Genomic DNA, 72,089 nt, shown 5'->3' with positions numbered 1-72,089 from the left:
TATCCTAAGTGATCTTAATGTCCCTACCTGTGTCGCCCACTTCCAAGCTCTTTCACTTTGTGGCAGACTTCCAGTCTTTCATGATAGGAAGAAGCGCTTTCAGCAGTCATAGACTACTCATGAATACACTCATTTTTCTTGGAGGCATAGTTGCTGTGCATTTGGAAGCAGGGAAACGTAAAAGAAATTCCATTTCTGTGAGCAATTCTTCATTGTGAAGTAATAATGGCATAAAATGTTAAATGTAATCCCTTTAAAGGAGAGAAATGAACTGACTGTGCTTCCTATGTAGAGTAACAGGAGAATTTTCCAACTTCCTTAATCCATTTTCTAAATGTTTGACATGGATGCCTCACTGTGGAGAGAAAGCAGCTTTTGGCTTTCTTCCTGAAATGAACTGGAATATCTCATTCCTATTAGATGTGCTTTTCTGGCCTCTTATCTCAGTTTAAAATGGAGATGAATCTATATACTTTAAATATGTGTGAAGTATGGCTGATGCACACAAACGTTCAATTGCAGTAGAGTTATGTTGAATGTGTCAAGGCACAGGTTCTCTTAGGCTGTCAGTGATGTAAGCCCAACTCCCTAGTTAGTACAGCTGTGGGCAGGAGTCAGCATGTAATGAATCAAGATGCCACAATAGAGTCCTTAAAATGTGATAGCTCATTATTGTGATGTCATAATTGGAAAATTGGGATAATCTGTCATTTTATCTGAGGATGTTGACTACTTTTCTCCCTCCACTACATTGCTGCTTTCATGAGAGGGTTCAGAACATCTTTGACCCTCTTCTTTTCAATCTAACCTAGCTTTTCCCAAACATATGCCAGGCCATTTGATTATTATGTTAAGACTGCAAAGATCCAGTGTGTGAAGAATTCTACATGTGTTGTCAAAAATAGGAAGTAATTTAATTAGTGCAATGTTGCTTAACGGCTTTTGTTCCCTATTGTTTACTGATCATGTCCTGCACATGAAGTATATTTACTCCTAAATGTAATGTCTTTGAGATATGGGGACCCATATCAAATTGTCAGATATAGTGAGAAATACTAAAACTTCTTACTTGTATTTAATGCAAGCCCCTAATCAAATTCTGTTTTATTTAATGTAATGACATCTATTTGAGATTGATATTACCACTATCATTTAACAAATAAAAACTTAAGTCAGGTAGACTATGAGATTTGGCCATGATTTATTACTTAGCAAATGGCAATCCTAAACCTGTAGGTCAGAATTACGGGTTTTGCTTTATTTCCTGCTCCTGTAGACTAATGCCACTGAATTGGTTAAGCTGATTCACATTAACAGGTAACAGAGCTGGTATTGAAGAAAATATTCAAAATTAGTTGTGTGTTTTGATAAATCTGACCCATATTTAAAAGTGAAATATTTGTGTGATATTTAGAATTATAAATACTGTTTAATCAACAAAATTAATATCTTAAAAATTACATGTGCAGATCTGGGAATGCAAGTAAGCTGTGGATCACTTCTGTAGCATGGGCTGTGTCAGGGCCTGAGTTCTTTCCCCTGTGCAGGATAAAAAAGATGCACATAGAATTGCTTAGAAGATAGTATGTGATTTGGAATCATCAGTGACAACTCTTGAATCACTTCTGAGTTCAAGAATGAAATAAATTTATATAGTTATTCCCTGATACTTTTCCTTTTCATAGACTGTTTTACATTTAATTTATTTATTTGTGTGTGTGTTTGTATGTGTGTGTGTGCTTGCACGTGCGCCTGTGCATACATGAGAGAGAGAGAGAGAGACAGAGACAGAGACAGAGACAGACAGAGAGAGACTGCTTATGTGTGCAGTTCAAAGAACAACCTTTGAGAGTTGGTTCAGTCTTTCTATCAAGTGAGTACTGGGAATTGAACTCTGTTAATCAGGCTTGGCAGCAGGCTGAGTTGGCTCACCAGCCCCCTTCTCTACACTTTTCATGAAGGGATAATTCTCTTTCTATTGACTTCTACGTATTAGTATGTGGGGAATACAGTAGCATCTCCATATCCTTGTGGGTTACATTTTAAGAAATCCAGTCATTGTATGAAAACATGAATTATGCAAGATGCTGCATACACAATGTTGTTCCTACAGACAAATACCAAGGATAAAGTTGAACATATAAATTAGGCATAGTAAGGGATTAAAAAGCTAGAATGGTAATGGTGATATAGCATAATAAAAGTTATGTGGATGCTTTTTTCTGTTTATTGTTTTGTTTTGTTTGTGTCTTTGCCTGTACAATTACAACATATTAAACCTTGTTTTTTTAATCTAATTTGCAAACAACATTACTGTTTTGATTTGAATCCTTACTAAATAAAACAAGGATTATGTCACCTCAAGTAATCAAATACTTTAACAATTGTTCTGATTGATACTAGAGAATAAAAGGCATATAACATATTCAGGGTGGATATACATGCTAAAGAGGTGACTTTGTGGGAGCAAGTTGTGGTAGGACAACATGAGACTTCATCATGCTACTTAGAAATTTTGCAATGTAAAACATGAATTGTTCAATTCTAATTTACCATTTGTTTTTACAACTTTGTTAGTACATTAATAAAGGTGAGTATTGCACCAGAATTAGCTCATGATATGTAGAACAAAATTTAGTAAAATGTAGGAATGGGGTAAAAAAGTGAATGCATGTATATAAAAGTGAATGCTATCTGTATATATATATATATATATATATATATATATATATACATACATATATATATACAGATATACATATATACATATATATACAGATGTACATATATATATATATATATATATATATATATATACAGATAGCAACATTTTAAATGTTATAGACAGCAAATACCTAGTGAAGAGGATACAAAAATGTTACTGAAAAAATGGGAGGGGAGACTCCCATTATAGGACTCAGACACCTCTGATGAAAATACCCTGCTTCACTTTACATATCTTTGAACCTAATTCATCTAAAATACCATGTGGCACTTAGCAAATACTCTTGTGGCCTGGGTCATGGGAGTGACTGAGTAGTTACAGTATTTTTGAACTGAAAACCTTCAAGGAAACATATATACATACATAAACATGCTAAGAATCTATAATTCTGTTGTATATTAAAGTTTTTTTCTAAACATAGATTTTATTAAGTATATTATTTTCTCAAATTCTTCATGAAACATCAGCTTAATCATTTACTGATTTCAGAGCTGGGATCTCACAGTAGGAATAAAGTATGACTGTTTGACACATATAAGGGTTAAAATGCCTGAAGCAGCATCTATATATAGATTTTCTTAGAAGTAAAGGTCTTATTTTTATGGACATAGCTACTCCTAACCTGGATTCTGTTACATCAGATTCAAAATTGTGTTCCATTTTCTTTTAAGTTCATGTGATCCTACTCTAGCTATATTAGAGGAAAAATATCTAGGTATAATTTCTTGGGTAAATTATATGACATGGTCTCAACCTGATGGCAACTGGGAGTCTTTATTTTTGCTCTCAGACATTTTCCTATTGCATAATTTAGTCTTGTAAAATACTTTTAATACTCCTGCCTCAGCAAATTAATAAATAATAAAATAATAATGATGATGATGATAATAACAATCTAGGTTGATTAGGTTTAATACCAGTTTTTTTTTTTTCTTTTTTGCTTCAGTCTGGTCATCTATGAAATAACCTGGAGCACTATCTTCTTAGATGGGTGTGTAATGTTAAAATGAATTTAAATCTGAGTTAGGATTAAAACTAGTTATCTACAAAGAGATTTTTCTTAAGCTTTTACTAATAGACCCCTTCTCCTACTGTACAGTCCTCATTAAATTCCTCAGCCATTCTAGGGACTCTTAGGCTCTGGAGAACTGAGCGGCATTTATCATTCAAGCCTCCTGGTAGGAACTCTGCTTCAAGTATGAAAGGAAGAACGTAATCACAGGTACCCAAAATGTTGTATGTCAGAGACATTACAACACAGTGATACATCAAAGGCTCATGTTCAGAAAGGGAAGGGCAGGAGAAGCTACATGGAGATCCGATCACCCAGTGTTTCTCAAGAGGAAGCTGAATTCTATAAGCAGACATTGGAACAGGCATTTAAGAAGGAATATAAATAAAACATAGACATGATGCTTAGTAGATTTTTCTCTGTCTCAGGGTAAAGCAAACGAGTGATTTCTAATGTCAATTAAGAGTGGGGTTGAATCAGTACTTCCCCACTAGTAATCTGCTTCAGTAGACAGCCCCTAAAACAGTTCCATTCACTGTAAAAAAGGGTACCTGAGACAGATAAAATAGATAGCACTGAAAGGGGCAATGTACTAAGCCTATGGTGTGTGGTTTGTGGGTGAGGTTGATACAGATGAGGGAACTATTTAATTTTTTGAAGAGAGCATAAAATGAGAACTGACAAAGTTTCTGTAACACGAATCACTTGTTGTGCAATATAATATTTGTTTAAGTAAAGATGTGTTATATTTGTTTTGTGTTTCAGAATAATTGTCTAATCATGGAAAGATATGTGGCATTTGTTTAATTATGTAAAGTTGTATTGCTTTTGCTTATGCTGTACTTGGTTAATTATGTAAAGATGTATTGCTATTTCACTTTGCCTACCTAAGGCATCTGATTGGTCTAATATAAAGCTGAACAGCCAATAGCTAGACAGAGGAGGGTTGGGTGGGGCCGCAGACATAGAGAAAAGGGGAGCCAGACAGTCAACCAGGGGCTAGCCCACGAGGGGCCACCTACCTGGGGGCCAGCCAGACACAGAGGAAGCACGAAAGCAGGGAAGACAGTACATAGATGAGGTAAATAAGCCTCCAGGCAGAATATAGATTAATAGAAATGGGTTAATTTGAGTTAAAATAAAAAAGCTCGTTAGATACAAGCTTAAGCTACGACCGAACATTCATAATTAATACTAAGTCTCTCATGTCATGATTTAGGGGCTGGCAGTCCAAGAAAACCTGCTGCAATCAATCATGATTACAAATACTTTGGTACTGGCATCTAAAAAAAATAAAAATAAGAAATCATCTAAACTGCTAAGGCATATGAAAGGCATAAAATGGTATATAAGGAGTACATTCAAGATAGAAAAGGGTACTGATATTTAGTTTATAATATGTCCATAAAATCCTGAGTACCTCCAAATGGGCAGGTATCTAGAGATTGATGAGCCTTTATTTCCAACCAGAGAGTGGAAATAAAGGCACATCAATGAGTAAGTAACACAGTTACTAAATGAGACAGAACCTAGGAGTCACCACTTTATTTAGTTTTATTAGCAGATAATAGTTGTATATCTTTGATAACAGAGTATAATGTCTTGGTATATTTATGCATAGTATTAAGGGTGATTAAGTTGCTCATCATCTCAAATAGTTTGCACTTACTTCTATTTCTATTCATGAAATTTCCATAATTAGTTTTGGGAATCTTGGGCATGTCTCACATATCTGTTTAGTGTTTTCCTGTTAGTGAAAGTTGTCATAGATTTCATTGACAGAATGCCCATAAAACACATAGTCATCTTCACTTTATACAAGTCTGTAGTCTGAGCAACATTCCCTCTAACAGTGTACTTGATTTTAGAATTTTGCCCTTCAGAGCCGCACGTTACTCATATTCAGACAATAAATTTTAAGGCTCTGAGATTCTGCAATTACTGCTCTAAGTAACTCTATAGATTTTTAACCATTGTCTCTTCTCTATGACCGTCATCTTAGTATCATCTTTCTTTCTCTTATCTCTTCCAAGGAACTCAGTTTCTATAAATATGTATTAGCCTCTTCTGACTTATTAAAATAATTTTTTAAAAAACTACCTCTATTCTGTTTATAAGCAAGTTGATCACAGCATGAAATAAAACATTTTATTTTTTAAGTTAAGGAGAGAGATATGTGTATCAAACCACATAACATAAGGAAGTACAAAGGCAACATCCTTGTGTGTGGGTCCTTGCCTGACACCTCCTTTGTATTGAGGTCTCTTTTGTTGTTTACTACTGCATATATCAGGCTAGCCAACTGAAAAGTTACTGAGAAATATGTGCCTGCTGCACATCCCACCTTAAGAATGCTAGGAATGCAGATGTGCACATCTGGCTTTAATTGGTTTCTTGGATTAAAATATCAAGTCCTTGTTTGCTAGTGGTGGCACACGCCTTTAATCCCAGCACTTGGGAGGCAGAGGCAGGATGATCTCTGTGAGTTCAAGGCCAGCCTGGACTACAGAGTGAGTTCCAGGATAGGCTCCAAAACTACACAGAGAAACTGTGTTTTTAAAAAACAAAACAAAACAAAAAAATCACTTGTGTACCAAAAGCTTTACCCATAGAGACATCTTTACAGCTTCAAACCCAAGAAACTGTGGATAATCAGTTCCTATATCTCAGTCTTGACACATTAGTTCTCTCTACTGAAAACAGAGTGATGGAACCTGGATGGTCTTATTCAGTCTTTAAACAATACACGGAATTAGACAAGACCGTTTTCTCATGCTTCCTCCTCCTTCTTCTTCTTCTTCTTCTTCTTTTTTTTTTTTTTTTTTTTTTTTTTGTTTTTCAAGACAGAGTTTCTCTGTGTAGCTTTGTGTCTTTCCTGGAATTTGCTTTGTATATCAGGCTGGCCTTGAACTCACAAAGATCTGCCTGGCTCTGCCTCCCGAGTGCTGGGATTAAAGGCGTGCACCACCACCACCCGGCTGTTTCCTCCATCTTAAACTAAGCATATTTACAAGCCCCTTATTTTTCAATGTTCTTTTCTTAGTATTCTTCATCTCATTAAATTCAATACTTGTATTTAATCAGAACAAAACTATTTATTACTACTATCTTAATCTTTCCATAACCTACCTATAATTATCCCACAAATTATACATACTTAAAATGTCATAAAAATTTGAACAGTTGTATTTCTACTGCTATGACCCAAGAGACTATCATCTTTCACATGAATTGGTGCAAGAGCTGCTAAGCATCTCTGCTTTCCCACTCTTAACTCCCTCATCCTATACTGGTCAAAAAACTCAGAGGTTCCAAGCATTCAATCTTAGATGTCTTCCTTCTAGACTAGCTAGTCCACAGACTTTCCTGTTCCTCAAATGCATAAATCAGAATATCACCTGAATATTCTGTGCTTATTTGTTTGACTGAAGAATATGTTCTGTAATATATTTGTGTGGATCACCTTCTAATCATCTGCAGACTTTCTTAATTGTACCCTCTTAGAGATGCTTAGGCATTTCTCAGTAACAACTCCTCTTCATTCCTTGCCTGATAGTCTCCTGTACAATGTACCATAGTGTCCCATAATTTATTTACATATTATTTTGGTTTGTTTACTTATTGCCTTACCTACTAACATATGAGGTGAGAGAGCTGGTTGTTGTTTTGGTCTCTGTGAATCTTTCTAAAACCAAAAGGAACTGATAATAGTGGGTTCTTAGTAAACATATGTGAAATGAACGGATTAATCAACACCTGCTAAGAAATGAATCTGAAAAAAAAATCATGACAAGTGATCTATTTCATCCACCTAATTTATAAAATAGAAATAATTTAAGGCCTAATAATTTAATATCAGGTTTGGGATGATTATTGTATAGCAAAGAGAGGAAAATTCTGATTGCAATTGTCATCAGAACATTTGAGATAATTTTTTAAATAGTCATTAAATGGAAATATTTCTACTACCATTACAAGGAATAAAGGCATATGAAAATGCAATGTGATAAACTATTCACATGGGAAAGTCCAGTTTGAATTCTGAGATATATAATATATAATATATAGTATAATACATAATATACAATAGAATATATAATATGTAATATATAATATATAATGAAGGCTTGTTTCAATTGTAGCTAAACTATCCTCAATATTTTGTTTGGCTACTCTATGCACCAAATTTCTTAACTTTAAAAGCATTTCAGTTTCATGAGAATGGAGGATAATTCTAAGATTTAATGTACCATGTTGCAAAAGAAGTTTTTTGCCCATGGTCTTCCTCTTCAATTTTTGAGCTTGCAGTGGCTAAGAATAAGGACTCCCCAAGGCATTCTTAACAGTTCCAAAGCCTGAAAGTAGGGTAGCACTTTGTAAAGAGACTTTTTTTTTTCAGTTTCAGGAAAAGCCTCCAGGCCTCTTTTGGGGTTTTATTTCATACCCATAGCATGCCAACTACTGGGGCGAAAGCCTTTGCTACCTGCAGGTTACCTGCAAAAGTAATACATTTTATTATTACTGTGGGGGCACCTCGTCTATAGTTTTCATCTAAATAAATGCAGCTAATCAACCAAAAGGAAATTATATGGCATGGTTTTCTTTGGCGGGGTCACAGGAAAGCAATTCAGAGTGCTTTACCAGGAGTGCAGTAGAGGCAACTTTCACCAGCCCATGAGAGAACATGCAACCTATTGTTTTCCAATTCTGCCTTCAATGATATCATGTTGATGGTTGAAACAGTCGCAGCAAATGTATGTATATCACACAATGAGGCAAACACCACGAATTAGAGATTTATTTTCTTCGATATCTGGTTTTCCTAGGAAATCACTTTCTACCTTGCCATTTCTAAGTGTGAGATATAAACATCCATTCACCCCATAATTTATGATTGTTGCACCTCCTCTGTATGAGGCACTCACTTTGGGAGTTGATCTCCATAATAGATGCATACAATTCTGTCAAACAGAATGCTTGTCTCAAATAGTTTTACTGCCTTGAAATTTGTACTTTATGGTTTGATTTCTTGAACAGTAAATGTATGCCGTGAAACATTTTGCTTTACTGCAGATATATTTCATTGTGCCTGCAACATGAGTATGACATTTAAAAGAAGCAAAATACAAGAAATCAAGCAATAGGAATTCTTATGATATAGAGTAACTTTGTCTCTGAAAAAAAATAGTTGAGAGAATAGTGATATACTGTCATTGATTGGAATGTTTCAGTTATTGGGTTATGCAAGATAGGAACCTCTACTATACAAGCTGATTTTTATTTAAGATAGTGTTAAACCTAGAAACTTCTGAAATTAGGTATGATAAGCTGGTCTGTGGCAATAAGATGCATTTTTCTGGTATATCTCAAAGTTGTCTACCCCTAACCTTCCAGACTTGAGCTAAACACTGGGAATGTGGATTATTATGAATTACATCATTGCAAAAACTCCCATCCACAATCAAAATGTTGGTAATCAAAGTATCTCTCCTTCTTATACTTATTTTTTGAGTCCTTTAATTTTTATATATTATATATTTGCCTTTTGTAATTAAGTAAGTACTTTGTGAAAGATTCTTAGCATCCCAATGAATTCATATAAGGTCTTCATTCCTGTACTGGCCTGTTCTGCTCTAATGTGAGAAATATATTATATTGAGTGTTATTCTTGAAACAGAAAGAGTTGTAAAATAAATAGAGAAATAAAGATAAAACGTAAGCTCTCTGTTATTTTCTAAAAAACAAATCTAACAGGATATTTCAAATAGCTTATTACATATAGCAAATTCTTGTTCTAATAAAATGCTCTCTGTGTTTTTTGCTTTGACTTTCCAATGCCATTTCATTTTATAATAATAGCATAATATGTCTTTTAAAGATCCTTTGGTTTTTAAATACAATGATATTTTAAGTTACTATAAACATATGATAAGGATTTTAAACTGATAAGCCATAATTCTTACAATTTACTTATGAAATGGGATCATTTTCCATTGATATGAATTATTATATACTCAACTAATGCCTGACCCTGTGATTAAAAGAAAATGTTGCAACTGTAGTTTAAATGACAGATAAAATATTTCTGTTAGACTCTAGTTTCTTGAATATTTAAGTTTGGGGTTCTCCACCTAATTTTTATGCAGGGAATCTGCTAAAAATCAATTTCCATAAAACAAGACATGTGTCAATATTCACTGAATATGAACAATAGAATATACTTATAATTTTTATTTTACTAAAAAAATTCATGAATGTAAAGTTGTTATAAACATCACCTATCTTGAAAGCACACTGTGTTTATTTGGCATCCTGGGATATTTGTGGGAGGCTTTCCATCCAGAGTAAGCCTTTTATAATAAAACCAAAAAGAAACCAGAATTCTTTATCTTTGTATTAGTCCTAAGAATATTCACTATTTTGAGAATTCATTAACTGTGCTCTGTTTTATGAAATGAATGGAGGGTTCCCCCAGGGTTCACAACACAGGTCAGAAAGATGCTGTATTCACCTCCATCTGGCAAGCATAACACTCCTTCTGCTTCTGCGGCTGTCACCTGTAGTGTTTGACCAAGGCTTGCCTTTTGTTTCATCAGAGTTCTAAGCTACTGGGTTCATGCTGTTTTCCATCAGGGCTCTTGCTGGTTGTCCAAGCTACAGGCATTCCCTGGCCCAGGAATGAAGTACTAGAGAACATTTGCTCTGATTCTTTCTGTCAAGAGGTTTTTGTATTCCTGGATAAAGCCCTTGCTTTAAGTAACTCTATAGCCACTATTTATGTGGTTCCTCATCTTGATGGGCTCTATAAGTTAGTGATATTCATAATTCCTTTTTGAGCTATGTTTAAAGGTAGAATTAATTACTGTCTTAAAGAGCAACCATACTAAATAATTTTTGCAACACATGATGGTTTTGAAAATTCTTCATTGTAGATAATTTATTTTGGATTGTATAGGAGGGATATCCAGAATCAATGTGTGACCTACAGACTATTATTCCAAATACAGGATATAAAAAGAGGCTATGGTGGCTGGATGACAGTCTTAATGACAGTTTAAGACAAAATGGGGCTTTTGATAATAAAAGCTATAGTTTCATATTAATTATGATGGTATATTTGTAATCATAGCAATTAGACGGTAGAGGAAGGAGGATCAAAGCTTCAAGGCCTGTCTTGGTTAGAGAGTAAATCTGAGATGAACAGCCTGGGCCAAATAAGATTCTGCCTCAAACACATACACACACACACACACACACACACACACACACACGATAGATAAATGGATAAATTATAAAGATAGATAGAAAGAATGAAAGAAAGCAAGAAGAAGAACAAAATGGGGTCAGAGATATTTGATTCTTAAACAAATAATAAGAAAAGGGAAGATTATTAATATTAAGAGAGAGAGCTACCAGGCAGGCAAGATGGTTCAATAAGATAACAGTAAGAAAATCCCTTACTCCAAAGTTTGAGGACCTGAGTTAAATCCCTGGTATCCACAGGATGAAATGAACCAGTTCCCATAAATTGTTCTCTGAAAACCACCCCCCAAACACACACATACATTACATGAATATGCACAGAAATGAAGAAAACAACCAAATAAATAAATGCCTATTAAGAAAATAGACAAAAAAACTTTCTCATAATTTCAGCCAATAATACATAAGAAACAAAAAATGTCACCTTAATTCAATTCTCCTGAGGACAGGAGACCCCTAATGAGAAACATAGATTCTACTCTTCAGTAGGCTGCATATAGTAAGGTCCCTCAACACCCCACACGGGTGACATCATCACTTCTAAGCAGATAACAGGTAAACTATGCACTACCCCTTATAGTGTCACAAGAGATGACATGGGCAGTTTGGAATTCTGTCTCCTCAGCAGTAAAAATATGCACATCTCTAAAACATAACAAAACAAAACCCGAAACTTAATAAAACAAAGAGCAACAAAAAGAAAAAATAAAGAAAAGAAAAAGCATGAGAGTTTTTGTTTTGTCCTATTTTGGTTTCTTTGCATCTTAATGCAGCTGGTGTAGCTCCAGAGGGAAAGATATCCTGACTTCTTGGGAAGTCAGGCTATACCTACCAGTGTTACAGCTCTGGAGGGAAACATATCCTGACTTGTTAGGAAGTCAGGCTATACCCAGAGCTGTGAATGGAAGGTATCCTGGGTACCTGCAGCTCTGGGGGGAAAGGTATCATGATTTGTCTGGAAGTCAGGCTATACCTATAGTTGTGAGGAGAAAGATATCATGACTTGTCAGAAACTTAGGCTATTTCTGAAGCACACGTCCGGTGGCGGATGGTCTTCCTGCAGGATTTGACAATCCTGCTCCTCTCCAAGAAAGAGCCCTTACAGCTGACTTTTGCTCTATACCCCTAAGGGAGCTTCCTAGCCGAGCTATCCATCTCTTCTCAACTCAGGCCCAAGTTCTTACTTCTTTTGCTCCACTCTGCTAAGGGGGAAATCCCTGCAGAATTGTAGCAATCTGCTCCAGCTCTGGCAAAAAGGTGTTACTTCTGCTCTGCTCCCAAGAGAACTTCCCAACAGAGATGCCACTTGCTTCCTCTGCTCTGCTCCCCGAGGGGTCTTTGCAGGTAAAAGAAAGTCTTCACCCAAAACTCTTTCAAAAGATTTATTTGGGAAGGAGGAATCCAGGAGAGTGCCTTCCTCCCTCAGTTTGGAAAAGGACAGCTGCCAACTGAACAGGCAGAGGGGCTTATATAGGGCATTTTAGGGGCAGAGTTTTTCCAGGGGGAAGTTTTGCATGGAAGAAATTGGTCAGATTTCGATCCCCTTGAGCGTGGCCAAGCTCAGATTGGCTAGATTTCATGCTCAGGGATTGGTTGGTTTTCTAGTCAGGGATTGGTTGATTTTCACGCTCAGGGATTGGTTGGTTTCTGTTCAGTTGGTCGGGGCAGATATGGTTCTGGTTTCAGGGCCAAAGTGTGTTTCTTTCACTGGCCCTGTTTAGCCTTTTGGCCTAGTTTCAGGGCCAGGGTGGATTTCTTTCACTGGCTCTGTGTTCAGGGCCAGGATGGGTTTCTTTCACTGGCTATGGTTTCAGAGTCAGAGTGAGTTTCTTTGGTGGGCTCTGGTTTCAGAGTCAGTGTGGATATCATTGGCTGGCCCTTTTACCCTATATGTAGGGTTTTGATTGTTTGTGTTTGTTTTTCCTGTTTGTTTTCTAAAGAGAGAAAGAAAGCATGTAGTTGGAAGGATGGATAAAGGGGGAGAGTTGAGGTATGGGAAACTTTCATCAGATTATATTTTATGAAAGAAATATATTTCAAAAATAAACAATCAATAAACATTTCCTTAAGACTCAGCACCTTATACCCTTATACTCCTTCCCTCACTGAGTCACTGGTGGCCAAAAGGGTAACAGAAAGCACTGTAGTTGTAATAACAATCCGTTGGATTCAAAATGTAATGCAATGCAGAGAGACAATAGATATCTATTCCCAAAGAAGCAAAGGACATTACAGTTTGTAAAATGAAATAATTTGGATATTGAAATTAACTCCAAAGTACTCATTCATTTGTTTACAGCATATCAACAAGAAAGTATTTTGGAAAAGTCATAGAAATAATTTTCTTAGAGATCTAAGAGTAGACGAAGATAGTAACAGTATGACTCATGATGGGAAAATCTGATAAAATGAGTATCATTAAAAAAAAATCATATAAATGTTCATTCAGTTCTTCAGAAGACTATCAGTAGATTATAGAAAACATTCACCCAGCACATATTTGGCATTGACTGCTACATAATATATTTCAAAAAATTACAAAATTAAAGTGCAAAAGTCAAGTAATCTTATTTGAAAATAGGTAAAAGATTCGACAATACAATACAGTAAATATCCACAATGAGATATTACTCCCTCCCCATCAATATGTCTAAAACATGACCTATAAAGTTTCCTGCTGAGCTTCAAAGTTTCTTTGCATTTCCTGGCAAAATGGCAGCCAGAACACCTTAATTCCATCTGTGCAAACTTCTCCAATATACTAAACTCCAGTGATCCCACAAATTTGGTCTTGTTCCTTCATCCAGGTTGTGTGCTCCTGCATTGATTAACTATGTGATTCCTCAGAGTACAGTTTTGCATTTTCAGTTTTCCAATATTTGCATAACTACTCTCAGAGAAGTTCACTATAATACTCAGTGTGTAATAGTCTGCATGTAAGGAAAGTAACCTAAAGGAATCACGAAGTTACATTAAGAGTGGAGACTGGAGAAAGAGAGAGAATGCAGAGAATGTCACATTCGATGCAGAATTATCGATGTGGAGAAGGCTAAGAAAAAAATAATTGGCAGAAAGCAAACAAACACACCTACAGCAGAGCCTAAGTCCTTCTAAGTCCTTGTAGAAAAGGTTACATCTAAAAAAGAAGATAAAGAACTCTGTTGCAAGAGCAATGACAGAACGGTATGAGTCTGCTCAAACTCTTCCTCCCTCTTGTATTTCCTCCAGTATTTCAGTTCCAGCCCCTGACTGCTGCCAAGATAATTCCTTTTCTCCTGATACTTAAGGGAGAAAAGCAAAGTAAACAACACAAACAGACTTCAAGTATTCTCTCTCATTTTGCTCATGTTCTCTTTGGTGCACGGCATGTTAACTTTCCAACGATTCTTCATTTTAAACAACATTTTGTACTCACAAAAGCCTGTATGCCTACCTGTATGCATATGCAATTTCTTAAACAAGTTGTCTCCCTAAATATTGTTTAATATATTTTCCTCTGAGCTTAATCTACAGAACACGGTATTATTGATGAACATTGCCTTCTGGGAAGAATACTTCAGTATTAATGCAGGACAGTCATTACAGTACAACTCAGAGACAGCTAAATATTGACAGAAGATGGCATGAGAAATTCCTACTTGGTTTCAGGTTCCCAAATAAGATTTCTCCTCACACGTTTAAAACAGGATTGGGAAGTCAAGTAAGTATTTGTCAGTTAAAACGGCAACTGCTAACTTCTCCTTTATCATGAATGCTGCTGAATGTCAAAGTAACATGAACTTTTTCTTTTGTTATAACACAGTGAAAATTGAGCTGAGCAAGCAGGCTCTTTGCATTCCCCAGGGCTGGATGGCTTGCTTTAACTCTAAATGGTACAATATTTAGTGAGCAAGGAGGCTACAACCCATGGCCCTGGTGCACACAGGGGCTTGTGTTGGGTCATTTGCTGCTTCATTCTTCCTTACAGGTTTATTCAAGCAAGAACAGCTTTCCCAATAATCCAACAGAAAATACATTCATGCTGTCAGTGCACCAAGTTTCCCAATCCGCAAGCTTCCTTCCACCGGGAGAAGAATAAAGACAGTTACCTTTCCCAAATGCTTTGTTCTATATTAATGATCCCAATGCTGGCTCAGTTTCAAAAGAACAAAATAGGTGGGACATCACCATTTGTTGCTTGTTGTGCTCTGAATTCTGGGCCAGTCCATTTATTAGGCTGTAAACTCCCAGGGCAGCAGGTGGAAACATCTGTTTGAGTAACAGTTTGACTCCCGTCATTTTGCATAAATCTCTAGAAGTAAATTTTTTATGAGGTGGGTACTTTCCTGTTTCATCCTTTTGCAACGGACTGAAGGCTCAAGTAAACCAGATGAAATGGCCAGACTTTTAGCCATATGCCAACACCCACATGTGTATGTATGGGAGGGAAAAGAAGCTGTCAGCTGTACCAAAGAAACATTATAATTATCTGAAAAGTAATTAACAGCCACATCGTCAATGGATCTTTGAAGAATTCTAGCGGTGTAAATTATAGCTCTCACATACCTGTAGCAAGTTGACTATGGACCAGTTTTCCTTTTTGCCAAGCTTGAATCCAGTTAATTTACTGAGATTCCAAAGAGGTTTCAGGATGTCTCCATAGTGTCAAAACACATATATTATTTTTGTTCCTTCGGTGACTCCTATGTCAAGGAAAATTAAAGTATATAATTAGACCTACAGTTCAGTCAATGCTACATTTTTATCACCTGTAACTTTGCTAGAAACAATCTGACCATTGCTATTTTTATAATAGATAATCATATAGAGAACTTTAAAAATAAGTATATTATGAGTCATCATGATTTTGCATCTGCAACAATATTATATAGGAATCTGTCTAGGTCAATGAAGGATAAAATACCCTTAAAAGTTATTGACCAATGTAACAATTTTTACTAAAATGTACTTTTTAATTCAAATATGTCTGAAGAACATTTGACAGTGAGGAGTTACCTTAGACCTGGTTCTGTGTGGTTATTTTCCAAGTATTATTTTATTGACTACCCTTTTCCAAGCACCTGTTATCCCTGTTCTCCAGTGCAGTTATCTCTATTAGTCTATCATTCAAATTCTAGGTAGAACACTTGAATGGAGGGAAGATCAAGTTTAATGTCAGTTAATCCAAATCTATGGCTCCCTTTTTTATTCAAGTAAGGGAGAGACACATCGATTATTATTTTATTTTACATGAAAAATCAAAATGTTTTGTACAAAAAAAATGTGGTCCAAGATAAAAACAAAACTTAAAACACTTTTTCGTTAAACTACGGTGAATTCTAGTTAAAAACTAAGTGTGAGATTTATGTCATGAATAATTATATTCCTTCTAGTAATAGACATATTTTCGTTGCTGTTAAATAAAATTAAAGTAATAGATATATTTTTAATTATTGTTAAATAAAATTAGTGGAAGAACATGGACTTCAGTCTAGCACAAAGCCCCAGAAGATCAAACCAAAATGAAATCACTCATGTTAAGCGTCACATAATCAGATTAAAACTCTATAAAACAGAAAATTTTCAAAGTAAGCTAGTTTTTGACAAAAGTTCAGGAGATAGAGATCTAGCTCAAAAAGGCGCCATCACCTGACTTATGGTCATGGGAGTCTCTTCTCTTCCTAGGAAATTGTCAGCTTGAATTTTACCTTATACTTGTATCTTCTTGTCCAAGCTATGCACAAAAACCCACTGTTCTTCCATGCCCAAAGGGGACCTTTCCACATCAATAGACGGAATGCTATCCAAATCTTAAACTTATTATTTGGAAACTAAAACAAAGAAAATTCAATCTTTAAACTGAATTTGTTGAAATCTTCAACACTGTTGTGGTTACTTTCCTGTTGCTGTGATAAAACCCTCTGACAAAAAAACAAATTAGGGAGGCAAGGCTATATTTCATCTAATACCTTCATTGAAACTCAAGGCAGGAACCTACAGGTAGAAATTTGGGGTAAATATTATTGGCAACTTACTCTCTGGCTTGTTTTCTTACAGGCTCACACTTAGTTAATTTTTTTATACTGTCCTGGACTACTTGATGGTACTACCCATAGTAGGCTGGGCCCTCCTGAATTAGTTAATAATCAAATAAATAATCCATAGTTGTGCTCACATGCAAACCAAGCAATTGGATATCTAAGTAATTCTTCAGTCCAAACTTTACTCTCAGATGACTTAAAGCTGTTTCAAGTTCACAATTAATGCTAACAAGGACAGACACATATGCTTTTGAGGTTCTTGATTACTTTTGTTTTGTTTTGGTCTTCAAAATATCCCATCATCATTTTGGATTCACAGAACTTATCTAAATAAATTCAACAACAACAACAAAATTGCAATCACTTAAATCATTGTACTTTTTAAATTTAATATTCTTATATTAACTAATTTTATTAAGAGACTGTCAACCCTTGTATTGCTCTTTGCCTTGTTTCCAAAGACCACTATGGCAGAATAAGAAAAGTCTTCTGTCTTTCCTTATTTAAGACATAGCTAAGTAGGGTTGGGGAGATAGCTTAGCCATTAAGATGACTGTTTCCCCTTCCAAAGGACCTGTGTTTGAGTCCCAGTACTCACATGGTAGCTTACAAACACCTGAAACTCCAGTTCCAGGGATTTTTTTCTGACCTCTACAGACACCAGATAAACATGTGGTTTGTAGATACATATGCAAACAAAACACCTATACACTTGAAAATAAATTCATACCCAAACCAGAAAAAAAAAATTCTCCCTTTATTTTCACTGTAATTTCCATGATCTTCATCTACAAATACTTCTTTTCTTTTGAACTAGGTATATCTAGTGGCCCTCTCAGTGATAATTAAAGGAAACCTTAATATCTTGTATCTCTATTAGTAGTTATTTTCTCCATTTTGAAAATCGTCTTTGATCAATTTAAAACTCCATGGGTCTAGAACGTATGGAATGCTTTTAAAACAAGATTTAGCAGGCTTCTAGGTCTTGCCTGAAAGCCACAGACATCTCCTGCACACTTCTTCTTTACTAGAAACTGTGGTCTGTGCTCGACCTAGGGCTGAATAGTAGCAGGCCCCTTCTAACTTCAAGGTCAAGGGGACTAGGTTAAGTCTTCACTGAAAGTTGCCTGTAAAGGTCTTCCATAGATATCCTGGAACTAAAAGCATTTAATAAATCCTGACTTTCTCAAAACCATTTACCATGTGAAAACCTGAATTCAAATAATTTCATACTATGCTACTATTTGCTATCAGAACTCACTCCTCAAAATTCCTGCTAAGTAAATCCAGAATCCAATAGATCTGTATGAGAAGAGATACAGGATTACTATCTTTTAATCCTTAAAGTCACCTGTGATGTAGGGATTCTTCCCTATTTATAGATAAGAAAAATGAGGCTCAAAGAAAGTAATGTTTAAAAATGAATCATGGTGCTTTACGATAGAAAGAGATAACTGTGTCTCATCGCACAGTATCCACATGTACAGAAGGAGGCCGAGCTCAGAGAGATGCAGTGGCTCTCCAAATCTCCATGCATTGCTTCTAACTATGACTTCCTCTTTCCACTTAACTAGTACAAATAAGAAAGGAGAACCTTTATCCTATCTGTCAGCATCATTGACAAAACAGAGGAACTGAAGTTGCAGAGGGTCTCAAAGGTTCTCCCGGTAGCCTCATTAGCCTGAGCAGTTTTACCTCTTCTGTTGGTCTGAAGACTTGTGTATGAATACATTTTTCCTTCTATTTAAGTATTATATGAGCTTATTATTTTCATACTTACATGATGGCATGCATACATTTCAATATTTTGAAAAGTTAGTGATTATCATGATCCACAGTGAGAGAAAGGATATGAAGTGGAGAGAAATATGAATTAGAGAAAATATGACCTAGAAGATCTGAGAGAAATGAGGAGAAGGCATGCAGGTGAACATGATCAAAATACATTGTAAGTGTATATGAAATTTATAAATAATTAATAAAAATATTATGTTAAAAATTATTATGATTATATTGAAATTAACCCAAAGATGGAACAATATTTTCTGCTATCTCAAAAAAAGAAAACCTAAAAGGATATATTTACCTTATTAATAAAAATCTGGTACACACACCACATATTATTAGAACCATGGACTCTATAGAAAACATACATAAAAACCAACAGATAGAATTCATATGATCAAAAGGAAATATTAGAAGAGATTTTGGAGATGAAAGCCTTTGGAATCATGTTGCTATCTTCTGCTTATTTCAGAGTGGTGACCTCTACAGATAAGCGTGCACTGGATACCTTTGCATTTGTTCTGTGTCCGGAAATTCAGGCCCAAGTTCCCCGATCCGTGTGCCACATAAGACAATAGGAATGGAATTTCACTCTATCCCTTGCAGTGTGGTTGACAACTTGGGCTCACAATCTGACAGAGTAAGCTTTCTATCAGTGGGTTACTGTCCTCTAGTGCATAAACTTTAGGGCCAGCTTAGTCGTAAGTACAAACCTTAAAAATCAAAGAGATTGTATGTTTCCCTTTCCTTTGTATCTATTCTACGCCAGTCTTTCTCATCTCTCTTCCCTGTACGTTCCTCCACCCGTGTTCACTTTCCTGACTTTTCTCCTCTTCCTTCGTCACAATAATTGAATGTTTAGTTTTAGCTTATATCACCCTGCAATAAACACAGCAAAAAGAGAAGCTGTTTGTTACTAGTGTTCCTTGAAAGTTAAGACTGTGTCTTTCGCAGAGGAACAATGAGAAGATTTTAAAAGCAACACAGCTATCCCTTGAAGAACTCTATCTTAATGTCCTCTTGACCATGCAGTACAGACCTCTCACCCTGGAGTCCTTTGGTTTCAGAACCTCAGGTCCTCCAGAGACTTTTCCCAAAGGAAATTTATAGCCTTCTGTTCCTTTCAAAGACGTCTAAATTCTAAAGGAATTGTGCACTGTGTAAACCAATGCTAATTTCAGTCATTATGCAGATGGCCAAGAATATTGCAGGTTTGTACCTGAAAGTGTTAGTTTTCTCCTGAGTCAAAGGTATTTGGATAAGCTATTTGTTGATCTCTTTGTTAGAATAGAGTCCATAAATCATGAAGGTCCAAATTTGTCAAGCTTCTCACATGAAAATGGAATCCCCTGCAGAGTCCTGTGATTGAGTAATGTTGAATTGCAGCTTGTATTTGAATATGAATGACAGAAGAACATTCTAAAGAAACTTAACTTTCTAATTAATCATAATCTGCCACCTTTATGCATTTTAAATATTTCTGCATTTGTTTTCATTCTATAGGCTCAATTTGCCTACCCATTTGTTTTTAGGAAAACAATACACAAAAGTATTTTTCATATATACCATATAATCCTCAACACAATTTGAAAGGAGTCCACCTTGAATGAATTACAGGAAATCCACTAATGTTTTGTTATTATGCATAATGTGACCAAGACATTATAGCTAATATCATGCCTCACACTGTTAAAACCTGGACATTGTATCTGCCTTCATGTTCTTTTCCTATTATATCACAGCCCTAAGTGCTTTAGAAACAGTAAGTCTACTGATTGGCCTTACCTCCACTTTCCTTCCATAAATATTTCTGTGAATGAACACATGCTCTGTAGAATAAGATGCTTACAAGAGATTATTGTTTTCTCTCAGATAAGTGAAAAGACTCCCAGTTAGCTTGTAGTCAATTATAATTTGTTAAATCAAAGAACTGGGAAAAGGTATACTCAATGATGAAGCCAACTTTTTCAAATGGAAGTACCATGTGGGTAGTTTTTCAGATGCACTCAATCATAGGCATGAGTCGGGGCCTATGCAGGGTCCCTTGGCTCGGCCTGGGAGGAGGGGACTGGACCTACCTGGACTGAGTCCACCAGGTTGATCTCAGTCTGTGGGGAAGGCTTTGCCCTGGAGGAGATTGGAATGGGGGGCGGGCTGGGGGGAAGGTGAGGGGGGGGAGGGGGGAGAACAAGAGAATCTGTGGCTGATATGTATAACTGAATTGTATTGCAAAATAAAAATTAAAAAAAAAGTCAATATTTTTTTTTGAAAAATTCCAAATAAAGGAAAGCATCTTATGGTAGACACTATATCATAACAGACCCTAAATTTTCTTTGTATGTGTACTGCAGACAATGCAAAAGGTATAGTTGTTGGTGTCCCACAGTAGACATATATAGTATCATGTCTTTACAGAGCATTCATAACATTCTTCACCCAGGTCTATCATTCAGCATACTTTGTGAGTTCAAAGACCCTTGTTTTGAGCTGCAGCATAATGCTTATGAACCATCATTCAAAACTATAGATCTTCTCCTCACCTTACTATTTAACTACAAACTGTCTTAGGGTTACATTTTAACAGAAGGCTTAGCTCTGTCCTCAGGTGGATGTTTTGTCCCACAGCACTGCTTAGTAGGTCATATATCACAACTTACAGAAACAATTCCTCTCAACTCAGAAGATCCAGGGTACACTGCATTCAAATAGAACCCATACCCTATTGTTAATACGCGTTAGCATCTCTAGTCTGTTTTGTCTAGTCCCTTTCCAATCTGATAGTTGTCATATTTCAATTTACCATGATTATTTCCACAAAATGGTATCTTCACCACTTGCATATGGATACATAATTTGTAATATAGGACAATGCAAGAATATTAATGGTGAAGATAAGATCTGTGCAAATTATATCTCAACAAGCAGTAAATATAATACAGAATTATGAGACCCAACTCACTAACCTGAAGGAAGATGGAATATATCATATTCTAATATTGTTTTACTGGCTATAAATGAATAAAGGAGTTTTTATTGCATTTGTGTCATCAGCATCCCCATCTCAATAGGACTTTTGACATAAATATACAATCAGGAACAGAATTATTATATTTATAATGACAGTATTATATCTGGCATCTTCACTCAGAAGAATAATAAACATTTGTAACTTGTGTAACTCAATAAAAATGTGCTAGTGTATTGATTTCAAAACAGGAACTGATGCCAGCGTGTGCCTTGCTTCCATTCTCTCCACACCATCTCTTTCACAATATTTTGAGAAAACAGTAGTATTAAGTTTAAATATATTTATGTCATTAGTGGCAGAAATTCAAGGTCTACCTGCCTAGAAAAATACCAAAAAGAAAGATATGTAAGCTTTAGGCTACTGTTCAGCACGAAGAGCTCATGGTACTACACTGTTACAATTATGTTTTCAGGGCAAGCTTACTGCTAAGGACAACCATGGCTGCTCTTAATTGTTTCATGTATTAGTTCCATAAGAAGAAAACCACATAGTCTTCTGCATTCCTCATACACTCATGATTAGCTCTTCTAGATCATCAATTGGTAGCTTTCTCACCTTGAATCAGTATTCTCTGAGATTGACTAGTAGAACTTATAAGATGAGAATGATGAGGTATTTAGCTAAAATGTAAGTGATTAATATTAAATTCCAATGGGAAGCAAAGCATATTATATCTGATATTTGATAAGTGCTCTACTGATGCTTGATACAACTTTTCATTTAACTAATAAATACCTTTGAATGCACTAAGTGAAAAATAGTGAACTGTCTGGAAACATATTTGTAAATCAACAATCCTTAGACTACTTGTGAAGCATCTATGTGTCAATTCTGCCATCTTGAAACATAAAGCTCCAACTCCAAATCCCAATGAAGAAATGAGAAGAATCTTAAGAACAATAAGAAAAGGTCCATGTTTCAGATACTCCTAATTAAACCTCATCAAAGCTAAGAATAGTAAAACAACCATTTTCTAGGTGAGGTCACAGATTGCTAGTATGTGTGCTGCACATGCTTGCTCTTAACATTTGCAAGATGCCCAGCAAATAAGGGTACATGCAAATGTTTAAGTAGAAGAAAAAAATCTACTAAGAAAACAAGTTATCTTCTAAAAAGTCATCTTTTTAATCTTGGCAATGACAAATAAAGTCAGACACAACAGTTGAGTTCTTGGACTTTTTGAACTCTCATAATAAGATGAAAGGGCATAGTAAATAAGTCCTCTCCTGGAAGCCCTATTCTCGTAGGTGTTAAGTTTAGTTTTGTACAAAGACCTCATATGACTTCATAGAGAAACTCCAGACTGAAACTTCAATCTCAACCCACATACTCTTCACACCAAGCCATCTTTGGGCTTAGAGGTAAATCACTGAAGACTGCCTTCAGAGTACAGAATCATGGAGGTTCTGAGAGTCAAATGAGGACAGAGAGTCTTTCTTAATAATGAGGTCTGGTATAGAAGTGGATCAGGGCCTATTAGCAAGTACATCCCCTAGGCCCATTAAGTCCATGTTTATGAAAAGAAGTTGCTTGGAGAAATCTAGTCTTTGCTCTTTTAAAGGACTTAAAGCCAGCCAAGAACATCTTTTCATGGAATCTTAATGGAGTAATGACATTGCGGTGGAGATTAAAGTTCTAGTACTAGACTGCCTGTGCTCAAGTTCATCTCTTTAGCAATTAAGCTAACTTATTGCAATTTTTAATGGTGATACCCAATTCTTCTTGTGCACTATGTAAAACATAATAAAAATTAATTAAGAGAAAAGTTGTTCTGCTATAAAATTAGCAAAATTAAGTTCATCTTCTACTAGAATGCTTTCAATATTGTTTAATAACAGGACTGTAAATAGGTCAGACATAACACTGACATGCAAATAGAATCAGTGTGTTAGAAACACATCTGCATTCCTGTGTCCTTCAAAACATCATTCCTTTAAAAAAAGAAACATTATGAAACACTCTTTAGTTAAGTAAGGAATCATTAAACAAATAAATATTCTTAACAGGGCACTCATGATTCAAAATCAGCTGTGAACTTGATTAAGCTGAGAGATCAACACAAACCATGTCTGTGAGTGAGATAAAAGGAAAGGTGCATAAAGAATGAGCAAGTCACAGAAGGTCTGACCTTCAGTCACATGAGAGCCTGTTATTTGAGTTAGGAAGTTGTAGCATGAACTATCACCAACCTGAAGCATACTCAGGCCTTTAAGCCTTCTCTGGATGATTTCTCCTGCCTCTTGCCGAGGGGAAAATTTCTCACGGCCACCCTCCAGTTATTACCAGTCTGGAAAGGCCACCTGAGACTTGCTACATTGACACACAGGCTCAGTCATCTACTCTCCAAGTGCATGAACCACCTGCTGGATTTGAAATTTAACTTTGATTTTATGATACCATTAAAATCCTTAAGATCAGGGTCATTCATATCCCAACACTCAAAACCCAGCCTCCGCTAAGGGTAGCTGCCAGGCGATGCACCTCAGTAGTAGAGCACACACCACCTGGAACAACAGTAATGGAGTCCCCAACTCTGGCCAGGCCTATTTTCCTCCTGTATTTATTTTTCCCCTAAACTCAGCCTGGGTAGTAACAAGTCATTAAAACCTCAAGTTCTCTATCCTCCTTTAGAAACTTAAACCAGAAGGAGCAGCTTGTGGATGTCTGCATTTTTTTTTTTTTTTAATGGGAGGCTTTTCCTGCAAGTGCACTGCAAAGAACAACTCTGCGCTAGTCTCTGCAGCTTGGGAGGAAGAAATGTTCATAATCCAGGAGGAAGGAAATAAAGCAGGGAGGAGCAGGAGGAATTCCAATTCATGGGAGGTGGGGAGATGGGAGAAAGAGGCGGGAGGGAGGGAGAGGGGGGAGGGAGAGAGAGAGAGAGAGAGAGAGAGAGAGATTGAGAGATTTACATACCAGTTACCAGTGTTTTTGTTTTTTAATTGATAGATAAAGCTTTTTGCCTCTATCTTGTACAACACGAGGCTTTTAAGTCCATATTCATTGTGGGACAGCTAAATCATATGAGTTTTTTTTTTAATTAAAGCCATATAATTTATAATACTTTTAAAAAATCATTCCCAATAGTAAAGAAATTTGGGGAAAAAAAGCAAAGTGTCCATCAACTTTTGAATAAAGACAACAATGGCTCACACATGCAGTAGGATATTATTTAGTTAAGATTGAATTCTGAAATTTGTGACAACATGGATGTGCCTAAACATCATTGTGTTAAAATAAATCATTCAGACACGGAAAGAAAAGTACTGTTACACTCACTCCATTATGAAAGCTGAAAGTAGAATTCTTATGAAAGTTCAGAATGGAATGATTCTTATCAGAGGTTGAAGAGAGCCAGACAGAAGGAGGGACAAGGCTGACCAGTGGGCAATCATTTACAGCTATGTACAAATGAGAATATCTACCAAAGTGGCAGGTAGATTCTTGTCTAAGACCAGCACAATTCCTTATGATATTCTACATCTTACAGTTCTACACACAGATAAATGCAGCTACCAACTTATGTCAAAAATCTCCCCCTCCCACCCCTGGCAATTGGGGACCATCTCAGAAAACTACAACTGGGTACAACCCAGCGATTCATGGATCATGGGAACCCTAAACCCAATAGATAGATCTACATCACAACTTCATTATCTATGGCTCAGGGAACATCACAAACAGAGGATGTAAAGAATGTAATTATCTGAGTACCAAGAAGTCTACTGTGAAATAGTCTTACCTAAAAATGCCTGCATAAGTGAGACTAGAACAATGCTGATATCAATAGAAAATGTTAATGGGGAAGGGAGAAAATGTTGTGGAATCCCACTTTAGAAAAAGGCAATTATTGACTGCTGGGAGGAGAATTGGGGAATTAGACTCTCCCAAGAATGAGCCCCCTTATTTGTAGTCCTACGCAAAGTGGTCAGCTTTGAAAACATATACACACAACAAAAACAACTCAGCAGGGAGTATATGTATATGTGTATGTAAATATACATGTATATGTATATATGTGTGTGCATATATATATATATATATATATTGTGTGTGTGTGCATATATATCCATGTAGCAAGTATAATCAAAGAAAAAGAGGTTATTGATTTCAGAATTGGAGGGCAGGAGACAGATTCAAGGAAGAGGTAGCTTGGAGGATCTGAGATGAGGAAAGGAAGAGAAGAAGGGATGTAATTCTTTTTTTATATATATTTAGTGTAACTATTGATTCTCTACATCATTGTTTTTTATACAATTTCTTTAAATTTTTTTAATTTTATTTAATTAACATTTTTTTCATTTACTTTACATACTGACCACAGTTTTCCCTCCCTCATCTCCTCCTGACACCCACCTTGCCTCCTACTTCCCCATCCAGCCCCCCATCTCCATTTAGAAAGGGGCAGGCCTCCCATGGGCTTGAACAAATCATAACACATCAAATTGAGGTAGAACCAAGATCCTTCCCCTGTACCATGACTGGGCAAGGTACTCCAGCATGGGGAACAGGGTCTCAAAAGCCAGCTAAGTGCCAGGAGACAAGTCTTGATCTCACTGCTAGAAGCCTTACAAACAGACCAAGCTACACAACTGTCACCCACACACAGAGGGCCTAGGTTGGTCCCATACAGGCTCTCTAACTCTTGGTCCAGAGTCCATGAGCTCCCATGAGCTCAGGTCAGCTGTCTCTGTGGGTTTCCCCACCATGACCTTGAACCCCCCTGGCTCATGCAATACCTCCTCCCTTTCTTCAGCAGGACTCCCAGAGCTCCTCCCATTGCTTACCTGTGGATCTCTGCATCATCAGTTACTGGGTAAAGGCTCTCTGATGACAATTATGGTTATCACCAATATGATTACAGTAGATGGCCAATTCAGACACCCTCTCCACTATTACTAGGAGTCTTATCTGAGCTCTTTCTTGTGGATTCCTGTGAGTTTCCCTGGCACCAGGTTTCTCCCTAACCCTGAAGGTGGTACAGGTCAATAGGATTTGGTGAAGGAGGCACAGGCAAGAGTATCTATAGTTCAAGGCCAGCTTAGGAAGTGATATAATACTATTTCAACTAAAAACATTGAAAAGAAAAAAAATCTGTAGTGTCATACTGCCCAATATATTGAATGGAGGTAAGAATAATGAGCCAGACTTTTCAAACAGCAAGAATAAAGGCTTAAAAATTTCACCATAAGAAAGTGACAAATGTTAGAGGTAAATATATTTAACCAGATCTAAACATTCCTTATATAATATATAGATGCATTAAACACTGCATGATATCCAGTGAATGTATACAGCATGTATGTTTTATGTATCAGTTAAACAAAGATAAAAAAATAGAAACTCAAGAATATTTTTTTTTTTTTTTGGTTTTTCGAGACAGGGTTTCTCTGTGTAGCTTTGTGCTTTTCCTGCAACTCACTTGGTAGCCCAGGCTGGCCTTGAACTCACAGAGATCCGCCTGGCTCTGCCTCCCTAGTGCTGGGATTAAAGGTGTGCGCCACCACCACCCGGCGAATATTTTATAAGTACAAAAGAATACAACAAAACATATTCAAGAAATTTAGAGTAAGTATGAATGCATGCAGAGTTAAGACACTCACTTTTTTTCTTTTTCCTTTCATTCTTGTGGAGAAAAGTTGAGCTTGGTGTTTTCCTCCAAAAAAAACTACAGGCAATTGAGGGTTGCTTGGAGTGGCTGAACTAATTTTCTCCAGGGAAGATCCCCCTGATATGTTAGCCAACCCTAAGAGGTCAGCCTAAACTAATATGAACATTACTAAATGATCTCTCAATTATATATATTGTTATTGTGTAAAATACATACTATTTATATATAAACACGTATTTAATTATATATTGCTATTGTATAAAATATATACTATTTATATATAAATATGTATTTTATTATAATTGTGATATATATAATTAAAAAATAAGAAATCCTGTATTTGAAGTGTAATATAAATACAGGAAGGTTAGGAGGGAGGAAGAGGATATAACTACAGTATCCATATAATGAATTCTCAAAAAAAAATTGTAAGAAGTAAGTCATTAATCCAAGAAGTACCTGAAACTTCAATCCTCCTGTGTTTTATAGTGTCAGGACTAGAAACAAGAGTCACAGAGAAAGATACCTGCCACCTCACCCAGGAGTCCACTTCCACTGTTGATGGGTACAGTATAAATGGCTGAAACCAGGGCTGGTTCCAAGCCCCTTGGCTCTGTATTCTACTTAAATTTACACTTGAAATAGCTTAATTTATAAAGTCAGCTTAAGAATAAATCAATAAAATAACTAATCACAAAACAGGAAAATGATAAGAGAAAACTGTCATAGAAGTTATAGAGTACAGTCTATCTTTAGCTAATGACTTGAACATGAGTAATATACATCTGACAAAGAAAAAGGCTACATAGTGGGTAGGTAGGTAACACACATACTCTGGGTATGCTGGTATGAATAGCACAAAGGGATGGCTTATAGCTGAGCAAAGGACAGAAGTAGCAATGTGAGATTTCATTACAGTACTTAGAGTGATACTTTCTTGAAGCTGTCTAAATGTTATGTTTCTGGTATCTTCCATTTAAGATTTTTAGGTGGTGGTTGACTCTAGAAAGTGAAAGGGCAGGTAGGTGGCAACTTCTGTGGCTAAGTGGTTGTGCATTTTATTTCCTTCCATGATAGGAAAAATGATGAACATCTCCTCCTACAACTTCAATGCATTCAGTATCTTCACCAAACTAATGAAGACATTTCAAAAAAAAATTATTTAACTGAAAAGAAAACAGAATAGAGAAAAACGTACGATCTGATAGATGTATGAGTTACTTTTCTCATTAATTTGACAATATATCTGAGGAAAGCAATCTGAGAAAGGGAAAAAATAATTATTTGGCTCATGGTTTGAGAATCTAGTCCATCATGACAGGGAGTCTAAACTAGTAAGGACTTGATGAAACTATTCACATGGAGTCCACAGTCAGAGAGCAGAGAGAGAGAGAGAGAGAGAGAGGGAGAGAGAGAGAGAGAGAGAGAGAGAGAGAGAGAGAGAGAGAGAGAGTACTTTAGCCTACCTCATTTTCTCTCTTTTATTCAATCCAGGCCCCCTGTCCATGAAATGGTTCCAACTACATTTAAGATGCATCTTTTGATCTCGGTTAACTAAACTAGAGACTTCCTCATGGATGTGAACAATGGTTTATTTCTCACCGGTCTGTATCTTGTCAAACTGATGATCAACATTGGTCATCACAAAAATGAGAGTGTAAAATTTTCAAAATGTGGTTATTCTTACAACAGAAATTAGTAATTTTCTAAATTTTCTGCATATTAGGGCAAGAGGGTATTTATAAATTAGTTAAGTAATATTGCTATACAGATATATATTTATGTACATGATAATGGGGTAGTGAGCAATGTATAGAATTGGTGTTTTAATATACTATGAATAATTTAATTATAATACAGAAGAAGATGTTCCCTGGTTAAGTATAATGCCTGATTTCACTAGTTCTGGTTTGCTTTGCTTTGTTTTGTTTTCAAGTGATAGAGATTGTACCCAGGGCCTTAAGAAAACTAGGCTTTGTTCTCAGTCAATGAAAGACTGTTCAATATGATAAATCTGTATCCCATTTATTAGGCTCATATATTACAGTGGTCAATTGACCTTGTGAGTCAAATCCTTGTATAATCCACTCTTCTTATGTATATGCATCTGTGACTGGCAGTTAACTATTAGAATGCAGGGAAAGAGAAAGACAATCTCTTTGTGGTTGCACTATATTACATATTACTACACCTTAGCAGACTCTGCCAATAAATCCTCCTTCTGGGAGTGAGGAAGCAAAAGGCTATATTGTATAATGATCTAGACAGAGTCACCAGTGGATGATGGCCCGTTAACAACAGGGGATCCATCCTATAATTACATGAAACTCTATTATGTCAATAATAAGGATAGACATAAAGAAACACAGAGAAGAAGGTGGCTTTGTCAATCTCTTGATTACTAACTTTGGGGCAAAGGTTAACCTGTTCTTATACTCCTAATTCACAGAAATGTGAGATAAGAAATGTAAGTTATGGCAGCTACTAAGTTTAGTTAACTCACTATGCAGAAATAAGTCATCTCTATCTGTGAAAAGGTTAGGCTATCAGTTTTCCTAACACTTGAGAGTGTATCAGTACCATCAAAGTGACTGTGTGTGTGTGTGTGTGTGTGTGTGTGTGTGTGTGAAATGGCTAATCATAATTTTGAGGTTAAAAATACACTAATTTTATATGATGTGAAGGTGAGTCTGGTGACTTGTGTGACAACTCAAGTCCTTGTAGTTATAAATATATTGATACCCAGCATTTGAAAACCCAAGAATGCTACACCTATTTTTTTCAGTTCCACAGAAAATAAACCACACATGTTATATTTGCTCTAGCTTCAAGGGCCAATTTTTAAATTAGGAACATAGCTATACTTGATGAATTTCACTATTTTTGCCAACTTCTAAAGCAAAATTCCACAATTAATCTATCAGTATGTGATTGTGGAGAGGGAAAGAGACATTTTAAATGATCTACATACATATAGCAAATTAAGATGACATGATGTGGTATCTTTTAGCAAGCTCATTTCCAGAACTTTTCTTTTTTTTTTTCCAAAATCCTTCTAGACATAAGACTCATAATTTCTACTGACATTTTGCTTTATACCAATCCCCAAGCAAAGCTCGGTTGCTCTCTGTCATTAATCTATAATGAGAGAAGAAAATACAGGTATTAAGAGGAGAATGTAAACCTCAGAGAACTCCCAGCTATAAATTACAGTTCGATCTTACTTATATTTAAAAAATAATGACCCAACAGAATAGCTAGAGAGATCTTTCCCCCTCCATTCACATCTAATTTATATTTGTCCCAAAGCCGAGATACTATGCAATAGATTGTAGGGAAGGCATAGCCAGGTGATTTGATTTGGGGGCTTTTTTCCTTCACAATAAAAAAGAACAACAGGAGGAGAGTGCCCTGGCTCAGCCAGGACCCCATCCCTGGGCACCAGCCACTGCGGGGAAGACCTGCCCAACTTGGCCCCAGGTTCAGGGCAGGTTCCCTTCTAGCCCCAGCGGAAGGATCCCTTTCTCCAAGGCCCCTGGCAGACCCTGCAATCTCCACGCCCTGCCTCCACCCCCTGCCCACACGCCCATCTGCTCGAGACCCCAGCCACTTCCTGAGATTTAGAGGCCAGCCCCCAGCTCCCATTCTGCCCTGGACTTCCCTTCTGGGAGAGAGAGAGAGAGAGAGAGAGAGAGAGAGAGAGAGAGAAGAGCTCCTTTCTGGACAAGAGCTCCCATCCTGCCCCGGACTTCCCTTCTGGACAAGAGCTCCCATCCTGCCCCAGAGTTCCCATTTGGACAAGAGAGCTCCCATCTGGACAAGAGAGAGAGACTTCCTGAATCTGTCAGCTCTGTCTGAACCAAGTGTGCTGATAAGACCAAGAATGAACCACAAGGAGATGGGCAGACATCAAGGCAGAAATACATACAACAAAATGAATAGCAATACAGCATCACCAGAACCTACCCCTCCTCCAACATCTAGACCTGAACATCAAAATTTGGAAGAAGCAGAAGAAAACAGCCTTATGAATGATATCATGAAGAAGTTAGAGGTTTGTGTAGAGGAAAAGACAAAAAAAATGGGAAGAACACTGTAAACAACTAGAGGAAAGGGCAAACAAATTAGAAGAAATCAATAAAGTCCTGGAAGAAAACAATAAAGTACTGAAAGAAAATCAAGAAAAAAAATGAAACAAATGAAGGAAACAGTCCAAGACCTGAAAAGGGAAATAGAAAAAATGAAGAAGACACAAACAGAGGGAATGTTGGAAATAGAAAATCTGAGTAAATGATCGGGAACTTCAGATGCAAGTATAATCAACAGAATGCAAGAGATGGAAGAGAGGATCTCTGGTGTTGAAGATACAGTAGAAGAAATAGATTCATCAGTCAAAGAAAATACTAAAGCCAACAAAGTCATGAACCAAAATGTCCAAGAAATTTGGGACACCATGAAAAGACCAAACCTACTAATAATAGGGGTAGAAGAAGGAGAAGAATACCAACTCAAGGGCACAGAAAATATATTCAACAAGATCATAGAAGAAAACTTTCCCAACTTAAAGAAGGAAATGCCTATGAAGATACAAGAAGCCTATAGAACAGCAAACAGACTAGACCCCCCAAAAAAGTCCCCTCGCCACATAATAATTAAACAACTAAACGTACAGAATAAAAAAAGAATATTAGGGGCAGCAAAGGAAAAAGGCCAAGTGACTTATAAAGGCAAACCCATCAGAATAACACCCAATTTCTCAATGGAGACTTTAAAAGCCAGAAGGACCTGGACAGATGTAATGCAGACACTAAGAGACCATGGATGCCAACCTAGACTAATATACCCAGCAAAACTTTCAATCATCATAGATGGAGCAAACAAGACATTCCAAGACAAAGCCAGATTTAAACAATACTTATCCACAAACCCAGCCCTATAGAAAGCACTAGAAGGAAAATTCCAACCTAAGGAAGTCAGATACACCCTCGAAAACACAGGCAATAGATAAAGCCACAGCAGTAAACCCCAACAAAGAGAAGTACACACACATCACCACCAAAAAATAACAGGAATGAACAATCACTGGTCATTAATATCCCTCAATATCAATGGATTTAATTCACCTATAAAAAGACATAGGCTTACAGATTGGATACAAAAGCAGGACCCATTGTTCTGCTGCATACAAGAAATACATCTCAAATTCAAAGATAGACACTACCAAAAAATAAAAGGCTGGGAAAAGACTTTCCAATCAAAACGGTCTTAAGAAACAAACGAATGTAGCCATCCTGATATCCAGCAAAGTAGACTTCAAACTAAAATCAATCAAAGGAGATCAAGAAGGGCATTACATACTCATCACAGGAAAGATCCACCAAGATGAAGTCTCAATTCTGAACTCTTATGCCCCAAAAACAAGGGCACCCACATATGTAAAAGAAACATTACTAAAGCTTAAATCACATATAAAAGCCCACATATTAATAGTGGGAGACCTCAACGCCCCACTTTCACCACTGGACAGATCTCCCAAATCTTCACCAACCCCACATCTGACAGAGGACTGATATCCAGAATATATAAGGAACTCAAGAAATTAGACATCAAAATGCCCAACAGTCCAATTAAGAAATGGGCTATAGAACTAAACAGAGAATTCTCAACAGAGGAAACTCAAATGGCTGAAAGACATTTAAGGAATTGCTCATCATCCCTAATCATCAGGGAAATACAAATCAAAACAACTCTAAGATACCACCTTACGCCTGTCAGAATGGCTAAGATCAAAAACACTGAAGACACCTTATGCTGGAGAGGATGTGGAGCTAGGGGAACTCTCCTCCACTGCTGGTGGGAATGCAAGCTTGTAAAACCACTTTAGAAATCAATATGGCACTTTCGTAGAAAATTGGGAATCCATCTCCCCCAAGGTCCAGCTATACCACTCTTGGGCATATGCCCAAGGAATGCTCAATCACACCACAAGAGCACTTGTTCAGCTATGTTCATATCAGCATTGTTTGTAATAGCCAGAACATGGAAAAAACCTAGATGCCCTTCAACTGAAGAACAGATAAACAAAATGTGATACATATACACAATGGGATACTACTCAGCAGAGAAAAACAATGACATCATGAGGTTTGCAGGCAAATGGATGGATCTAGAAAAAATCATCCTGAGTGAGGTAACCCAGACTCAGAAAGACACACATGGTATGTACTCACTCATAGGAGGATACTAGATGTGGAACAAGGATGACTGGACTGCTACTTACATCACCAGGGAGGCTACCTGGAAAACAGGACCCCAAGAAAGACAAGGGGATCGTCCAATGACAGAGAAATGAAAGAGATCTACATGAACAGCCTGGACATGAGTGGGGGTTATGAAGGGCAAGGGTGGAGGGTAAGAGAGCTTGGGGGAGCAGGAGATCCCAGCTGGATCAACAACAGAGAGGGAGAACAAGGAATAGGAGACCATGGTAAATGAAGACCACATGAGAATAGGAAGAAGCAAAGTGCTAGAGAGGCCCACAGAAATCCACAAAGATACCCCCACAACAGACTGCTGGCAATGGTCGAGAGACAGCCCGAACTGACCTACTCTGGTGATGGGATGGCCAAACACCCTAATTGTCGTGCTAGAAACCCCATCCAACTACTGAGGGATCTGGATGCAGAGATCCACAGCTAGGCTCTGGTTGGAGCTCCGGGAGTCCAATTAACGAGAAAGAGGAGGGTTTATATGAGTGAGAATTGTTGAGACCATTGTTGGATAAAGCACAGGGACAAATAGCCAAACAAATGGAAACACATGAACTATGAGCCAATGGCTGAGGGGTCACCAACTGGATCAGGCCCTCTGAATGGGTGAGACAATTGATTGGCTTGATCTGTTTGGGAGGCATCCAGGCAGTGGGACCGGGTCCTGTGCTCATTGCATGAGTTGGCTGTTTGAAACCTGGGGCCTATGCAGGGTCGCTTGGCTCAGCCTGGGAGGAGGGGACTGGACCTACCTGCACTGAGTCTACCAGGTTGATCTCAGTCCATGGGGGAGGCTTTGCCCTGGAGCAGGTGGGAATGGGGGGCGGGCTGGGGGAAGGTGAGGGGGGCGGGAGGGGGAGAACAAGGGAATCCGTGGCTGATATGTAGAACTGAATTGTATTGCAAAATAAAAATAAAAATTAAAAAAAAAAAGAACAACAGGGGCAGACAGAGTATCAGTTGTAACTTATAAGGGCGTTCAGCACACTTTGATTCTTGGTTTGGTGTTGACACTTCCCTACTTTAAGACTGTCTGATGCTACGTTTTTAAAGGCAAAGATAAATCCTGAATAGGCATTTCATTCTGAATTGCCCTCTTTTCAAATGAGGTCAATACTAGGTCTTGACAGTTTTCCTGTAAGCTGATCTATTACATTAGTATAAACAGTGAGTGAATGGATGGATGAATGGCTGAACAAATGAGTGAATGAGGAAACTATTTATTGGATCCCTTCTCTTCTTTCTTTACACTCCATTCCCATACAGGATTCATGAAGTCCATTATCTTTGTACTGTGTTTGGATGAACTTAATACAGAAACGCTTGATAGAAATTCAGAAGGAGATTCCTTTTATTAAAGCAAAAATAGGTTTCTGAAAAACTACAAGAGGGGAGTAGTATTTTTGCTGACTATTTTTCAACAAAGAGTTTTCAGGTTGGTTTTAGATTCTATGCCTGTTGTCCCAGGCTTGTGGCCCCGCAGGCTTTTAGTTTCACGTGTCCATGTGTTCTGTGTCATCCTCCTTTCCATGCCGCCACCTTTTACTTTGGTTGCATTGTGTACTTGCCTTTGAAGAAAGCTGAGATCTTCCATTTCAAATTCTGATTGGCTGTACTACTGAGCAACTTAAAGAAGGACCATCAGACGTCATGCCGAACACGAAAATCTACTGACGGTGAGGGGAGCCAGGTCCTCTCTTATACTAACTCTGTAAGCAATTAAATGAACTTTAAGCAAATTTGTGAAAAAATGTAAAATTATTAGAGGTGGTACACTCAAACATTAATTTATTTGTGTATATGTGAGTGCTTATAACCATGTATATGTCCGGGCACCACACTTATGCCATGGTGCACACATGAAAATCAGAAAACACCTTGCACGAGCCAATTATCTTTCCTTCATCATGTGGAATCTAGGAATCAAACTCTCTCTCTCTCTCTCTCTCTCTCTCTCTCTCTCTCTCTCTCTCTCTCTCTTTCTCTCTCTCTCTCTGTCCATATATATGTATGTATGTATGCATATATATACTTATAGTTAGTTATAAATTTTATATATATATATAACATGTATGTGTGTTTTTACTGCTTTACTTTTTGAAATTTTTATATATGTGTATTATATCTAGGTCATATCTATCTCCCACTCTATCCCTACATCTCCTCATCTCTTTTTCCTCTTAATTTCATGTTCTTTTTCAATAACCCACTGAATCCAATTAGGCTGTTCACAGATGCATGTGTGACCTGATCGATTGGGATGTGAGCAGCTTACCAACACTCCCCCTGCCACCGAAGCAAAGTGGCTTTCCTTCCTTCAGAAGCCATCAACTGTTCTTAGCTCCATAGCTTGGGGTAAGATTTTCAGAACTCCTTTGTACTCCATGCCGGAATATTTTAGTCTTCTGATCTTATGTAGGTCTTCTACAAGTAACCACAGCTACTGTGAGCTCATTTTTATAACAATTATGTCATGTCTGGACACCAGCCTTTCACAGTATTCTTCCTTATCCTATTCTTCCCATTTTCTGTGATGTTCCCTGAGCTTTGTGGTAGAGGTGATATAGCTGAACACTCACAGCTGCTGATGATTCTCAGCCTTAAAAATATTTATATTCTAATTGAGTCTCTTGTAATGGATGGGGATCAAGAATAGCACTAAAGATGTTGTATAATAGTGTCTAACATTCGTCCAGATAGCAGGAGGCTGACACTACTGTTCACATCTTAGACATATCCAATACAGAGAGTGAGAAATGCATGCTGTGGCTAACTTCCCTTTATCCACTTACAGAGTTAAAGACTCCAGCCAAGGAGTGGTACTGTAGTGGTGCTGTATACCGTGGCCCAACTCAATTAAGATAATCAAGATAATTTTCATCAGGTATACCCAGAGTCCTGTCTCTAGTGGGGTTCCAGGTTCTGTCAAGTTAACAATAGTATTAATCACTATACCATTGTTGTGTGTTTATGTACTTAATGAATCATCAATGCCAAGGCTTTCTCCTTCCTAATCTCAACCATCAGTTGTGATCCATACAGCATAATCTTAGCATGTCACCACTCTAACTACAAAGACTCTGTATCTCTGCTTGCTCTGATTTCTAGAAATCACTCTAATCGAATTGGTGACTCCTGCCCTAGAAGAGAAGGGAACAGTATATATTTTTTCCTCTGGGAATAACTATGGAATTATCAAAACTTGATTAATTTGACTTTCAGTCTCCAATTTCAAATGATTTGGCATTAGACTTGTTATGAAAGGAATTATGAAAGAAATGCTGAATCTGGAGCTGACCAACAGCTCATTTCAATGTTCTTTACTTCCTTTCATGACCTTTGAACACATAATTTTCTCAATTCAGTCATGCATTGTTAAAGGAAAGGTATTTGTCGAAACTTATTCTTTCCTGATGAAAGATTTTCAAAACTTTCCACGGCCTATATGACAAGAACTAATTGCTACAGTATTGCCCAGAATGGATATGGACAGCAATAGCTAAAAGCTTCCATATGAATAACAGTTCTGCCAGAAAGAATGGTGTGATATCAGATGTGATCGTTCAAGGTGCTTTGGTAGCTAGAGACTTACCTAGATAACACATGTAAATATTATTACACTTCTCAAATCTTACGCATTCTTGCATAGTCACCCTTGAGTTTGTGGCAAAAAAAACATTACAATGATGATAATGAGGAGGGACATGAATGTGATATCTAATATGTACAGAATTTATTTGGGGGGCTGTTTTCCTAAAGGCTTTGTTCAATCACATCTTTAATTTTCACCAGAAGCTTAAATAGTGGGTATCATCGATATCATTATTGTGTAGATGATAAGAAGTAAGTCCCACAGATATCCTCAAGCCCAAGCCTGTGCAGCTAACCAGCAGCAGGCTACAAATGAAAACCCAATGTGTCACAGCCAGTGCCTGCTTCACTTGGCTCACTGCCAGACAGTGTTTCCATGGAAGATCTGCATCCTTCAGATCTACAGCACAGAGAAATCAGAAAGTTTTATTTATATGACTTTTAAATTTGCTTCTCTGACTAGGTATATGTTGGTATATATCCTGATATGGGCACTGGACCAGCCCAGTGTGCGGACTAAGCTTGAATTGCAGTGTCAAAGTGGGACAGAAGAGTTAGGTTATACTCTAGAAGTAGATCTTTGTGTCATCTTGGGGAGATGCCCTAACATAATTTAGGACAAAGAATTGCATTCCAGAATTTTCCAGTGATGGATTTTTTTTTCATTTGAAATATATACATGATTCCCACCTAATTATAATGAATTATTTTCAAAACGGCTTCACCTCTTAATTGCAAAATAAAATGGCATATGTGTTTCTTATACAGCATGCTATTTTGATATGCATTTTTAAAAGTCTAGGCCAAGCTAATGAACACAATAGTACCTTACAGTTACATCACAAAGTTACATGAAAACTCAGTAGAGTCCCCATTTTCTTTGGTTATAAAAAAACTTAGGCTGCAGAGATGGCTCAGTAGATAAAGCATGTGCCACATGAGTATGAGAACCCTAGTTCATATTCTCAAAAACTGCATAAACACAAATGTGGTAGTGTGCACCTCTATAATACAAGAGCTTCTAAGAAGGATGGGAGGTGGAAAGAAAACAATTCTCCAGAAATGCAGCATACTACTATTAAACATGATTACCAAGAAACACGAAGTTCTTGAAGCTATTTTTCTTGTCTAACTGAAAATTTTACCCTGACCAACAGCTCCCCATTCTCTTGTACTCCCACTGCAACCCTTGTAACCATCGTTCTACATTCTATGGCTACAGTTCAATGTTTTTAGACTCTGTGTATCAGTGGTCTCATGTGTTACAGCATATATCTGTCTGCATCTGGTTTATATCACTTAATGCAATGTGTTACAGTTTCACTTAAATTATTGCAAAAGACAGAATGCCTTTGATATTAATGGTTTGTGAACAGTAATCTATTGGGTAGACCACATTTACCTTTCCATTGGTGTTTTATAAATATGATTTTTCTTTATTTTTTCCTCAAGGATCTAACAATTTTATTGTTTTTAATGCCCAGAAAACTTGGATATGTATGGGCTATGAATAATGAGTTATGACAAAAAAATCAAAGATCTCCTGGGAAATTAGTTTAAAGAGGTAGGTTACTCTTATTGTATCTGTCTATGCTTCAAGCACCAATATCTAATCTGTTTCTACTGTAGCTAGTCTAGATGAGTTTTCTTGTATGTCATCTCTCTGATATCAGACTCCCATATCACAGCAGTCACAGATCCTATCTACTATTCATTAGCTACTGGACCACATGACTCTCAGTGCTGGCTATATTTGACACTTATTAGCAATTTGCCTTCACTGCAAATTAAATACATCATGTGGTAGATATGTAAAATCTTAATGCATATTTAAGGTAGGGTAAGATGTGGCATTATCTCCTTGGATGAATATATAGTTTTTGAATGTCTACACACATGCTGAAAAATAATGAGATTTGTAATGGAATAAAAATTTTGACTAAATAATTCAATTGGAGTATCTGAATTTGAAGAAAAGTCATATTTGAAACTGGGGTTTTGCTCATGTTAACAATTAAATGCAGTGGAATAGAAAACATTTAAATACAGTAGCCTGAAGTTTGGAAATAAATATAATTTAGTGAGGCTTTGTAGTACCCACCAAAATAATTATTGAAAGTCACTAACAATGTAATATTTTCTAAAAGTATGTCTACTACCTATAGAATAACATTTTCTAAAGACCGAAATATAACTAATGAAGACCTATTGTCTAATGATAACTTGCCAAACCTTGGTCAGAAATTCCAATAGACGATCTAAAGGGCAACTAGAAGATAGAGATGGAAGACTAAACTTTTGGGCTGCTCTTAAGGGAACAGCATAAATCTTTTGTGTCAGCTTACAGGACAGTTTGATAAGTTTCTGTAGCTGCTTTGTACCTCTCTGGGTTCTTGTGAATCAATACCTGTCCAATCCCGTCTATGGCTTCATAGAATCATAGAAACATAGAAAGTAGGGCTATAAGGAGACCTGGAGATTACTTTTTTTTAACCTCCCTCACTGCAGGAATTCCCTGTTTAACAACTTTGAAAACTAGTGAAGAAATATCACTAGGAAGATTTTTTTTTTTTTGATCTGAGGTACATGTAGTTATCAGAAAAGGCATTTATTTTGTTCAGTTTCTTTAATGTTTTATGAGCATATGCCTCTCTATTGTATACATCTATTAAATAATGTTTTGTCTCCTCAAACAAAGACACAATTCCTCCTTTGCCTATGAGATTATTAGCATAAGACTATGGTTATCATACCTCTTTTCATTCTATTCTTTAGACCAAATTCACTTAGTTTTGTAGAGGCCTCATATGATTTCTATAAATAATCTGACCAACTTGGATCAATACGTTTTGACTAGGTTTGGGGATGTAGTTACTTGCACATGGGCAGGAAAACAAGCAGCATGGTCATTAACAAAATTCAGAGAAATTTTTATCAAAAAAATATTAACCCTACAACTACCAATCCTAAGCATATACTATGGTCTCTCAGTCTTCACCAAAAGTTATAACACCTCAAAAGCTAAGAGATTTATATGCTCTGAAAGCATATATAGCACCATAAACTTTTGCAAGACTCCAGTTCAGTATTAGAGATTAGTGACAAAGAAATTTCTGCCCAAAGATTTAATCACTATGATTAGTTTGTGATTAATTTCTATGTTTCACATTTTTGTTTTTGTTATTTTGATGAAATGATACTTCAATTTCTTTCCCTCTTGAATTTTAAAATAGTATATGTATAGGTATCTGGTAGCTGATACTGCTAATCTACATGTACATACCCACATTATTTGACCTTGTATAGATAGTGACTAGGTAACATTTTGTGGTTAAGGGAGCCATGTTGTACACAGACACGTAGAAACAAAGCTGTGGATATGTCAATATCTACTTTCTCACATTTCTGAATATCAAACATCAATGTACATCAGAATGTTTTTAAAATATTTATTTATATTTTTATATTTACTTTTGAGATAATTTCCTTTATTTCAGGTTAGCCTCAAGGATGATGGCCCCAATGTTCTAATATTTCTGCCTACATCTCCTGAGTGCTGCAATTACAAGTATGTAGTACCATGTCCGGTTTACCTGGAGCTAGGGATTAAACTCAGAGCTTGATCTACACTAGGTATGTACCCCACAGTTTCACTACATTCCTAGACCCTCAGAGATGTTTTTCATACACAGTACAAAATGAATTTTAAAAATGAATAAGTCTACAAACAAATAAGTAGAAAATCCATTTTCTAGCCTGTCTAAAATGAAAAAAAAATGTCTACATTATTAAACTGTGGTGCAAGGCAGTGGAATTGTTTTAGAGGATTTAATAGACATCTGTATTTTTTTCAAAATATGATCTAGATCTATTTCCTTAGATTGTCTCACTTTCCACTCTGAATCAGTTCCAATATCTAGGTTTTCATCTATTATCTTGAATTATAAGAACAAGATTCATAACTCAGGAACTGTAGGAGAGGGTTGGGGGCATCTATGTCCTTGATGACATCACAAAGCTTTCGTGACAACAGTGGAGTACCTTTATGTAACCCAATACAATACAGAGATGCACACCACCATCCTCACAGAATACTACTTAATTATTAGTGCAACCTTCAATGGCATTCCTGAAGGGCATTAAGGCAATTATTGATTTTTACAATGTTGCATACATTTTATCTTACTTAATTTTAACATGCATATTATAATCAGAGTTTCACATATTTCGTTAACATATGTTTCAAATTTTACCATAAATTACATTTGAGAAATAAACATGCTTAATAGCTCACATATTTAGTGTTGAGTGACTATGTTCCTAGAATAGACTTTCATTTAAATTAAAAATTTGTAACATAAAAATCATGAAAGAAAATTCTTACATCCTATTCATCAGGTGGGTTATATTACAACTCTCTTTTATAAATGAATAGGGAGTTATTTATAATCTACCTTTTTAAACTAGGGAATTTGTACTTTCTACTTTAACAGACTTATATATATGCTATGTGTTAGGTTTCTAAAATTTGCTCTCTTTTTATACTAGGGAGTTGTATTTTCTAAATCTAGTGGGAAAAGAATGTGATAAGCTACTTTAAACATTTATGTCTATTTCCTTTTTTTTTTCATTATAAGGCATTTGATGATTGATGTTCAAGAGATACAGCTTCATAATGTTTAAATAGTTCTTTAAGATTCTTTTTTTTCATGGTTAAGGGAAAGTTTTTAGTGTAGACATTAAGGAGAGTGTAGCCAGAGACGTCAGGAAGAGTCCAAAGCAGAGAGACAAAATTAGCATACTGAACATGACCAGCAGAATAGATCAGGCCACGAGTTTAGTGTGGAAGTGAGAGAAGAGGACTAAGAGAAAAGGAGGACAAGCAGACCAAGACAGCACATTGCCAAAATGGCAGAGATATATCAGAATGAGAAGACAGGGGTGAGCTGAAGACATTTAGGGTAGGGGGCATGGATAGGAAGAACTGAGAGAAGTCAGGTTGCCAGCATGGACTCTGTAACGGACTGGTGATGCTGAGACAGCCTGGAGGTCAGCATGCACTTTGGTGTGGTAATAGGCACCAGAGTTAGACATCTGTCTTGACATTCTTTTGGACCTAACATTGCTTTTTGTTGATGATAATGGGTGATGAGATTTCTTCTGTAACTGCTTCGTAGATGAACTTAGTTCATTGTTGCCAGGGGCAAGTAAGGCTGGAATGTTGGTCAAGGTTGGAAAGGGAAAGAGGAGTGCAGGCTGGGGAACATCTGTTTGCCTAGCTACCCAGGATCTGTGGGACTACCAGGGGATAGGGAACTGTGGCTAGTTTGGGCAGTCTGGAATGTTGGTTCTGAAGGGCCACTTGAGGTTAGCACATTGCAGGCAGTTTTGGAGCAGTTTGTAGTCTTTATTTGGTTGGAAATCTGCTGGGACAGACATAGACTAGGGGCAAAGGGTAAGATTACAGAGCATAGGGAGAAATCATTATCTTGGGTGTACACTTGAAACTTCCGAGGACATCGTCCTGGTAGTTGTGGGGAGAGAAGGAGCCCCAAGACCAATGAAAGGGGAGCCCATTTCTAGGGGTGGCCATTAAGGTGGAAAGCTTAAGCTGTTGACATGAGTACTTATCTGGAGTCCATTTGACCTATAACATATAGATCCACAGTCTCTAGTCCATGAAGCTTACACGAATTTTTCAAAATTTACAAAAGAGGATAACGTTTCAGATATATTAGCAATATTAGTGTTGTAATCTGTACTAAAAATTCTCACTGTAGAAAAAAAACAGTTAACAAGTGTCTAAAACAACTGGAGTAGATGCCATTGAGTAAAAGCATGGGGACACCCATGTTAAAAAAAAAAAAAAATGACTCGCTGGGTGGTGACGGCACACACCTTTAATCCCAGCACTCAAGAGGCAGAGGCAGGCGGATCTCTATGAGTTTGAGGCCAGCCTGGTCTACAGAGTGCCAGGAAAGGCGCAAAGCTACACAGAGAAACCCTGTCTCGAAAAAACAAAAAACAAAAAAAAAGACTCAAAAATATTATATTATCACTCTTTCCTCTATCCAGAGGACTATGAGAGGAACTTGTAAGTCTATACTTAGGAAACAACCAATGGAAAATTAAAAATTATGAGCTTGTGACTATGTTAACAGCAGTCAGTGCTTCACAAGTGCTAGATTAATAGCATATCAACCTCCATTGATTTATGCTAAAACTCTGAACTTTTGAAATTTGAGTATAACAATAACATAGAGAGGGGGAACATATCTGAAACATTTTTCATTTTCACATAACTCAAACTACTTTCTTATACCTTTATAACTTGAATTTACATACCTTAAATCACTTCCTTAGACTCTCACAACTTACTTAAGCTTTCACATCATCAGGCCTATGATTTGCATTCATAGCTTGATATTGATAAGTTTATTTTTTCATTTTTTTATGCTTTTAATTTTTGGTTTTTCCAGACAGGGTATTTCTGTGTAACAGCCTTAAGTCACCTTGAAATCACTTTGTAGCCCAGGCTCACCTCGAACTCACAGAGATCCATGTGCTTCTGCCTTCCCAGTGCTGGGATTAAAGGTGTGCACCTCCACTGCCCAGCCTAAAATCCAATGTAAATATCTGTTTCACACATATATTTTTAAATTTCTAGTAGTTACCACTATTAAAGACAGTGATAAATTTTAAGCTAATATCTAGAAACTTACCACTTAAATGCCCAATAAATATAAAAACAATGAGATAATTTTAATTCTAAGACTTCAACATCTCTTTCCATCTCACTTTGAAGAGGCACATTTCAAGGGTTTGATGGTCACATGCAGCTATGGCTACTATAATAAAAACCACAATCCTAATTTATTAGAAACTGTCTAGTAGATAATTAATGTTTGGATAATTGTGTACCAAGTAGGTAGTTTTCTTCTGGTACAAGGACCAGAAAAAATTTGAAAGATGAAATTCAATAGATAGTCGAGTGAATGGTATAAATGATATAATGCTTCTGCTAGATTTCTACATAAAGAACATCTTTGGGGTGACAGTTTAGTAATGAGAAAGAAAATTTTACATTTTACTTGTATGGTGTTTAACATACATGTGAAAAACTAATTTTTAGGTTAAAAGAATGGTAACATTTCAATAAATATAAAATTTTAGTATAAAATCACTTACTTACTAAAGGGATGAGTGAATGAATGTGTGTCATAAAGGATTGCTTTTTAGGGAGATGGAGACATGATTCTTTGAAGAAAGTGCTTGCTATGTCTTCATGAGTACTTGAGTTCTGATTCTCAGAACCCCTACACAGCTAGAAATGGTAGCACACTCATTTGTAATCCCAGCACTCTTACAGAGAAATAGGAGGCAGAGACACGAAAATTCCTGGAACTCATGGGCCAGGCTAGCTCCCTACATGCAGTGGAGAGCAAGAACTCTTGTCTTAGAGCTGAGGTCAATAATGGACATCCATAGTTTTTTCTGAATTTCATATGCATACTAGGATGTGAGCACACACACACAAACACACACACACACACACACACACACACACACACACTTTTTCATAAAAATATGTCAAGTGTGAATCTTACTGGGTACCTCAGGAAACTCAAGGTCTGTAAGAACTAATTCCCCATCATATAACACGATTCCCCTAAATCTATTTTTCCTTAGATACTTTTTCAAAATCAGATCCTGATAAATTCACTAACCTATCGTTTGATCTCTGATATAGGTAAGCAAATATTTACCTATGATATTCTAGGTAGAGGAGAGGAAACAAACTGAGTTACTTGCTTTTATACATTTCCAAGAAGACATAATATTATAGAGAGGGAGATACGACTATACTACAGAGAGACATTGATGAAGTTGGCAAATAGAAGATGGCTGGATACAAGCGACTGAAACAAACAGTCACAAAGAACACAACAGTATCTGCGGGTAAATATGAGGACACTAAGGAGAGGACAGTACCATCCATTCTCCTCTGCCTCCCCACGCTGTCTGCTGCAGTGTGATTCAGAAATGCATTATAGTTGCCACAGAAGGACCAAGTCAGGGCAACACTGCTGTCTCTATGTAGGGACTACGGGACAAAATAAGACACAGGTAGGCTTGGCATCACTTGAAACTTTATAGTAACTCTACCTCCTCCCCCTCATGAAATTGTCATCAAAATCCTGAAGGAACCAAACACTCCTACCTCCTACAAATGATTATTTTCTAAATATAGGAAACAGAAACAGTTGCCTAGGATACCCTCAATATTACAACAACCTTGGAGCAATTACTTATAAAGATTTCTCTATATTTGGCAAAGTGCCTGACAAAGTAACTGGAAAATCTTCTTACAAGTAGCTGAAAATACTAAGAAAAATATTGCCATTTTGAAAATAAATAACTGACATAAAAAGAATAAGAACAATTTTGGTGTGATAGGAGAAATAAGTTTATTTCAAGCTGTGCTTCAAGTATCCCAGACAAGGAGGAGGAAGTAGATATGCATCACTTAATGACTGAAAGAGAAAGCAGTGATGCAATGAACGCCAAACAAGGGCTTGTCTATAGCTCATACTACAAATATTATACACATCAAATTCAAAAGAAGCTTTACTATAGCGTTAATATCCATATGTAGGCATATTTGTCTGCATAGAGAGGAAAAGAGGCAAAGAAGATGAGCAAAATGATGAGGAGACAGAGACATGGAGAGACAGAGACAGAGAAGGACAGAGAGACAGAGAGCATCATGTTCAAGCCTCTCTTATACTGTATCCTAAAATTGAAGTTCCATGTTATTTTAAAATGGTCCTTACCTCAAATAAATTGCATTTTATTTCAGTAAATACATTCCCTTTACTTCAGATGAAAAATAAAATAAGAAGGAACCAAAAATTAATATGGGAAATATTAAGCAAATATTCTAAGTGTAAGACTACTTTTATATTTTCATAACTATCTTCCCAGTTCTCTTCATCATGTACTATGCAATAATCTTCTAGAGAGCATAAATTCAGGTGATGGAGGGTCTGAGTTCTGAATTGCTCCTCACTGGCTTGGGACCCTGGACAGCTTTTGTCACTTTTCTGAGTCAGTTCCCTCATTCAGAATATAACCATAACGTGTCCCATTTCTTGTAATAGAAATGATAAAATAAATTCTATCAATCAATAGTATCTTGTCATTTTCCTTGGAATGCCTATTAGTTTCACCATGATGCTGGCATAAATTATAAGGTCAGAACAATCTAAAATTCACAAGAAGCCTACATCAATGCAATCTACAGAATTATGTGAAGTGGGAGTACATGCTGAAGTCACAGGAATAGGCTTGCCTTTGCCCACGTGATTCAAATGTGTAGCCTCATGGCAGGCCCACAACTATGAAAAAATGGGGAATGGCTTGAAGGGGATGTACGAGTTAAGATACCACAACTATTAGATAAAAAAATAAGGACTGAAATATTAAAACTGAAGATTTATTTTATTTTAATTATGGGTATGTATGTGTTTGTGCAAGAGTGTATATAGGTACCTTTAGGGGCCAGAGGTATTGGATGCTTCTAGAACTGGAGTTATAGGCACTTATGAGTGACATTGGTGATGGGAACCAAACTCAGAATCTCTGCAGAGCAGGGCAGAGATAAGCTCTTAACTGCTGAGACTTCTCTATAGCCCATAGTCCTTTGAATTTTTTAGGAAAGATTTAATGATGTAGCCTAGCAGACCTGGAACTCAATGTGTAAACGACATTAGCCTTAAAATCACAGAGACCCACCTAGGTATGAATTTAAGGGATTAAAGGCAAGTCAAATATACTTGTTGTTGTAAGATTTGAGTTTCCATAAGGATATGAACAGCTATGGAAATGGAGCTGACATCATTCTTAAAACCACGGCTACTATAAAGTGAAACTTTATGTGATTAATTTAGTCTCTGACATCCAGTATTTACAGAAGCATTGTAGAAGATTAAACCTCACCACTGAAAGTACAGACTCTTGGAAGCCTGTTGGATAACTAGAAAGTCAGACCCCTCAGCAGAACTCTTGTGTAAAGATTTGCACTTGTCCTGGCTATCAAGGCATATAGTATCCACTTTGCAGATTGAGAACAGAGAGCAGTACTAATCACTATTAATCTTGCATGCTCATTGAAATCACCATAAGCTTTAAAAATGTCTAATGCTTGAGCATTGGAGGTTTTATTATCAATTATTTAAGAAGCTCGCTCTCTCTCTCTCTCTCTCTCTCTCTCTCTCTCTCTCTCTCTCTCTCCTCTCTCTCTCATTCTCTCTCTCTCTCTCTCTCTCTCTCTCTCTCTCTCTCTCTCTCTCTGTGTGTGTGTGTGTGTGTGTGTGTGTGTGTGTGTGTGTGTGTGTGTGCTCATCTCACTGTGCCTTTGGAGGTTGAAAGAGAGCTTGTAGTTGTTCATTCTCTCCTTCTACCTTGTAGGTTCAAGGGACTGAACTCACACTGACAGGCTTCAGGGAAAGGGACATTAGGTACTGAGACAGCACACTGACCCAGGCACTGGCATTTGAAGAGCTTCACACGCAGCAAATGGAAGGGAATCACTGGCTTAGAGAGTTATAAAACATGTCTGTGGTCACATGGCTGCCAGACAATAAAGTTGAGACTCAGACTAGGACTCTAAAACTGTGGTCCTCTTTATATGTTAACTTCATGACTATGCTTCTTCAAGTCAAGAAATCATCAAATTCAAATGAAAATGTCAAGACATGAGGTTTAGTGTATATATGCACTCCACTTGTCATTGAGAGGATAATGCCTCTGCTGTTTCCACATTCTAAAACATTTTGCATGTTCCAAAGCTCCAACAATCTGCATAGTGGTAAGTAAATATTGTTGCTAATGTAAATACTGTTGGATTAAACACACAACACTATTCAAACACTAAGATACTGAACTGACTAATTGTACCAAGAAACATTCCTTTACCCTGTCAAGCTAAAATGCAAATTGCCCATCAGCATTAACATACAAGAAATGTGAAACTTACTCTTTCTTGCTGTGATTGATGCATGCAAATTATTTCACTTATCAGGACAAAGCCTGTCTCTAACTTTATTGAATGTGATACAATAATGAAGGCTAAAACCTACATTTCCTAATTCGTAAATGAGTTGAAAATAAGCTTCGTATTTATTCATTAGCTGTCACAGTGGCTACATCCTGAGATTATTTTTTACTATAGAATTAAACTTTACAAACAACAAGAACATCTCACTCAATTGCTAATTCACGGTGAAATCATTATCTTATTATAATAAATACCTGGATAAACAAAATTTAAATAAGAACAGTCCCGCTTTACAGATTTTTTCCCCTGCTGATAATGTAATCACTATTGTTCCATTATAATGCCTGGCAATGAATGGAATTGTATTTTATGAAAAGAATTTGAATTATTTTTGTCAGTCATTCAGCAGCACACTTCGTGTAGGAATAGAAATTCATAGATTTTTTTTCTCATCTCATAGAAGGAAATATAAAACAGTGCTGGGGGGAGCAGGTAGTCAATGATAGATGCTATTTACAGAACCAGCCCACATAACTTTCAGAGGGGAGCAGAACTGAATGCCTGACCAGAACATGCAAATGCAACTGATTTTGACAGAGACATTTCAAGATCTTTTCTTGTTATCTATACCTGAGAATATCGAAGAGACACAGCATGGTGAGGAATACAACAACCTCCTACCTAAATAGAAAAAGTGTTCTTTTCCATTTATAACTTGTGATCTGTAAGCTTTTAATTACTCAACCATATATTAATTCCAACTGTATTTATTGAAGCTAAGCATTTGGGAAGGCACTAAATGTTGAAAGCCTTAAACCAGGATACTCAAGTAGTCCACAAAGCAGAACTTGAGTCACACAGGCCATAACAGGGGTGGCCAAGATCTTCCTTTGTAATAGCCCCAGGCAGGATTCTCTGTGAACAGAAGAACCAAATGGAAAGGTGAGGGGAGTGAAACTCTGTGGCAAACTTCTGCAAGACTACACAGGCGGCTCTATAGAAGGCCAATCTGCACAGGACAGATACTTAGGAGATGTGTCTGACTGGAAAGAGACCAATTTACAGCTTTACACATAATGAACCACAATGACTTTCAACTATTTCCATAAGGAACCAAATAAGCAGAGGCAATTTAGACTTGCACCCCAGGTGGTAGGAAAAGAAAACATCCTCCTCCTGAAGATTGCCATTTGGCAGAGGTTCCAATAGCTCTTTAAAGAGGTGCAGGCAAGACAAAGAAACAGAATGATCTTTAGCTGGGCTTTTCCTCTTACAGTCCTTCCCTTCTGAAAGTAGAGGATGTTATTTTGTTTGTTTATGTTTGATATTGTATTTTAATTGTAATGTTTCTCCTTCACTTTCTTCCCTCCAAATTTTGGCACTTACTGGTTTCCACTCTCCTTCAAATCCATAGCCTCTTTTTTAACCAATATTTGTAGCATGCATATGTTATCTTGTACATACATTTATATTCCAAAACGTAACCTGATATTCTCATTACAAGATCTTTTATTAATTCAACAGCTAAAAAGAGTCTCAGACAAAAAAAAAAAAAAGATAAAACAACAATACTGCAAATATAATGTTTCCCTCCCAAATTCTTTGGTCTGACCCCTGCTAAGAGGGTGCTTACAGAGAGGGATTTTGCTGGGTAACTATCATATGCAGGAAGAGCCAGCATGAATGGGACTATTATTCTTGCAGAAGACACCAGAGGCCTGCTCCCTCTCCTCTTGTGAGAAAAGATAAGATGGGAGTCAGCAAGAGCATCTAATCAGAACTAGTACCTGCTAGTACCATGACTTCAAGCTTCCAAACTCCAACACTAAGAGAAATCACTTCGTTCCATTTTTAAGCCACCCTTTTCTACGGTACTGTGTCTTAGCAGCTTAAATTTGTAAGTCCATTAGAAACCATGTTCTTGTTCAACCTCTCCCTTTAGTTCAGCTGTTCATGAGCTGGCAAATAAAAATACTTTGGATTCTAGTTTACTGACTGACAAAAGTGTAAGTATTTTCCTAAACGACTGATGCTCTCCTGGGGAATACTTGGCAATGTTCAGTATTGCATTTGATAGTCACAGTGAGGTATGGGGGTGTTTTGTTTCCCTGAAAAATACTTTGCTGAGGCAAGGATTTTGCTAAACATCCTTTCACACATAAATAAACTGAACCCAAATGTATCTGGCCCATGAATCAGTGGCATCAGCTTCAAGATGTGGTCTGAATTGACATTCTGTAGTTACATTAAGCAGTGTGGTGGTTGTTTTCTCTGGGATGCTTGGGGTAAAATGCATGGAGGATTGACGCCTAGCAGATAACAGAGGTCAAATATTTTCATTGGATAGCCTTACTCTGGAGTCTCTAATTTGGCCACATGACTAAATTAAAAAAAAAAAAAAAAAAGTAAAATCATAGAAAAGTGACTAAAACTCTCCAAAACTTTTTTTTTTTTTTTGGTTTTTCGAGACAGGGTTTCTCTGTGTAACTTTGCGCCTTTCCTGGAACTCACTTGGTAGCCCAGGCTGGCCTCGAACTCACAGAGATCCGCCTGGCTCTGCCTCCCGAGTGCTGGGATTAAAGGTGTGCGCCACCACCGCCCGGCTCTCCAGAACTTTTTAATACACAAAAGGATCATTTTCTCAAAAATAAGAATGTGTGCCAGATATGGTGTTGCAAGCCATTAATTCCAACAAGAGCAGAGGGATCTCTATGATTTTGAGGCCAGCCTGGTGTACTTAATTCATTCCAGGACAGCCAGGGCTATGTAGAGACACCCTGTCTCAATAATAATAATAATAATAATAATAATAATAATAATAATAATAATTAAATAATAAAATAGTAATAAAATAAAAATAATAATAATTATTAATAATAATAGTTTTATTTTTTCAGGGGGGAACTTAGAGAAACTTCATCCTTTGCCTAAATGCGTTAAACAGGAAACAAGTGAGATCCCCATTCAGTTCTGCTTAATTATTCTCATTATTTTTTATCCTGATCAATCTTCTTATAAGAGTTGTATAAATCTGAGCTTTTCTAATTCTTATATTCTTCAAACAAAAGGTGAGAGTTGAGTATCTGTAGCCATAAATTTCTTGGGTCCTACCCGGCCTTCAGTGGTCCAGACAAATCTCTCTCAGCTGCTTGAACCCAAGCAAACACACAGAGGCTTATATTATGTACAAACTGTATGACCTATGGTAGGCCTCTTGTTAGCTAGCTCTTATAACTTAACCCATTTCTATTTATCTATAAGTTGCCACATGGCCATGTCTTACTGGTACTTTCACATCTTGCTTCTGCTGGGGGTGCTGGAGTCTCCTCTTACTCTCCTTTCTCCTTTCCCTATCTCCCTTGGGTTTTCCCTCCTGGCTCCATCCTGCCCTGCCATAGGCCAATGCAGCTTTATTTATCAACCAATCAGAACAACACGTATTCACAGCCTATAGAAAGACATCCCACAGAATGTACCTGTCTTTATTACATATGTGTTTTAATAAACACTTGGAGGAGTCTATATGTTTAAATCAAAGGAAACAAATCATCTTATATTTATGAATTTTAATATCATTAACATCACTATTACATATGGTCATTAATAACAACCATTGTTCCTTGGTGTTGAAGTTCTCAGTTCAGTGATTACTAGATGCATGGGGTTGAGTGTGAGTTAAACCTTGAATGAGTACCTTTATGAACAATTCATGTACATAAACGTCCTGGTCATACCTGCTGGGATCTACTTAATGAGGCAACAAGGGTAATGAGATGAGAAGTAGGAGGGGAAGGGATGAGGAAGATGCATGCAGTAAAGGGAATATAGGCTCCTTCAGCTAGCCAGGACCTGGCAGCATTTCCAGCTTTAGTACATCCTTTCAGAAACATCTTATGAAAAGTAGTTCAAGAGTGATTGAGGGTTTTGCAGTCTCTATACTCACTTTACGGACTTATAAATCTCAATCCCCCTATTTATTAGCTCTGTAGCCCTGGACATAGTAGTAAACTTAGATCTCACTGGTCTCAGGTGACTCATCATTTAAAAAGAGGATGATAAGAACAGTATATCATGGGGCCCTAGAGAAGAGTGAATAACTTAATACACATAGAATTACGTCGGCATACAAAGGCTGGCCTTTGCTCTGTGGTAGCCAGAGCACTTAACTAGTATGTGGAAGGCACTAGGTTCAGTCCCTATGAATCCTCTTTATAGTCATGTATGTTCTGGATGGAACTGCATCCTTCAGTGAAACTTAACATCACATGCTGCTTAAAATCCCTTGTGAAGTGCTTTCATATGGTATTTTAAACTACGTATGTGGAATTCTATATGTGGACTGTGCATTGTTTGAAATTGTTTTGGATGCTGAAGAGAAACATGTATTTCCCTAGTATATATTTTCAAAATAGAGCAACTAAATCAAATACAGTAAAACACATGAAAGTGTGTGACACAGAAGGGGAAATGCATTTCAACAAGCCATGTTCATCAACATCATATAAACCCCCCTGTAACTGCACCTTAGGAATGAAGGGAAAAATTCTAAGTCCTGATTTAATATCCTTTTTAAATTAATGGTGGAGTTATCATGCCAACCCCAATAATTTTACTATTTTGATGATCTTGCGTGTAAGCAGTCATAGAATTATCATAGAATTAACCCCTCTTCTTTGCAATTCATGCAAAAATAAAATAATATGATTTTTAAATTACAAATTGGCTTTTAGAATACCAACATTTTAAATAAAAAAGTTAAAGTGAAAAGAGATATCCTAAACAACACGTCTCTAAGTTTAGCCACTGTGTAGCCTTTATATTCAGTCCTGCTCACCTTTTGACTTTCACTGGAGGATAGCTGTCAGGAGTTGTCAGGGATCCATATGACTTCCTGCCTGTCTTTGAATAGAGATATTCTCTTATCATCAAAGAATCTCTGTTCTCTCAAAGAGTGCACAGAAGTTGTCATCCTTCAACTTGTGCCTCGTTGGGAAAGATCTGCACACTACTCTAGCCTAAAGTGCTGCCAGCTTAACTGAGTCCCCATTGCTCACTGCAGACATGTATTTATCAATACACTCTCTCTTACTTCCTCTGAGGTATCTTCAGCTAACATGTGTATTGTATGGGATTGTACCCCCCAACATGCACAGAAATAATTATATAAACTTGTTTTCTGTGACTATTTCAGGTGGAATTCAAACTGAAAAAAAGTTTTGCCAAAGCACTTTAGTAGATTCTCAGTTTTGCCCTTGGTTTATCCATCTTCTGGAAACCACAATTACTGTATAATATTCTTCACAAATAATATTGGTAGAAAGAGCCAAACCCAAGAATGGAATGTTTCTCTCTCCTTGATAATTGAAAAAGACCTGTTATTGGACTTTAGTTTCTGTTTGTTCCTATCTAGATATCACTGCTGAAATTTTCTGTTTTGAATTTCTATTATCGTGTAGGTCGAAACATGTGAAAATCACTGGACTAAATGATCCCTAATATATTTTCTAGTTCTGAATTCATTTTGCATCCTTATACAATTTAGCACAGTTCTGGAGACACAACATTTTTTTTTTGGTTGACTGAATGATTTCTCCATGTAGCCATAGCTGCATTTGCAACTTATATAATAGCTTTGTTTCTTCACTAATTTATTTATTCTTTCATGCATTCATTCAGAAAACATGTGCTGAATTTGCTCTGCATGCAGAGGAAAGGCCACTTAAAATGAGGAAGGGTGGCAAGGGACTTGGACTTAAATAAAAGTCTGCACCCACCTCAGATAGTGATTTCCTGTGAAATTTAATCTATTGTTATTTCAATATCTTATAAAAATATAGTATAATGAGTAAAGCTTAGAACTCATAAATATTGACAATGAGCCAGTCATATTTTGGAGAATTATCTATTCATTATTAAGTTATGGATACTATTAGAATTTCCATTTTTCAATGAAAAAAAAAATAACATTCAAAGAAACTAAGAAATATGTCCCAAACAGTATAACATGCAATATACAATGATAATATTTGAGCTGTGAACACTAATGGAGACTTCCTGAATGGAACTAGGTAAAGTCTGTTTATTCAGAGATTTTTGTAGAGAATCACACACCAACACTCAAATTTAACAGACTCTAAAAGGCAGAAGGAAGAATTAGATAGCTTCATATAGAAACAAATGGAAGGCTTCAAATCAGTTCTGACTGTGGGATACTGAAAGGGAGATTCTGGATATAAAATTACTAAAAGAACATTGATGCTATTGGCAAGTGGTACATGTTTGGTGCTCTGTGATTAGAATTGAGCTGAAATAGGAACAAACATTAGAGATATCAACAGGCATCAGGTCCTAACTGGTGCCAGTTGGATTAAGTCTGTGGCTTGGCTTCCTGGGCTGCTGCTGTTGTTTGTGATTCAGTTTTCTTTCCCCATCTTATGTGGTCAGTTTATACCAACATGCTCAATATGAGTGCTGATTATCCCAGAAAGGACTGTGTGTTTAGCACTCTGGCCCATGCTTCAGAGATATATGGACCTTTTAGGGAGGGCAGCATAGTGTAGGTCATTGTGGGATCTTTCTTTGGGGGGATTAGGAGCCTGTTCTCCTCTTTCTGACTTTAAACACGAACAGTTACATTTCACTATTCAGTTCCTCCATGATTTTTACCTTATCAACAAAGTCAATTGGCTACACACTGGAGCTTCCAAACCAATGAGCCTAAAGAAGCTTTCTATCTTTAGGAATTGATTATCACATATATTGGTTTTTTGGTGATAGAAAGATTACTAACACAAACTGATACACTCGATGAAGTAATTCTTATTTCAAACATATTCATTAAACTATACTTTACATGGAAGAACTCTTATTCAAATAACTTATAACTCCGAATGTGACATTATAAAATTACAGTGATAAATATAACACTATAACAGAAGTTTAAGGAAAGACAACTGAAAACTGTTTTCATTGTGTATATATTTCAATGTAGGAGAAAAAAGTAAATGGTCATAAGAAGTAGCTTGAAAGAAGAATGCAAATGTTTGAGTGTGTTTTTAGTATGCTAATATTGCAAACTATGAAACTTTTGAAAAAGTAGAGAATTGAGAAAAGAACCTGACACTCAGGTTCCTAAAGGCTAGAGAGAAATCACTAATTAACAGCACAAGGAAGAAGAAGCACATCTTGGCACCATGAGCTGCAGGATATTTATTTGAAATCTGTTTCCTCACTGAGCTGTAGCCTCACAGGACTGCAGATCCATTAATGTCACTATAAGACAAAGCATATCAAAGGCAAACAAATCAATACCAGAACTTGAGAATAACCAAAGAAACTGTGTCTTTGGATCTCATACATTCCATTGGCTACTGCTATGAACTAGTGTTAGAGCAATGCTTCAGAGGGTTTATTCTGGACTCCAAGTGAATGTCTTCTTTACTACCGCTGGGTTAAGCAGGGTACCCAAGCTTTTCCCTCTCCCAGTGTTTAATTTCCTTTGCACCCTTAAAACTAACTGTAAGGAGACCAGGAAGTAAGATGCAACATATGTTCTTCTACATAAACCCCTCAGCAACTCAGTGAGTATTGTTGTGCCTTCAGGCATTCAGCAAAACTAGAAACAAAATACAGAACAATTGCACAAGAAAGAGGGTACAAAAATAGCTACACACTAATGTGCCAATGAAACACACAGGAGCTAAGCAATCAGTGTGGAATGAGGTTAATCACCCCACAAGGTGTTGAGCTTAGGGCAAGACCTTCAAAAACAGTGACAAACATTGGAAAACTTAAAGCTTCCCTTTGCTAAGTAGTCTGGGGCAAACCACAACACATTATGTATTGTGGTTTATACACAAAGATTAATTAAGTATGTTAAAATCAAGTCAAGTATTATCATTTTCAAAAAATAATTCAATTGCACTTCTGAAAGCTCCTCCCAAGTACTCAAATATTTCAAATAAACATAAAAAAATTAATCAAGAGGCTACTACATACCCACTTTATAGATAGCTTTTGTGCCTGTCCAAGGTGTACAATTTTGCGCACAAATGTGGTACATATGCATTTTGTTATGGCCCTTTCTCCATGGGAAGAGGAAGGTGTTTTTCAAAGAGATAAGCTTCAAATTAACGTCGTTGGAGAGTGAACTATCTCCCTTCTTCTCAGAAAACAACTGTCAGTCATTCCTACATGCTTTTCTATATAGGCTTTCATGGAGGTGAATAGTGGATGATTCAACTCTTTGATAATCGAGGTTATGCATAATGCAGATTAACTGCTAGTGTCCCTGAGAAAAATGAACCTAAGAGACAGATCAGCATATAATGCTTCAATTCCCTGGGCATCTGCCAGAAAATGAACATGTATTGACCAATGGGTGGAATAATAGCTTTGTTGACAATGTAAGTAGGGGTATTCAACTGTCAGTTGTCAGGCAGAAGGGCTGGAGAAAGAAGGGGAGGGACATAATTGGCATGACTCTGCTTTCTGTGTTTCTTCCCCAGTTCCTCCCACAGACAATGGGCAATTTCTGGAGACAGTCACATTATTTTGAAAGTCAGATCATTGCAGTTCCATTTTTTTTTTCAAGAAGTTCAATCAATAGTTAAGAGTACTTAAAGTGTTAACAGTTAATAATGAAGAAGTGTAAACGAACAGAAGAAAGTTAGGGACAAATGAAAAAATCTCTAGAGAATCAAGGATTTGATTTGAAGGAAAGCTTTTCATGGCAGGAAGGAGCGCTAAATAGTATGTTTGGAAGAATTTATTTCTCTGGTGGGATTGTGGTAAATTTTCAAAAGTGAAGAATATTTGCTCCTTATAATCCTCCAGAAAAGCTTGCTACACCACAATATATTCTTTATTACTCATATAAATTTTCTTGAATGTCTTATGTATACCACAAATAAAAGTTAAAAAAAAAACTGACAATCTATGAGAGTACAGCTAATGAACTAGCTAAATTCTGTCTCTGATTTTCTGCAGATTTTCATGGAATGGGTTATGGATCCTGATGCCTTCTATAGAGAAGGAGAAGGAGAGAAGTGGGGGTGATTTCTGAAAACACGTCAAACTTCAGTGAAGAGGATAAAAAGGGGACAGAGTGATGGCTCAGTTGGTAGGAGCACTTACTGCACAAGAATGAGCTTGATTTTGGATTCCCCAGGATCCAGGATAAAAGCCTTTAACACTAGTTGTGTGAGGTGCAAAGACAGGAGATTTTCAGAGCATTGCTTGCTGCCAGCAGAGCCCCAAGCCAGTAAGCTTGTAGTTCAACAAGAGACCCTACTAAACCTAAGAGTAATAGAAAGAGACACTCAGTGTCCTCCTCTGGCCTCCACAGATGCACATTTGAGCAACAACTGCAAGTACACACACAAGCAAACACACCCAAAGTTAGAGAAGATGAATGTGGGACATTGGAGAAAAGCTAGTTACTCATTCATATTTATATATGAGAAGTGATTTATAAGTAAGTCAAATTTAGATATGTGAATAAATTAACTTTCTTGCAAATACTAGGATTTGGGAAGACAATATTTTTGAAGTAGATAGCTGTATAGAATTTTTAGCATCTTCTCTGCACAATTTTGAAAAGAACACACACTGAGCTTTCAAAGGTAGAATTTGCTTAGAAAATGGTGTGGCGGTCTTGCCAATACACATAGAGATAAATGGAGCCAAATATATGTGTTTTTGGGGGGACAGGGTATCTACAAGCATGAGGGTACATATTGACACTTTTCCCCCCACATTTCTGCTCATTTTCAGTCTTAAAAATGTATAGTCTATTGAGTCTGTTTGCTACTAAATACATATAGGAAGTTTTCACAATTACTTAAAGGACAACTGAGCCAGATAAACATGAAAGCCTTCTGAGAAAAACACTGATAAGAGAAAACTATCTTTAAGCTACATGGAGAGATATACCAGGAGAGAGCAAACTACTGAATCACAATGTATCCATGGCAGAGGAGGAGGACATAATTCATCTTAAAAATAATTCTCCTGGTCAAGGAAGAGGAGAGAAAATAAAATGTGAGTCAAACTGACACAATGACACAGTCTGTTCTCCACCACAGGGTGAGCAGTTGACATCGCCAAAAGTCCTTTTGTGCCCAGAAACACTCTGCTATTACTGTTCTGCTAGCAATGCAAACATAGCAATTCTAAACACTTTATGTCGCATCCTGATTTGCCCTGCGGGATGTTAGCTGCGGATATCTAGTCATTTTGAGACCGTGAAAAACAAAACAATTGTATTTACTACCTAGGAGATCGACGGCCATGCATGCTAGCATTATTACCTTCTGCAGCTCTTGTTTGCCCTGTACTGATGTAAATGGAAGTAACTGAACTGGAAGCTCAATGTAAAGTGAATACCCTGTAATCATTAATAGCAATAGATCTTTATCAAAGGAAATAAAAGAAAAATTAGGTAAGCAGAATGTCAGGGGAATTTGCCTCTCTCATTAGGTATAGAAACGCTGTTGAGAAGCCCTCCATCCAAGATGAAGATATCACTTGAGACAATATGCATGGATGCTAACCAAGGCTTCTTCTTTCCCTAACTCTTTGGTTCTTACCCTCCATGGACATTATCTGGCACATTTTCCTTACTTTGTTTTGTTGAATTGGATGAAATAAATAATTTGACAGTAGCAATCATTTGTAGTCTTCCAATGAGAATCATTCAGAAAAGCAGAGTCCTCAGCTGATAGACCTAATGACAGCTAAATGATCTTTTTGTATTTCTGCGGTCACAATGTATATCCCTTCATGTTAGAGACATGGGTGTTTGTTTGTTTCCTTTTACTGATTCAATGGCTATTCAGAAACATCATAGAATTTAATTTCTAAATGCCACTAGGCAATGACAAGGAGATTTTGGCTAATTAGGAGAGTATAATTTTAAAACTAATGAGGAGACAACATGGCCCCAACAACCAACAAAGCATACATAACCGCATCTGTGTGTTGCAGCATATAAAGATTACAACATAATTTGCATAGTGTCATTATCTAGACTGTAGAAATAATATAAATCAAGTTCTTCTCATAACATTGCCTTTAAGTATTGGTCTTTATAATTTTACTCAATCATCTTAGCTTCATGGTCTTCCTCCTCTCATTCTTCAGTCTCTGTTATTGTTTCTATTATCTTTTGCATTTACTTTTACATTTTATTTCCTCTTCTTTCTGACCTTTTCATTTTTCTATCTTAAGCGTTTACAGTGCAAATCTTTTCTTCTAGTTACAGAATACAAAAGAAATAATACCTATGTTCTCTGCATTTAAACACATCATAGACTATCTAATGTAAGCACAGAAGGTAAAATGAACTCTGTAGAAAGTTACCCATCCTCTTCATGATTAGGAATATCCTCCTGATGCATCCTTTAAAGGAGAATTTATATTAAGTGATTCCATGTACTCATTAAACATCCCAATATTGCATTCAGCCTAATCTGATCACTTTTTTTTTTTACTTTTCCATAGTGCTCATTTCCCTGTTACAGTCATGTAGACTTGTGTTAGGACATAAGCTTCAGAAAGGCAGGAAACTTAAGTCTTGATATTCAACCTGTTACCAGGTCTAGTTTATAAGTCCTGGCCAGAGGAATAGGGAATTTATCAAACTGAGTGGAAAGAAAAAATTCTCATGGTTGTCAATACCAAAACTTAGTGGATCATCTTACATTCAGGAGGTCAAAACCTTAAAAGGGTCTTGCAGGACCAAAGTTATAGTGGTCTCAGGGGCTGTGTCCCTTTTTGAAGGCTATAAGGGAGAATCCATTCTCCTTGACTAACACATTTTCTCTACCCTTTATTTTTTGTTTGTTTTTGGTTTTGTTTTTTTTAGATGAAATTATATTTTTTAATTTTTTTATTAAGAAATGTTTTTATTCATTCCACATACCAATCACAGATTCCTCCCTCCTCCCTCCTGCTACTCCTCCTCCAGTCCACCACTCAGCCCCTCCTCCAAAAAGGTATGGCATTCCATGGGGAATCAGCAAAGCCCAGCACATTCAGCTGAGGCAGGTCCAAGCTTCTCCCCCTGCATCAAGGCTATGCTAGGTGTCTCACTATAGGCAATGGGCTCCAAAAGCCAGTTCATGAACAGAGATAGATCTTATTCCCACTGTCAGGGGCCCCTCAAACAGACCAAGCCACACAACTGTCTCGTCCATGCAGAGGGCCCAGTCCAGTCTCTTGCAGGCTCCACAGCTGTTTGTCCAAAATTCATGAGTTCCCATTATTTCCCAGGAATCCACAGGGATGACCCCAGCTTAGACTACCAGCAGTGGTGGCAGGGTTGCCTGAGCTGGCCTACATCAGTGATCAGATTGGTGAATGCCCTAAATCATCTTAGAGCCTTCATTTGGTAACTGATGGAAACAGATGCAATGAGCCACAGCCAAGGAGCATGCCAAGCCTTGGAAGTCCAGTTAAAAAGAGAGAAAACGGATTCTACACTTTATTTTATTACACAGAGACAGGGTTTCTCTGTGTAGCTTTGTGCCTTTCCTGGATCTCGCTCTGTAGACTAGGCTGGCCTCGAACTCACAGAGATCCGCCTGGCTCTGCCCCCCGAGTGCTGGGATTAAAGGCGTGCGCCACCACCGCCTGGCTTCTACACTTTATTTTTAAGAAGAAATTGCAGGACAAAGAAAAAGTGAAAAGAAAAGAAATGGAAGGTCACTGGCAAGATGCAAGCGAAAGAACATGCAAAGACTAGGAGAACAGTTGGTGAGATTATATCAAAGGCCAGTTTACATGAGTGCCTTCCTACTCTTCTTCACCTCCACACACAGACAAAATTGCATAGACAACAAAATCAATGTCTTGGTTTCCTGCCCATCCCTAAACCCATTCATAGAAAACACTCATTTTGGAGAATATTAAACTAATTGAAAGAGAATCAGACATTCAAAATGCTGGTAGAAAATATGGAATGAATCATCCTCTCCTCCAAAACTAGAGCTGTCAAAATTTTCTTGGAAAGGGATAAAGAGTTAAAAGTATGAAATCATTCTGGTAAGACAAAAAAATTAGCTAAATAAATTTCTGCTAATCCTAGCAGAGGGGATGTTATCAATAAAAAATACAAAATGTTCATTATTTCATTTTTCCTATTATCTAAATAAAAAGACAACTCAGGTCAGCATGTCCAGCTGCTTCAAATTAAGGTTAGGAAAACTAGATCATGCTAAGAAAATAAAGGGTGTTTGTATCCACCCGCAAATCATGTTATTTTTAATAACATGCCTATATTTAAATGAACACAAACATGTCAAAAGTTCTACAATGTACCCATTCCATTACCCAGGAGTTACAAATGAATGCAATTGTATATTAAAACAATTATATGATGTTGTCTAGTGATCCAAGAAGCAAAGACACAAATGCACAAACACGGACTAGTTGCAGAAATATGTCTCTAAGAATATTGATGGACTAGATAACTATCTATGCACAAGATTGACAGACTGACAAAAGATCCAAATATTTTATTCTGTATAGTATTTACAACACACCGACAATTCTTACCAAAAAAATCTTACCAAGGTGCTAAAGGAAGAATCAGTCATAAATATACAAGGAGAGAGAATTTTTGCTAAATTATTATGAATAACTTTTATTTTTACCTTTGTAATGACACAGCTTTTTAGAAAAGCAGAGCATTTGTTTAATAGTGTTAAAATTCAGAATACAGCAAAAACTTTCCTGCTGGAACTCCATATACTATGAACTGAACAGATATTCCTGAGTGGAGTTAAGAGGAGGGATAATTTCTGAATGTTTCAGTTTCTTAGAAACAATTGAATATCATAGATGACTGAGGATAAACTACAAAAAAAATTACAGCTTGCATATAGCACCAAACATTAATTCTCAAGAAATCTCTGGAGCCACCTACTTCACTACCATGCCATTTTGCTTAAACACGAGACAGGCTTTGGATATTTAATGATTGGAGAAACATCAAGTATAGAAACATTTTGGCTTTCATTATTATTTTCCCTTTATTGTCATATTCTCTTACCTCCCTGTGTACATGTACTGTACAAATGAAGGTCTTTAAAGATGGTAAAAGTCTTAGCTCTATGTAGCACAACTTCCAGAAATTTTATTATTACAGTATTTTTATTAATATTTCACAATTGAGTATCCTTCTAAAGCTTATAATGTAGCTATATACTCATATCTCACATAAATTATCAGAGTAACTGTGAGGACCAGAGTGTATTATTCTTACCCAAAAGGCAATGAAATGTCACCCCAAGAGATAAAGTTATTTATACAAAATGAAAAGGCTTCCAAATGACATAATTAGTGTGCAAATTATCTTGAGACCCCAATTATAAAGCACTTTTCACTGAAACAAGTTCTTCATAGTGATGGTTTTCAATAAATACTATGTCACTCAATTTAGTTACACTTTATGTGATTTCAATAATTTAAGATAGTCACAGGACAGACAATAAGATGAATACAGGTGTTGTTTATCACCCATTCATGCATATGCATGTATGAATGATGCAATCACTGGTGTGGACCTACCTGGCTCTTCTTCTGGAGGAACCATGAGAATGTGTACTTTCGTTTTACTTAAAAGGACAATCATATTGTTTTCTATTCTTTACATTATGAATATCTCACTATGTGATCAAGAAAATATAAATCATGTGGTGTCACCTTCCTATAAAAGTGTCTAATTAAGATTAAACTTGTCCCTGTGGTAAATGTAAAATGATTTAATTATAATCAAAATGCTCTCAATTGAATAGCTTCTGTTTCAAAGAGTCACTCTCCTAGTGCTAAGAAGCTCATTAAATTCAATTTGCAGTAATGTACTGCTGTCATGTTTCTTCTCTGAACCACAGTATTACATTAAAGTTCTTTGATTATTTCCCTGTAGGGTAGCATTAATGTGACACACCGTGTGAGAGAAAAGCTCAAATGAGACTCAAAGATGCACTACTTTATTTTAAGATTTTTCTCAATAGATGTTAATGTTTACCAGCATGAAAAATACGCAATAAAGAGCAGGCTGTCTTAGGAACATGAGGAAAACAAATTTTATTACTGTTTGTCCTGTAACACTGGGAGTCTGTATTTGTGTGACTGCAAGATGCATATGTCATCATACACTGTAGAGAATTCATGTTGTTTGCTTTATATGCATTACACATATTTGTTTTCATATTTTAACGGATGTTATGATTTTTTTCTTCTTTTCACTTTCACTATCCTGAAAACCTGATGTTACTTTTTGCAATATATAAATAAAAATAAGAAGAGAAAATTAAAGGCAGGAAAAAAATCAAGAAAAAGAAGAGAATTATATTTCTAACTTGGTTACTTTATTAAATTAATGAATTCATAGAGGTATTCTATGAATGCCATTAAATACATTCTGTGAAACACCTTGTCTTAGTTAGGCTTTTATTGCTTTGAAGAGATAATATGATCACGGTAACTCTTATACACAAAAACATTTAATTGGGGCTGGCTTACAGTTTCTGAGATTTAGTCCATTTTCATGATGGTGGGAAGCATGCTGGAATGCAGGCAGACATGGTAGTGAAGAAGGAGCTGACAGTTCTACATCCAGATCTGCCAGACAGAAGGAAGGAATACTGCCACACTGCAGATATCTCCTAAGTTTAGCTCCGTATCTGCATATACCTATCAGAAGTTTCTACTGACATGATTTGTATACAAACTAGTAAGAATTGAGCTTATTATCTTTGGGACTTATCCTTGAATCCCTCCTATGGAAAGAATTTTAAAACCATTTTAAATTGGTAAGAGACTGAGTGCTATATATTTTAGTAAATTTTGGTGTAAGTCTATCAAAGCTGAGGACTCAGTAATCTTACAGACCCATCTAGCTAAAAGTATGAATCGATTTAAGAGTCCAACTCATTGGTTATCAATAAGTGTAATTATATACTCCAGGATCCAGTTGTCAATGTCTGGAGACATTTGTGTTATCACAACTAAAAAAAGGAGAGTCAAGCATGTTGATAGCAGCTAAAGGATCTTCAAAATGTTCTGCAGTACTTATGGCATGTTATCAGAGAAAACTTGTGATTAGGTCCAAGGTACTGATGATTAAGTTTGAAAAACCTACGGCAAAGAAAATCAAAAGAAATAATAAATAATAAACTAGTCTGTGTTCAGATTTGCCCTGTTCAGATAATATGTAGAATCAAGCAATTCTAGTAAACAATTATATGATAAATGAGATCATTCCATTCATCAGTTTTCTGTCATCTGTTCATTGCTTTTCAAATACAGGAAATAGATGAATATAAGAAAATATTCATACAGGAATAAGAAAAAGAAACAAGACAGGTTAGGTAAGAATGAGTGGTATGAATATCAAATGAGAAGACATAAAATAGATAATAGAGGAAGAAAAAGAATGTCTTTCACTAACGCACTGTGGAGCTTCGCCATCTTTGCTTCTTAGAGTAGCTGAGAAAAATCATAGACATTAACTAATTAAGAGACAAAGGATGTAATTTAGGATGAGCTACAAGTTAACAGCCAGTTGAGGCATAAACAAGTCCTCCCTGAATCATTATGACTTAGAATAAGTGATTCTTTCTTGTAGAGGAGTCTAAATTTAGCAGTGATTACTACATTAATCATCGGTATATAAAATTCTTTATTATTCTTATTATTGACATATTCTTCTTCTTCAAATATGTTAAATGTTTGTTAGCATTGTTTCCTAAACATTACCTGGTTAATAAAGAGCATGAACCATAAAAATTATATAGAAAATGCATCTAGTATTTAAATTCTCAACTGTTTGTATTTTCACATTTAAGAAAAGGGAAAACATATTTTTCTCTCCCTTCCTCCATCCCTCCTACTCCTTCATTTATTTCCTTCCTTCCTTCCTTCCTTCCTTCCTTCCTTCCTTCCTTCCTTCCTTCCTTCCTGTTTTCTTCCTTCTTTTTGAGAGAGTTTCTGTTTTTCCTATGTTGGCCTCAAACTCATGATCCTTCTATTTCAGTCTCTGAAACAGCAGGTATTATTACAGCATGCACCATCAGATCTGCCCATATTTGGAGATTTCAACAGAAATTTGCAAAACTAATACATACCAAATAAGAAGAACGTAAACCAAACTGATTGTAACTCACTTCACATCACATCAGATTCATGTATGAGTTACAAGTTCATTGGGGAGATTATAATTTGTCTGCAGTCCTCTCACAAGTTAAGGCTGGGCTTTGGTTTACACATTAGTTATATTTGTAACTAAACTAGTGGCTATAGGGTGAAGAACAAGACAATGGCCTTAAGGAAACGCTCTCTGAAGCACAGTCTCCTCATTGAAAAATGTAAGATAATAATTTCTACACTGCAAACATAGTAAGGGTTAACTGACATTATCTGTCTCAAAAGATTAGGATCATGGCTGGTGCATAATAAATATTTTACAAATTAGATATTATTAATTATACTGATAATACATATTCATAGAAAACTTCAAGAGCTGAAAGTTATTCTCTGAAATGATGATCTGCATTTGTGTTTATACACAAATATGCAATTATAGCAAATCATTGTTGCATTATATTTTAAAGACCATTTGCTCTTATTTAATTTATTAATGAATTTACTTTTCATTACTGTTGCTAGCATTTGAAGACAGTTTCACTATGTAGCTCAAGTTGGCCTTTATTTCATAATCCTTTCACCTCAATTTGCTGAGTGATTAGAATACCAGTACATATCAGGAAGCCTAGATAAAAAAAAAAAATCATTCTTTGTATATTTAAGTGGATCTAGAACCATGTATACATTTAATTACAACAGGTTTTGAATAAATATTTATAGGTAAAAACAATAAAATAGAAAACCTGGAATGAGCTTAAGTTGAATTCAAATACTATAATATCAAAAAGAAAACATGGAAAAATTATATATGTAAATTCTGAATGATCCTTAAATGTTATAGGAATTTGGAAATATTTTAATGTGGAGGTCAATATCAATTTTTTACATAGACATATGCATGTACATATATTTAGGAAGAAATCCTTGCCTTTAGAGCAAGTACTTGCCTAAAACAATTTAATCCTCATAATTCAATAAGTGATCCCATTTAACTCAAACTAAAGCCAAAATAAGACAACTTTCTCAGTGTTTGTGGTAGTTTGAATGTAATTGGAACCTATAATCTCACAGGGAGTGGCACTATTAGGGGGTGAGGCTTTGTTGGAGTGGGTATGGCTTTGTTGGAGGAAGTGTGTCACTGTGAGGGAGGGCTTTGAGGTTTCCTATGCTCAGGATACTGCCCAGTGTGTCAGTTGACTTCCTGCTGCCTGCAAGATGTAGGATTCTTAGCTACCTTCCAGCACCACATTTGCCTACATGATACCGTGCTATCCTGCCATGATGATAATGGACTGAACCTCTGAAACTGTAAGTCAGCCACTCCAATTAACTCTTTTCCTTTATAGGAGTTGCCATGGTTATGAGTTAGTATCCACTTGAAACTTCAAATTTGTTTAACATCACAATATTACATATAGGTTGGTCATACTCAAAACAAGGGTAATCATATCTTTCACAATTACTAATCAAAATTTAGTATAATGAATATTTTCTAAAGCATTTTTAGTTATTTAAAATAATGATGTGGATTACAGTACAAAGATATTTTTATAAGAGTAGTCTTAGAATTTCTGATGAACACGTGGGTTTCGTATGCATAGAAAATACAAGATAATGTTTATTTATCTTAACATACTGAGTATTCTGCTGGATATTTATTCTGTACTAATTTCTAATTTTGTCTATTATGTCAGGCATGACTTGAATAAAGAATCATGGCTGGTGCTCATGAACACACATGTACACACACACACACATACTTGCACACACACACAAGTTTGAGGTTACAGCTCAGGAATCAAGTTCTTGCCACAGAAGTGTGAGGACTTAAATTCAAATCTTCATAAATCACATGAAGCCCAGACCAGTAATACACATCTGCCATCCAGTACTCCAACCACGACATGGGGCACAGAGACAGGAGAATTCCAGAATCTTATGGATCAGCTAGCTTGGCATATATATCACAGAGTCAAAACAACAGTGAAGCAAGGTAGTTGTGGAGGATGGACACTCTAGACTGTCCTCTGTCTCTCACACATTCAGTGTGACAAACACAAACACATGCCAAAGGACCAAGGTGATCTCTGAGTAGGAATAGAATATGACCTGTTTATAAACTTAAGAAAGAAAACACCACTTTGATTTTATAACATGGAAAAAAGTGCAGACTTCCAATACTTTGAAAAAAATCATAAAAGAATTTCATGGCTTAATGCTTTTAAATGTATGTTAAAAACTTAAATATGTGTCCTAATGAGAAGCCTAAGCTAGAAAAACAAATTAATCACATTAGGAAAAGCATGCCCTTTGCATTTCCTTGCTCCTGGGAACTTAGTGCTGAATTATAATGTTACATTAACATTTGTAATAAAAGTTAAAAACCCTCAAACTAAGATACAGGCTTATTTGTCCAATAATGTGGTGATCATATAAAAATAACCACATCTAATAATGCAGGGAAACTATAGGGAAGGATTAATTAATTGTTGCCACTTGCAATTACTTAGGCGTTGTTAGAGAGGTTTGATTAAGTTAGTGACTTAATCAAAGTTTGCTGGTGACATCAAGGACAAATGTTACACATTTGTCTTTTGTTACTTAACAGACGTTTCAGAAAGGACTTATATCTCAAGCCACGGCTAATATTTCCTCAGGTGATAATATTGTGTTCTAATACATATTGTGGTATTTATTTTGTTGAACATGTATTTTTATTTTTATTTTGTTGTTGTTTAGTACACTTCATAGTACCTGGATTTCTAATGTGTTCTGTAGCCAGCAGACATGTCTCAATATGTAGCTCAGAGTGGCCTTCATCTCATGATCCTCCCACTTCAGTCACTGAGTGCTGGAATTACAGGTGTATGTACCTGTAACTGGCTTCAAAATCATTAATTTGTGAATTTAAGTTCATCTAGAACAGTGATTCTCAACCTGTGGTTCGCAAATCCCTTTGGGGGTCGTATGTCAGATATTCTGTACATCAGATATTTACAGTATGATTCATAACAGTAGCAAAACTAAAGTATACAGTAGCAATTAAATAATTTTATGGGGGGTCACTATAACACAAGGAACTGTATTAAAAGGTTGAGAACCACTGATCTAGAGGTTATGTACATATTTAATTGCAAAATGTCCTGAATAAGTATTTATAGATAAAAATGAAAATATAAATTTTTTTCAATATGTAGACACCACAGATATAGGCTATTTTATATATTTGCTTTTTTAAATACATATTTTAATTATCTTATCACACAACTTATTTATATCCATATATGATATTGTTTATGGGTATCCTATATTATGTACTATTTACAAGTACATAATCACATATATATATATATATATATATATATATATATATATATATATATATATATAAAGTTTGAAAGGGAAGATCCAAAATGTGTAGTTGCATATATTATTAGCATATTTGGTGATATTTTTATTGTTTTGTAATAGACTCAACAACCTATTACTCTAGAGATGATTATTTTATTGACACAGAATCTTATGCAAATGAATTGGTTTAAGGGCTTTTTGTCAATATTCTTTCGTGGGTATGCATCATAGTTCAGTGCTATATCTTTGTCCCAAGAGGGCAAATGTACAACCTGAAGACTTGAAAATGAATCTATGAGACTTAGTACTCTCACTGAAAATGATCTTCCTTTTAAGTGATGAATGACATAGTCCCAGGCTCTGCACTGTTCAGTCTTGTTCCAAGACATACAGCCATTACCACCCAGAGTGCACTTGATCTCATCTGACATGCTTCTTTTTTTTTTTTTAGTTGAACTTATTTATTTATTTATTTATTTATTTATTTATTTATTTATTTATTTTAATTTTTTATTTTGCAATACAATTAAGTTCTACATACAGGCACAGATTCCCTTGTTCTCCCCCCTCCCGCCTCCTTCACCTTCCCCCCAGCCTGCCCCCCATTCCAATCTCCTCCAGGGCAAAGCCTTCCCCACAGACTGAGATCAACCTGGTGGACTCAGTCCAGGTAGGTCCAGTCCCCTCCTCCCAGGCCGAGCCAAGCGACCCTGCATAGGCCCCAGGTTTCAAACAGCCGACTCATGCAATGAGCACAGGACCCAGTGCCACTGCCTGGATGCCTCCCAAACAGATCAGGCCAATCAACTGTCTCACCCACTCAGAGGGCCTGATCCAGTTGGTGACCCCTCAGCCATTGCTTCATATTTCATGTGTTTCCGTTTGTTTGGCTATTTGTCTCTGTGCTTTATCCGACCTTGGTCTCAACAATTCTCTCTCATATAAACCCTCCTCATTCTAGCTAATTGGACTCCCAGAGATCCACCTGGGGCCTAGTCATGGATCTCTGCATCCAGATCCCTCAGTAGTTGGATGAGGTTTCTAGCACGACAATTAGGGTGTTTGGCTATCCCATCACCAGAATAGGTCAATTCGGACTGTCTCTCGACCATTGCCAGCAGTCTGTTGTGGGGGTATCTTTGTGGATTTCTGTGGGCCTCTCTAGCACTTTGTTTCTTCCTATTCTCATGTGGTCTTCATTTACCATGGTCTCCTATTCCTTGTTCTCCCTCTCTGTTGTTGATCCAGCTGGGATCTCCCACTCACCCAAGCTCTCTTTCCCTCGACCCTCGCCCTTCACTACCCCCACTCATGTCCAGGCTGTTCATGTAGATCTCATTCCATTTCTCTGTCATTGGGCGATCCCTGTGTCTTTCTTGGGGTCCTGTTTTCCAGGTAGCCTGCCTGGTGATGTGAGTAGCAGTCCAGTCATCCTTGTTCCAAATCTAGTATCCTGTTATGAGTGAGTACATACCATGTTTGTCTTTCTGAGTCTGGGATACCTCACTCAGGATGATTTTTTCTAGGTCCATCCATTTCTGACATGCTTCTTAAAGCTGAATGTTAAAGATAGATACTTTGAAGTATCTTTGCATGAGGTAAGCTTTCAACATGAGTTTTTTATCCAAATGTACTTGTGAAAAGAATAATAAAATGGAAACACTTGCATGAAGCAAGGAAAACGATAGTAAAAATAAGACCGTGTCTCATGGTTTGTTTAACAAAGACATTCCAATAGCACCATAAAGCACAAAACTAGAAGCATATGTTTTAGACATGTTGTAATTTCCCATGGTAAACAAAAAGCATTACATCCTGACATTGTCATTTCAACTGATTCCTTGCTATTTTAATTTCTTGTCTAAATGATCTACTCTGAGAATTTAAAGGAAAGTAATGTGTTCTTAACTAGATAAACTCTGTCCTTTACTCAAAATGTGGACAAAACAAGCAAGCACAGCTGCTAAAACTTTGGTCCTGACATTATACCCCTGTTCTATCTGGAGATGATAACATACTCTCTTACATAGGTACAAGGAAACATTCCAGCTACAAAGAGTAGGGAGGTTGAAGAATTTTTTTTTTTTTTTTTTTTTTGGTTTTTCGAGACAGGGTTTCTCTGTGTAGCTTTGCGCCTTTCCTGGAACTCACTTGGTAGCCCAGGCTGGCCTCGAACTCACAGAGATCCGCCTGGCTCTGCCTCCCGAGTGCTGGGATTAAAGGCGTGTGCCACCACCGCCCGGCGGTTGAAGAATTTTGTACCAGAGTTAGAAGCTCATTTCTGACACTCTGATGCTTAATAACTTTATGAAGCTGCCTAAATATTCTGAATTAAGAATCTCAGCATTTTTTAAAAAAGGATTTATGATGATTGGTATATAACCTGTCAATAATTCTTCATGGAAAAGTCACTAAATGATAGAAACAATATTGAAATTACATTCTGAATGAGACCCTTGGAAATATACATTAGTATATTTCCTCTCCCTTATCAAATAACCTGATATATATGCATATATTAAATATGTCTGTATATTTTAATACAAAAGCTTCTAGTTTGTAATAATATGTAAAATTACCAAAATTCATGCTTCAGCAAAAACAAAAAGACTAGTGAAGACAGTCTCTAAGGTTTTTCTCAATGATTCAATGACCTTTCTATTCATTGCATTGTTTTTCCACCAAGTTCCCCATAGAATAAAACTGATCATGTCACAGAGGTGACAACAGTATAAATTCAAAGGTCATTCATAAAAAACTTTGAGGCTTTCACCTTGCTCTTTCTTGGATTACTTTGCCAGAAGCCAGATGGCTCATTGAGAGCAAACTCATGGTGCTCTATGTAAAGTTCCCTGGGAGGCGGAACTTGGGTTCCAGTAGCCTGCATCACCCTGAGCGCCCAGACACAATAGTGAACTCTCAGGAGTCTGTCTTCCAAATTAGTAAAACTTTCAGCTGGAAGCATCTTGATCCTAGATCCGTGCTCCATCTTGTGCTAGGTCTATTTACCAAGACAATTTTAAATTTAAAATCACAGTGTGAGAAATTAATGTTCTTTATTATTTTACACACATTGAAAGCCTGGGTTCTAACTTTTTTTACATCGGTCTTCAGAAGCTATGCACTTCCAAGGTAACAAATTTCACAGATAATGTGTAAAATAAGTGCATGAGCATCCCCAAATATTATATAGGATTTATCTAAGGAAGTACAGATTTTGTAAA

The sequence above is a fragment of the Peromyscus eremicus genome, chromosome 4 (assembly GCF_949786415.1).
Source record: "Peromyscus eremicus chromosome 4, PerEre_H2_v1, whole genome shotgun sequence".
In the NCBI taxonomy this organism is placed as follows: domain Eukaryota; kingdom Metazoa; phylum Chordata; class Mammalia; order Rodentia; family Cricetidae; genus Peromyscus; species Peromyscus eremicus.
This window is presented reverse-complemented; position numbering follows the sequence as displayed.